Here is a 72089-nt window from a genome sequence, read left to right on the forward strand (position 1 = left end):
GATTTGGATGCTAACAAATTCCAAGCCATGGTGGCTCACATGATAGGGCCTCATAACCTTACCTTTTCTGAGCATGATAATATCTCATTGAGCCATCCACACAATAATCCACTCCACATTGAAGTCTTGTTCTACAAGCATCGAGTTAAAAGAGTTTAATAGATGGAGGAGTTGGACTCAATATCTATACCTTGAAACTTATCTGTGCATTAGGCTTCTCTGAGCAATCTATTGATCCACGCAAAAAGATCACTATCAAAGCATATGATGATAAAGAGAGATCATCCAAAGGAATAGTAATGTTACCAATTCAAGTAGGACTAATACAAAAGGACACTATGTGCCAAGTTTTAGACATAGACCTAACATATAATATCTTATTGGGTCAACCTTGGATACATGAAATGCAAGCAATACCTTCTACTTATGACCAGTGTGTTAAGTTCCCCTACAATGGACAAGAGATTTCTATATCAATGGATCATAACCCATTTCAACACTATAATGCTATGGGGGCAACCCAAGACAACTTGGTTCCACATAATAGAGAAAAACAAAGTTCCTCAGCACCAGATCTCCAACAAGAAAAGTCTAAACCACTATCTATGGATTTAAAACAAAAAACAAAAATCAAAGAGAAAGGCATCAGAGAATACTCTTTGGAACCTTTGTGTTTAGCCAACTTACCGACATCGCCTAAATCTCATGGATTACCTACAACATCAACACATCAAGAAACACAGCCCATCACCAAGTTTGATGGCAAATTTATCCAACTAGACACTCTCACACATGAATCAGAGGAAAAAGACATCCTTAGTTGGCTATACAAGGATGAGGAAGAAGACAGAGCAGCTACTATGGAAGTAGCTATACCAACACACCTGTATGGAAAAGGCTACTTGATCATGCAACAAATGGGATACAATGGCAAAGGACCTATCAACAAGCATTAGGAAGGCGTCACAAAACCATTAGATCCTCCTTCACAATTTAGTAAAGACAAAACATGATTGGGCTATGAACACACTCTACCACCCAGGAAGACACCAAGCAAATACCAAAAACCTCAGTGGAAAGCAAAGAAGAAATATAAGGAGGACTCATGGCAGGAAGCACTATTTGAATTAGCAGAGACACTACGCAAAGAACGTGAATATCAAGAATGAAAGCAACATCAAGAGAAGCCCATCAATCAAAAGAAGGAAGCATCTACTGCCGAAGTACATCATGTTCAAGAACCAGTGTTTGGCAAAGAGGAATCACCTCCTGATAACATCATTCCTCCTCGAGGAGAGACAGTATATGAAAAAATGCAAAGAGTGGAAGCAAGATCTGACACAGAATCAGATAAAACTATTAGAATTGTATCAATCATCAAAGACTTGTTTTCACCCTACAACATACCCGTCCACAACACTGCCAGAATCTGGGATAATACCTCTGAGACTAATTCAAATGACTATGAATGGGGAAGTTGTTCTAATGTTACTGAAGATATTGCTGCAAATGACAGTCATACACCCATCTCTCAAGAAGAACATGACACAAAACCTAGATTACTTGAATTTGGTCCACAAAATATCTATGATGTCAAGGAAAATGAGGAACAACATTATGAGGAAGTCTACACATAAGATGATACCATCAAAGACCTTGACAAAATCCTTAACTTATTTAATATCCCAGCCAACCATGATGATACCTCCATCTTAACACTTACAGTAGCTAAACTTGATCCACCTAATGACTCTTTACCACTTATCTTTCCTGACCTCATAGACTGGGATGAACCTAAAAATCATGACATACCAATTTTACCAAATGACGAATCCATTATCCATTACTTGTGTACCATCAACCCAGAAATAGACTCTACTAGTGAACGAAGTAATGACATCTGCAATCAGGGGAGTGCCAAGTCTCTCAGTCACAAAAATGAATAAAATAAAGGATCTACTACTGAAAACTAGTCAATGGCAGCACTAGATCACAAAAAAGTAAAAACAAAGGATGCATTTGAAGGTGAAAACCTTTTTAAGGAACCTAACAATGGGAGACTTGACACTCTTCCTGAACATTATCAGGAGCGATCACCCATATTGATTGAGCCCACTCAATCAATCAACCTTGGTACAAAATAAGCAACCAAAAACATACACCTTGCAAAATCTTTGACAGAGGAAGAAAAATCAGAGTTTATCCAATTTTTTAAAGAAAAGCAGACCAACTTTGCTTGGTCATATGCAGATATGCCCAGGATTGATCCACAATTAATCATGCATCACTTATCCATTGCTCCAGGAGCTAAACCAGTCAAGCAAAAATTGAGAAAGATGAATCCACATGTAGCACTCATGATCAAAGCTGAGCTAAAGAAACTATTAGACCTCAGATTTATTTGACCTATGGACTATGCTGAATGGATTTCCAACATCGTACCAGTATCTAAACCAGATGGAAGCATCAGGATTTGCACCGATTTTAGAGATGTCAACAAAGCTTGTCCAAAGGATGACTTTCCTTTGCCCAGTATCGACATAATTGTAGACCTCATAGCAGGCCATGCAATGCTATCATTAGTGGATGGTTTTTTGGGCTATAATCAAATCAAGATAGACCTAGAGGATCAAGATAGAACATCATTTACCTATCCTTGGGGAACGTATTGTTGGAATGCCATGCCATTTGGCTTAAAGAATGCTGGGGCAACTTATCAACGGGCAATGACAATAATCTTTCATGATATGATGCATACCTTCATGGAGGACTATGTGGATGATTTATTAGCTAAATCATTTACTCGAGCAGAACATCTAAGCATCTTAGAAAAGATTTTTGATAGATTGGAGAAATTCCAAGTCTGGCTCAACCCTAAGAAGTGTGTCTTTGGGGTTACATCAGACAAATTATTAGGCTACATAGTTTCAACAAAGGGCATTGAAGTGGATCCAGCAAAGGTACAAGCCATTATGGAGATGCCACCACCAAAGAACATCAGCCAACTTAGATCTCTACAAGGATGACCCCAGTCAATCAGGCGATTCATCACTCAACTAGTAGATAAAAGTCTACCATTCAATCATTTACTACATAAAAATGTACCATTCAGATGGGAAGCCAAATGTGTAGCATCATTCTCTCAAATCAAGCAATATCTAATGAACCCACCAGTTCTAGTACAACCAATAGCAGGGAAGCCACTCATTCTCTACATTTCAACAACATATATATCATTGGGGGCATTATTAGCACAAGAAGATCAACAAGGAAAGGAATGAGCTATCAATTACATCAGCAGGACTTTAAACGAATATGAACTCAACTATACATTCATTGAGAAGGCTTGTCTAACAGTGGTATTTGCTTCTCAAAAGTTCTAGCATTACATGCTAGCTCACACAATTAAGCTAGTCACAAAAATTGATCCTCTCAAATATTTTCTCAGCAAAGCAACTCTTACAAGAAGATTGGCTAAATGGGTCATGATTCTCAATGAATTTGATATCCACTACACAGAGCGATGAGCTATCAAGGGACAAGCAATTGCAGATCAACTAGTTGAAGCACCGCTACCGAGAAAATAACCAATGGAGATCAAATTTCTAGACATAGATGTTCTTGCTATCTCCACCAAAAAATGGACCCTATACTTTGATGGATCCTATACTCAACATGGCTTAGGTGCTGGCATTCTGTTCATCACTCCTAATGGGCACACCATACCAAGATCTTATAGGCTCATGTTTCCATGCACAAACAACATTGCTGAATATGAGGTACTGGTTATAGGCATCAAAATGGCCATGGAATGGAGAATCACATAATTAAAAGTCTACAAAGATTCACAACTAGTCATCAATCAAATCAACAATGACTATCAGACGAAGGACAACAAGCTGCTATCATACAAACGAATGGTGGATGATTTCAAACAATATTTTGTACACATCACCTTTGAGAAAATACCAAGGTTAGACAATAGAGCAATTGATGCAATGGCTACTATCATTTCACTACTACAGATTCCAGAGCAACAGAGTCGTTACGAGTTTCTGTTAGAGCAACTATTCTCCCCAGCCTATGACCATTCTGAATCCCATGTTATCTATGCCTTGACCAGTTCTGACTCTCCATTATACAGACCGATATACGACTATCTTAAAAACAATATCCTACCCATTGATCTATCTCGAAACCAAAAACGCAACTTTATCCGTAAAGCCGCTCGTTATACTCTCACTGCTGATACTTTGTACCATCGAGGTCTAGATGGTACTCTTCTTTGTTGCCTTGATCATAATGAATCCAACTCTACTTTACAAAAGCTTCACGAGGGTATCTATGGCACATATTCAAGTGGTCCTGCTTTGGCTAAAAAAATTCTAAGAATGGGATATTACTGGCCGATAATGGGAAAAGATTCTTACCATTTTGCAAAGAAGTGTCCTAAATGCCAAATCCATGACAATCTTATACATGCACAAGCATAGGAACTGCAACCATTCACAACATCCTGGCCCTTTTGCCAGTGGGGACTGGACTTAGTCGATAAAATTCATCCTTCATCTTCAAATGGACACAAGTTCATTATAACTGCAACAAAATATTTTACCAAATGGATTGAAGCGGTCCCCATGACCACAGTGACTGGGAAACAAATTGCCTCTTTTATCCTTAATTATCTAATCTACAGATATGGCATTCCAAGATCCATCATCACAGATAATGGATGACCTTTCAAGAACCAAGATGTACGAGAACTATGTGATAAATTCAAAATCCAACATTGTTTCTCTACACCTTACTACCCACAGGGGAATGGTCAGGACGAAGCATCCAACAAAACAATATTGAAAATCCTAAAGAAAACAGTGAATGATGCAGGCAAAGATTGGCACGTACAACTCAATCTAGCACTTTGGGCATACAAAACTAGCATCCGCACACCTATGGGAGCTACACCATATTCACTGGTCTATGGATCAAAAGCAATTTTACCCCTGGAGGTAGAAATTCCATCTCTCAGAGTCTCTTTGAAAGGCCTCATTCTAGATGAAGAGTATCAAGTCAACCGACTACAAGAGCTAGAACTTCATGATGAAAAATGCCAACATGCCTATACTCACCTCAAAGCATATTAGTAATGCATGTGAAGAAGCTACAATCACAAGGTCATTCCCAGAATTTTTAAAATTGATGATCTAGTACTCAAGGAAAATCCTAGAAATCATCAGGATCGGGAAAAGAAAGGGAAATTTGAACCTAACTGGTTAGGTCCCTATGTCATCATATCAACCTATGGATCATGTGCTTATCAACTAACAACTTCAGAAGGAGATGTGCTCGATGAACCAAGTAACAACATCCATCTAAAGAAATACTACACTTGAGCAGTCTAATGCACAAAAAAGTTGAAAATATCAAAAATCAAGACAAAGAAAATAAGAAGGTACAATAAAAGAAACTGGTGAAAACCTGGCAATAGGCGCTACTATGAAGGGACAAATCCTCTATCTATCTTTACTAACGAGCCTTTTATATACACAATCAAGCACTATCGGTCATCGCCCAACATTTTATCAAAATACCATTATTCCGGACATACTTAGCATAGTCATTATCCTTGTTAATCCAAAAACCATTTCATCATCCACCATGGCTTGGTAATCACTGTACATATCCGCATCAGGAAGTAACATTAGCTAGGGGCAACATTGATCAAACATTCTATCCTAAATCAAAACTTGCAACAAACGCAGAACATCATATCCAACAAACAAATCAACAAATCACAAAAAAAAACATTGATCACTTAAAAAGATTCACAACACATGATGGATGATTTTCTGAAGTATCAAATGTTTGCATCTTGCATGAAATTTTGATATTTTTCCCTTGAACTTTTTGAACTATTGGATCCTCTACATTTTCTCAACGATGCATCAAGCTAGAGAAAGTCATGGGGACTCCAATATTTTTTTAGTTTTCTATCTGTGAGGAGATCACTTGTACTGTGCAAATACTTGTCTCGAGACGTGATTCAAAGCATATCACTGAAGACATGATTCCACTTTGCGCATACAAATGGTTTAATCTTGTTTGTTTATACGCAATCCATACTCAGGTCATCCTGGTTCAATTATACCTTGACCCTTGTGCTATCTTGCAAAATTGTAAATTTTTTCTCAAGTCATTATGGTTCAATTATACCATTATGCTTGTATAAATTTTCAACATATCCCAACAAATCAATGCTCAATGATGATACTTACAAAGAAAGCAAAAACATGTGACTATATAGAGATGACAAATGGAAGGATGAGGATGCTCAAATTAGTTGCATATCATTATACAATTAGTTGCATATCATTTTACAATTAGTTGCATATCATTATACAATTAGTTGCATATAATTTTACAATTAGTTGCATATCACATCATACATCTCATTTTCAAGATACATCTCACAACATATCATATCATACATCTCATTTTCAAGATACATCTCATTTTCAAGATACATCTCACATCATATCATATCATACATCTCATTTTCAAGATACATCTCACAACATATCATATCACACATCTCATACATCTCATTTTCAAGATACATCTCACAACATATCATATCATACATTTCATTTTCAAGATACATCTCATAAAATGATGCATTAACACATCATATTCATCACATATCAAATCACATACATCTAAGCATTGCATCATCATCATATAAACATCAAAATCATATAGAAAGCATCATCCATACCACATCACATGAGGATCAAGGAAAATGGTGTCATATATATCTCAAAAATGATCAATGTGCAAAATATGTCACGTTTGTCCCAAAATACAACAAAATGATCCAAAAAAAATATAGACAACGTCTCTCAGGTATGATTATCTCCTGAGGGTGACGGTCTCACAGTAGATGTCCCAGCACCTGGATTTCTAGGTGGATCCTGTCGAGGTGGCCCAGTCACACCCCTACTCTTTGTCCCTGACTGACTCTGAGATGACTGACTAGCATTAAAGATAGGGGCCCTCTGCTCTTTGGGGACTAGGTCCTGATACAACCACCTATAGTACTCAATCACCATGATAGTGTGTCATACCTCACTTAGTGTGTCTCACATCAGGGCACTTGCTATCGCTCTCTGCAAGCTCCTCTGCTCGACCTTGACGCTCTCTCTCTGTATCCCACTCTATGGTAAGCTGAGTAATCTGATGTTGATGCACCAACAAATGTGTCTGTAGATGCTACACTGACAACTGCAGAGATCTAATCTGTACGTCCTCCCGGTGTGTCAAAATCTGCATCTGGATGGGTACCTGTGAAGTGGTACCCCCTATCCCTCCCCCTGTCCTCAGTGCTGGTGGGGGTAACACATCAGACCTCCTCCTCTGGGCCGACCATCTGAACTCATCAGTCCCTCCCACTACCACTATCACCTCTCCTACCCTATCCTCACCCCAAGCTCCAATAGCCAAGCCTCCTCTCCCTCTATCCACCGTAGCTCACCGAATTGCTCTTTCCACCTGAATCCCTTTGTCACCACCATCTCCACCTCTATCTCCTCTCCCCCGATCTCCTCTCCCTCTATCCCCTCGCCGACCTCGGCCACCTCCTCTACCATCTCCACCATCATCACCTCCACTATCCCCACCTCCCTCATCCAGCTCCTCTCCATCCTCTCCCTGTCTCCCTAGCCTTTTAGGCTACTCATCCTCATCGTCAAAAGCGGGAATCATCTCTGTTGGATCTTATATCCGAGCCACTGCATGTGCCACAAATAGTGTGGTGAACTCCTCCATCATCCCTGCATCCACTACCACATAGGCATAGTCCTATATCTGGCCGGCTAGGTGAAAGAACTCCTCAACCGCCGCTGTGCTATCAATAGTGCATCCCCACTCAGGTACATCCTATCTCCGTCGAGCATACAAACATGATCCTCGTGGAACCCCCTACTATCATCCATACTGCCGCAACACTCAGTTGTGCAGGAATCTCTAAATCACAAAGGGGGTCCGCCCTATAAAAAATTGGGACATGTAGACATAGGGCATCTCCATCCCATCCTCTGCCCATACCTCACACTCCATGTACAGTCTCCAGACGACCATATCAATATCATCTAGTACTCTCCTCCAATGCTCTAGTTTTCCCAGCTTATGCTGGACAACTATCCCTCGATATCCGTATGCATAAGCACATCAGTAGGTCTATCTTTGTCTGCAAGTGGCCTGGCTGTGGGAATATGCTCCCACGCCCATACCTGTAGCAGTGTAACTCTAGCGGATAAATTTCTGTACCCCAAGTAAACCACTTGATGCAGATCCCTGTATAAGTGGGCCAACATAGCTGACCCCCATGTGAATTGGCGACCCTGTGTCACCATGTCCTCTAGGACCAACCCCCATCCTATTGCCAGTCCCTTCGACCTATAGTCGAGATATAAGAAACCACCTATGAACCCTGCCAACACTGATGGTAGAGGAGGGTAATCCAAATCAATGAACTCCTGCTAGGGGATCTCGTATCTGCAAACCATATCATCATGTAATATCCAACGAAAAGCCTCTGTCCCGCCCTCCTCTATCTACTCATAAGGTAAAAGTGCACGTACCACAGGAATCCACAGAATCTGGTAGCAATCCTCAGGTGTCACTGTGATCTCACCTATTGCCAAATGGAAGGTGTTGGTGTCACTATGCCACCTCTCATCCAACACTATCAATAAACCCTAGTTAATGATATACCAGGGCATCTCTAACAAAGAGGATAGGCCACACCTCTCAATGATATCCCTGTCTACCTATGTCAATCATGGTATCAATGACCATAGTCTTGAAAGTCACTCTCGTGACTGAACAACCCCAATGCGCTCCTGTCACAAACAAAACAAGTCCAATAACAGTTTCCTCATCAAATCAATTCATATCAAAATTAAATTCATATCAACTTGAAACATTGAAAATCTAACCAAGTTCCACATCATATCAAATCCATTTCCATATCAAATCATATCAACTTGTAAAACAACTCAAGTTCCACAATCACATCAAATTGTAACACAACTCATGTTTCACATTCATATCAACTTGTAACACAACTCAAGTTCCACATTCATATCAACTTGTAACACAACTCAAGTTCCACAATCATATCAACTTGTCAAACAACTCAAGTTCCACATTTATATCAACTTAAAACAATCATATCAAATCAAGTTCATATCACACATCCATATCAAACATCCATATCAAAATCCACATCATATCGAATCAACATCAACTTGAAACATTGCAAATAAAATCAAGTTATCTCCAAAAACCATATCAAACAACTCATATTGGACACATTATCAAATGACAACAGACACGCAGAATGAAATTTGCACCCATCCCGACAAAACTGGCAAAAACCTACCTATTTTTCTTCATCCAAAATCCTGTTTTACCCAAATTTTTTGCTCATGCGCTAAAAAATCTTATCTATGCGCTAACTGCTGGTCATGCGCTACCCTGTCCTATCAATGCGCTACACCATTAACCCTACGCGCTAGCCTGCACCTATGCGCTACCCTGTCCTATCAATGTGCCACCTAAACTACCCTCTGCGCCACTTCTAGGCTATGCGCTATCCTACTTGGGCCCTGTGCTGTGAGCCTAAACTTACGTGCTAGGTCATACCTATGTGCTATCCTACACTACCCATGCGAGCCCCTGCTAACCCTATGCGTTAAGTCTTTCCTACGCGCTACCCTTTTTCCCCTATGCGCTTCCTTGTGCCCTCGATGCACTAACCTATTTCTATGTGCTACCCTACCCCACCACTGTGCTATCCTAATCTACCCAAATGCTATCCTAGTTCATTAAACTATACATGCTAAACTTCTTATCGTATGCACTATGGTTTTTACCCGATGCACTAAACCGTTAAATCCGCGTGGAAAAATTCAAAAACATGCCTAAAACGAAAAAATAAAAATCAAACAGGGGACAAAAATGATGACTTATCGGTGGTCCATACGTGGTGGGCCTCCGATGCCTCCGAACACGCTCGAATCGATGAGAAGCAAAGGGAATCGACATTTTATTTTTCTCTCCAAGTGTCACTTTCTCCAAAGTCAACAAGCACAAATGAGACAAAATGAATCACGTTTTACCTTTTTATAGGGTAGAATGAAAATTAGGGTTGCGTGGACGAGCACGTAAATTGCTCGTGGTCTCATTTCTAACCCTCACAAACATCATTATCAGGAGATGAATCAACTTATCGCATTCAACATAGACAAAAATTTACAATGCAATCAAAATTATCAACTCAAATCAAATTTTCAAATGTTTGATTCATCTCTCGAGGGGGCATTATCAACATCATTTATCAAATCTAGGACACAACATGAGCATCTCGACACGACATCACACTGATCACAACCAAATCATGACGACACATCATTTTCTTTGAATCAACATGTGCACACACGTCACTTCAAGGAGGGGCAAAATATAGACGTATAAAAATGACCATATTCCTAAATGAATATTTAATGTTCATTTTCCCTCTATTTAGTTAAATCTAATTTAATTAAATCACCCACATTCTTCTATTTAATTAAATAAATTATTCAATTTATTTATTTAAATTCACTTAAGCCCTTTATATCATTTAATTGAATAAATCATTTTATTTAATTATATCCCTTCTCTCTACTTTTAATTAAATTTACATTTAATTAAATAGTTCACCCCAATTAAATAAATCTAATTTATTTAAATCCCCAACTTGCAACCAAATTGAAATAAAATAATTTATTTTAATAAAATCCTATTATCCCTCACCCACTTGCATTTTCCTACATCTCCCACTTGCATCCTAACCCTCTTCCTAAATTCTTCTAGAATCCATCTAATCCCAATCAATTAACCTAAACCCACCAATTATCCCCTTTCCCTAAATTTGAGGAAGTCACTTCTCAAATTTGGAGCAAAGTCTTCAAAAGGCATTAAAACCTTTATGCCTTCAACAAGCTAACTTGTTGAATACCCCCAAATTTGGAAGGACTCTTATAAATTTGTCCCCAAAGTCTTCAAACCATTAATGGTTAACTAACCCTTAGTGGCATGGTTAGAGACTTTTTGCCTAACTTAACCCTCTTCTAACCCAGGGGTCTCATCAAGCATTCATTGCTTTGACCATGGTTATCCCTTTAACCTTTGCACAAGAGTTTACCCCTTGGGTAAAAGCTTTATCCATTGGATAACCCTAACCTAACCTTAACCCTTACCTTCTAAGGTAACCATGAGGTATTCTCAAGCATTTAATGCTTCTTACATCTCCTCTCAAGCAGTCTTATGTTGACAATTGTCACCATTTCATTGGTGGAAATTGTAAACATGGATTGATAACTTTCAATCCTGACCCTTGATTAGATCCTTCAATCCAGACCATCCATTACCCTATTTCTTCTATAAATAGAGCTCTCATTCCTCCATTTTAAAGGATCCAAGCTTTTAGTATCTCATTTATGCTCAATTTTATCAATACATCTAGCCTCTCTTTGTAATAGGAATTAATCTAATAAGCATTTTAGAGCATTTCTATTATCATTAGCTTAAATCATATAACTAGTATATCATTTCAGGATAGTATTGTTACTAATCTTGTCATCTTATAATCTAGTTTAACTCATTTGTAGAATCATGCATAAATAGGATGCATTCATGTTAAAATCAATCAAAAGAATCCCTTGTTCTTGCATTTGTAATCCCTAAGTCACTTTTCTCAGTGATCTTAGAGCAAAGGCATTGGCTTGAGGGACCTTGTGAGATAAAGAACCATGGAACCTACCTTGGGAAGTTGAGTCATTCCTCATGACTCCATAACTTGCACCAAGAAGTCTTGTGGGTGTGTGGACAAGCCCTTTGAACAATATTTTCACATTTTGAGTTTCATCGACACACTTTTCCTGCATACAGTGATGTAATAAAAATTATATCTAAGCATAGAAATTAAAAATTATGTAACCCATAAATCAAAATATCTAGGGTTATGCCAATTTAAAACTTGAGTTAGATTGATGTGATTTAAGTGCATGAATAAAAGGTAAATTGAATCAAATGCATGAAAATATCTGAAAATAAAAAAGTCAGAAGTAAGAATGAGCTATGATGGGTTCACCAAAATGTAATGTGGTGGAATTAGGGATTCATCACTTAGATTGATAAAGCCATTAATTTCACTTGGGGCCAACCTTGCATTAAGTATGGAATTGAATTTGATTGATCCAATCCTAAAAGCGCTAAATACCATTCAAATTAATCCTCCTTGGTTGAGTTAAAATTGAATTTGAATTAGGGTTAAGTTGCAATACTATATCTAAGACAAACAATGAAAAATTGACATAAAATAATAGTAACAAAATGTTCTAGATATCATGTAGATTTGTAATCCTATATTTGAGGATGGAAAATAGATCAAATTATATGATGGAAATTTCAAGTATAATTGTCGTGACCAGGGGGAGCAGGTCGTCCTAGGCCTCTGAATATCAAGGCTAGAAAAACTTGATATTTTTCAAATTAGGATGACACACATAATCCACTATCAAAAGATTATCATAAATTCCTCTGACTGAGGGGAGTTGATCATCCTAGTCCTTTGGTTTTCGCACCTTCAAAAACTGATTCTAATTGTTGTTGTTTATTCTATGATATTTCTTGCTTGTAGTTAAGGAATTTCCTGCACACATAAAATGTAATTACACTTGTTAATGTGGGTTTGATTTAGGTTGAACCCCAGTTTAGGAATCATCCTTGAATTTGAAATGATAATTGATGTAGAATTGAAATGTAATTCTTTCCTTTTGAGGGAAAGGCTAGATGTAATCTAAAAATACTTGAAATTAAACTTGATACCTTGATGAAGCTTTCTTTAATCCTCACACATGGGTTTATAATGCAATATAGGATGTCTTCATAAAAGGTTGATTATGAGTGCTTCAATGCTTAATGGGTACTTGATTGCTTTCACACTTAGGCTTGAATTGATTTTGGAATTGAGAGCTTACTTATGCTTTCCTAGTTATCAAATGAGGAGGGTAGGCTTCCTTTTATACCTAATTGTGTATTAAGTGTTTGAATTTTTTGAGCAGGTCAACACAAAGCCAAATTTCTTGCCCACATGAGATGACCATTGTGAGGTCCTATTTTGCGTCTTGATCGGGAGGACCAGGGCGCCTAGGGCATCTTGGTCTTGTCAATCAATACCCCAAATTAGATAGGGGCTAGATAATGAGTTGAAAATGTAGATTTCAAGATGGTGTGAGTAGCATCAAAGCAGGTTTCGATCATTGAAGGTCGAAATGCCAAGGTGAGGGCTAGGCAAGGACAAAATTATATAAGGATACAATTTATGATGCTACACCCCTTATATAACAATCATCCAAGAAATAAACAACCACTTTAGATGGACAATAGAAATGCTTATGTTTTACAAAATATCCCACCATAAGATTACATTGAGGATAATGGATAATCAAACTATAGAGGAGGAAGAGGATGCAATAGAAGCAACCATTGCGGAAATGATGCTACTTTCTACAAGGCCATTACGATACAAAATATTGGGCCAAGAAGAAGTATCCACTTTGTAGAGATAATTCATGTAAGTTAAATGTGACAAAACAACAGTTTTATCAAAATGCAACACCACAATCAAGAAGTGATGATCTACAAGGGCATAGAGGACCTAGGGAAATAAGAAGTATTCCACTACAATGAGTAAGAGGTTGTAAAAGAATGGATGTTTGATCTTTTTATACATCAAATGAAGTATATTTTAGAGAATAACAATTGCTAACTAAGAAAAAAAAAGTCTAGAAAAAAGAAGAATAAGGCCACTATCCTAACCAAATAAGGAATTAATACTGGAAAGAAAAAACAAAGAGAAATTGAAGAAATGAGTTAGCAATCAGGTTTGGAAGAAGAAGAATATGACTACTTTCAACTGAGAAAGAAATAACATGACACAGTGGTGGAAAATGCAAAGCAACAAGTCATTTGACAACAAATTGACAACGTGGCTTATTTTTTGAATAAGTTATGATGATAAACTATTTGACTTATTTGGCCTAGCAAAAATATTTGTTAGTAAAGTTAAAATAGTTGGGGAATTATTGTAATAAGTGAAAACAAGTACATCAACTTACTGAGGACTAGAACTAGAAGAATGACCATCTCTTAATAACAACAAAGTTAAATATGTGATGATAGATCTAGGTGTAGACCTAAACATAATTCCAATAACCACTTTGGAGAGATTGGGTCAACCCAAGTTGGTCAAAACACCAACAAATATTATTTTAGCAGATGGTTTTGGCATGGAAATCCTAGGAACATGGAGGAACATAGAAGTATACATCAAGGGATATAAGAAAATTTTAGTGAAGTGAATGAGATGAAAATACCGTTTAGTAATTTAAGAGCCTTACTAGGATTGAGATAGTTTGTTAATTCAAATGGGGTAGTAGATGTAAGAAAATAAGAAATATTTTTTCTAGATAAAAATTAGATAGTACACATTCCATTAGGTGAAAGGGAAGATATAACATATGTTGAATAAATTCCATAAGAAAGAGAGGAAGAAAATCCAAGAATTATTTACTCTATATAAAAATTCATGCTATAGTAGAAGAAGAACAAGTAAATTGAATTGGATAGTGACAATGGTAATACAAAAAAGTGATGAAGTTATTGATGCATGGATGAAAGAAGAACAAAAACTAACTTCTCGGAAGGTTTAAAGGTTCTAGATAACATTCATGATACATAATAGGGCTATTACCCCTTCACAAAGAGCCACAAATAAAAAAAAGATACTGTAAAAGAAGAAAAACAACATAAATCATCACCCAATTGCCTTTATATCATACCAAAACCTAGGATATCCACAAGCATAATATTTCAAAAACCATCACTAATTAAAAAATGAAGGGTAGACCTAAGGCATACATTTGTGGAAAGAAAATCAATAATGCACAAAGGAGAAGTTCATTATAGAGCCCTAACTAATTAAACAAGTTTTAAGTTACTAGGAAGCACTGGGTAGGTTTGAGTTTAAATGCCAAATTATTCAACCTAACCCTAGGGATATAAAACACAAGATCGACAAAGAATATCCTAATGATACCCTAACATAATAAAGTCATAAAATAAAAGTATTAAATTGTATCATACAGTAAAAAGTAAGAATTAAATTGTCCAAAAAATAGAACCATAGGAGAATAGGGGGAAAAAAATGGATGAAAGTTGGAAAACTACAATGACATTAAATGTAGTCATCTAGGGAAAATCTATAAATAGATTATGTCTCAATCTGCCACTTTTACTCACTTTCTATTATATTCTTGCTATTACCACACATTGAGATATGTGTCTTCTCTATGAAACCCTAGGAAACATTCATCACCCTGTTGCAAAATTCTGTCTATTAAAAATCCTTGCACCTACTCTTGTAGACATTTCCCACAAGCTAGACCAAAATATAAGAAGCTCCCCTACAAAGCCATGGAGTTAGACCTCATATGAGCATTTTCTAGGGTAATTTCATACATGATTTACATAGAGGATATTAGGAGACATATCCACAACCCACTCATATAAATTGACTACATTAAGTTTGAGGCCCTTAGGATCACTTTTATTTAGCCCAACACAAACACTAATTTTCCCCAATATAGTCACATTTTTAAAAATGAATTGGATGTCAGGAACGAATTTTTGGATTTTACTACACAAGAAGAATGGGTTTGTATAGTTCTCAACCCCTTCTATGATGAATAATTGTACTTGAACCGATCCTATCACATAACAAAGGAGGAAATCGAGGTAGTAATATGACTGTGGGAATAGGGAGAAGTGCTTCCAAAGAAAGCAATCAAGAATATAGAGGCCATAAAGTTAATTGAGCCACTTATTATAGGAGGAGCCTTGACATAATGAAGATAAAGAATCCATTAGTCAATTATGCTACTATGTGCATCACCTACAAGGTCTAGTACAATAACTAAGAGGATTATGCCACTTACACCACCATTCATGCCTCATACTAGATGCTTATAGAGGATAAAAACATAAACCTTTTTGAGGTCTTGCGACAAAAGTTACTAGATAATATTCAACATATAAATAAATCCTATTATCAATTAAGTATGGGGATTTGATTGTATGCCTTACATTCTATGTTGTGCATGAACAACATTCTCTTCTTGGTCAACAATGATTTTATTTTTATGGAAGCCATTGAACCCCAAACCTTTTGAATATGACACATACCTTATCAAGTTACCAGTGAAAAGATAGATTCATATGCATCAACATTATTGAGTCTTCCTAAAGACTGTAAGGCAAAAAAAATCCCTACATATCATGAATACATGGATTCATTTGCCAGGGCCAAGTATGCAAAACATTTGGATAAGATTAGAGAAAAATTGCATGAAAAGTGGGGTATACCAAAGAATAAAACATAAAAACCAAGTGAATCTACACTAAGATGGTCTAGAAAAAATGCACATAGGCACTCCTTCTATAGATTCCACACAATAAGAGAGTAGCCAACCAAGGAAGAGAATACCTCCTACTACACTTCGACAAAATGAGCAATATGAACAAGAACCATCAAAGGCACTACTATAGATGAGTGTGGAGAGAAGGTGGAAAAAGAGAAAATAGACGACATGAAGAGAAGTATCACTGCAAATAGTGGATACTGAACAAGAATAACAAGTAATGCCAAAGGAAATATTCATCATTGAAGTCTTGATGCTGGTGGATGAAGATTTATTGTATAGCAACCTCTTTCAAAAAGATGCTATGGATATGACACTATAAAAGTATAAGACCATGGACATTAAAAAAAAATGACAACAAAATGAGGATTAAATAGATACATGGTAGTATCCAACATAATATTATAAGATCTCGTAGACCAATATTTGGATACGCTGGATAGTGCACTAAATATTAGAAGGGAGAAATCAACTGAAGAAGAAGAGAGACTAAAAGATTTAGCTATTGGGAGATAGCCCCTACAACTGGAATTCCACAAAATTAGAGGGTGTTAAATATATATTGAACATAGTGTTGTCATTGGTGTCAAAGGTGTTGCTAGTACAATATTAGTATGTTAAAGGTGTTGCCAAGATTATCATTATGTTTCCCTTGATGTTGAAGTATGTGGAAGGTTTTTATAATTTTAATTACTTCTACCATGTAATGTTAAATAAATTTAGAATAATGGATGATAGAGATTAGTATCATTTACGGTATCATCATAAACTTGTTTTTGTTGTTTGCAGAGGTCCCAAAGTGTCTATGGTATGATTTTGAGGTTTGTTGCTTATAAATTGTATGTGAATTGGCACTATATTTTGTATCACATTCTATTGTAGTGATGTTTTTGTGACTTTTGGTTCAAAAGATAAGGAAGGATAAACACAAAGATAAATCTATTCAAGTTTTAGAGGTGGAGCTCAAGAAGAAGGAAAATTATGGTCAACAATCCACTCATAGCAGTTAGTTCACTATCTGTGTTGATGTTCCCAATGAATGTGATAGCATATTGTAATATGCGTCATTTGGAGGAAGTGTGTGAAGGTTGTTTGGGACCAGTTTAGTCCATGTTGGGTAGTGCATAATGTGTCACCTCCCTTGGTGTAACATGTGGGCTATAGGATTAATCTGACTACTTGTTTGGTTAAGGAATTTTCTCATGAACGACTTGCAGATATTATAAACATGGTCTAGGATAACTTAAGAATGTAATTAATATTGGAATACATATATATTATTGATCTAAGATAATTACAATAAGTGAATTGGTGGATGTGACAAAATCTGTGCAATATGCTTATTTAGTAGGTAAAAGAGATGAATTAAAGGGTTCAAATCAAGCTGTAGATCTTATATACACTAAGAGAGTGTTTTGATGCATATTGGATTAGACAAAATCTGAAGGTTGAGTTATGAAGGAGTGCATAATATACTTTTGTATCTCTTTTTGGTTGAGGTTGGTGCCTGAGTAGGTGCTTAGTTCTTTGAATTAGAATATTGGTGTCTCACATAGGTTAGTCCCTACAAATCTAATTGGGGATCAATGTCTCCATCTTGGGTTGTAATTTCATTGGAATATTGTAACTCATTTATTATCTTTGTGAGGCTAGATTTGGGCAATAGATAAAAGCAACTATTCTCACCATGGTTTTTCCCTTCTGGGTTTCCATGTATAGCTAGTGTTCTTGTGTATTGATGCGTGATTCTTTTATCATTTTCTTAGCTCGTTTAATGCTAAAGTAAGATCCAGTAATGATACTTATTATGAATTGGATTTGAAGTTAATATTTGACATTTACTAATTCACCCCCTTCTCAATATATCAGTGTGCCTAATAATTGGTATTAGAGCTAAGTCCCTTGGAAGAAACTCAATAGTTTGAGGTAGATCTGGGATGGTACACATAGTTGCTCAAGAAGGTATTTATTCAAACAAGGCACAATTATTTGATGGAAAAAATTATGTGTTTTGGAGTGTAATCATGGAAGCCTATTGAATGGATTTAGGGTTTAATGTTTAACATGCAGTTGTAGATGTCTATGAGATTCTAGAGAATCATCCAGGAGATTAGGCTAGCAAGAAAGCTTGTGATAATAATGCTGAGGCAAGAAATTGTATTTTGTGTGGTTTTTCTAACATTGAGTATGTGAAGATAATGCATTATAGGACAACAAAGGATGTATGGGATAAATTTCACAATATCTATGAAAGAAATGGCAAAGTCAAGTAGGAAAAGCTTCATAAATTTTCAAGAAAAGAAGCAATGTTGAAGTCATCTAAGAAGATTGAAGAATCATATTCTAATGATGACTCAAATCTGAAAGAAGCTAACTTTCTAAGAAAATTGTAAAGAGGTTTTAGGAAGTACAAAGGTAAGTTACCCTTCAAGTGTTTTAACTATGGTGAAGTAGATAATTTTATGCCTAAGTGTCCATAGAAAGCAAGAAATAATGAAGAAAAAGGACATAAGAAGAAATATAAGAAGTTTAGGCCAAAAAACAATAATTTTCAAAAGAACAAGAAATTTCTATTCTAAATAACACAACTCATCAGATTAGGATGATCAACAACCCCTTGGAAGTGAGCATGAAAAGGAAAGAGCCCTATTCATGGTGTTGGAGACTTCAAAAGGTAGTGAAAAGAATGTGAATTTTAAAAATGAAGACGATGAGGTGGATCTTGTGGAAGAGTTATATTGTGTTGACAAGGAAATCAAAAGACTGAAGAAGAAGATTATGGAGGTTATGAAAGCTAAAGATAAATTATTACAAAATCTTGAGATAGCGGAGAAGTTGATCACTAATTTAAAAATACGGATAGAAGAAGAAAAGAGGATTGAAGATTTCATGATTAATAGATTAAAAACAAAAGAGGAAGATTGTGAAAATCTTGAAGTGGAAGTTGTATCCTTGAGAAAGGAATTGGAAAAAGCAAATAGTCAGCTAAAATTCAATTTTGGAAAGAGCACCAAGATCCTAGATGAGATCATAAGTAGTCAAAGACTGTTATCAAGTGTTTGATGAAAGATATAATTATAAGGCAACTGAGCAACCCATGAAAACAAAATGAAAATAATCCAAATGTGTTTGGCTTTGGAATTTCCATATTCTAGCAAAAGGTAGTAGATAATAGCAAATAGGAAGATGGTAGTTTTTCTCAAGTTCATAGACAAAAGAGAAGATCCAAAGGCAAATCCTAAGAGGAAAAGTGTACAATACTAGGTTCTATTATTATTTTTCTAGCTATAATTTTAATTGTAATCATTCTGTTCATAACGTGATAAATCATAGAAGGTTTCTTGTAGGAGAAATTACTTTGTAAGCAAAAATGGATTTGCATCTTTGTTTGACTTCAATATTCTTTGTTATAAGTGCAACAATTTTGGACATATCACAAGACATTGTGGAAGAGTTTTTGTGAATCCTCTTAGGATAGATACAAAAAAGAACGAATCAAAAGACTAGAAGGATAAAACTAAGAAAGAATACCAATGTAAACAAAATGAAGAAAAGTCAAATAGTTTAATGGCTACGCAAAACACACTTCACACCCAGAAAGAAGCTGACTTTGTAAATCATTGATAGTCGATGTTCTAGTCACATGACTATAGATAAAAGAAAGTTCATGAATTTGAAAATTTTTTATGTTGGAAAAGCAACTCTTGGAAACAATTCAATTACAAGATTACCAAAAAGGGTACCTTGAGTCTTGATGGTGGAATAACTAAGACTTATGTGTTCTTTATATGGGAGGTTTGAAACATAATCTTTTGAGTGTGAGTCAGATGTGTGAAAAGGGTCGCAGTCTTTCATTCAATGCCAATGTATGTGAGATCAAAATAGATAGCATTGGTGAGTTGGTTGTGGAAGGAAGTAGGACAAAGAGTGATGTATACAATCTCAGTGAAGTCAATGGAAAGAATTGCTTTGCCATATAGAGAGAAGAAATATGGATATGACATAGAAGAATGAATTAGATCAATTTCAATGATCTTGTTAATATCAACTCAAGGTGACCAATAATAAATATGCCCAAGATCACTAAACCTTCTTATAATAACTACAAACCTGTCATGAAGGAAAGAAAACAAGAGTATATTTTTCAACTAAGGGTATTCGACTATAAGACAATTAGATTTGATTCACATAGATATATGTAAACCTATAAGGAATAAGAGTCTACAAGGTGACGTATTAAATATGATGCTTTTTTCTATAATGACTTGGCTTACCTTTTTAAAGAATAAATTATAAGGTTTTGAGAGAAAAATAAATAAAAAAAATCAAAGTTATGGTAGAGAATGATATTGGTAGGATTATCAAATGTTTAAGATATGATAGAGGTAGAGAGTTTACTTCTAATAAGTTATAAGAATTCAATGAGGATCATGAAATCAAGAGAAAATATGTTGCCCCTAGGACTCCTTAGCAAAATTGAGTAGTGGAAAGATAGAATATAAAAATTGAAGATATGGAAAGAACAATGTTGAGCCAATCTAATCTACTTGACTCATACTAGAGAGAAGTTCAAATTGCAGTCTACATCCTGAACATAGCACAAATTGGAATAAAAACCACTAAGAACACCATATGAATTATGGAAAGGAATACTGACATCAACTAGGCACTTTAGGATATTTGGAAGTGTTACATCAAAAGGGATAGAGATAATTTGGGTTAAGTTTGACTTGAGATCCGATGAAAGTTATTTTACAAAAAGCAAGGATTTTTGAAAGTGTTAATGAGTATTTATGAGAAAATTTATTCTAATAAAGATCCAGATGAAAATAATAGTTATGGATCATTCCCTAGCCTTGAAAGTAAATTTAAGCATATAATTGCAAAGACTCTCTCTAACTAAGTATGTTAAAAAATTACTCTGAAGATCAAATTATTGGAGACGGACAACAAAGTTTAAAGCAGGGGGAGGTTAGAAAAGGAAAATGAACAAATAGACTTTGATCAATTTTAAAATATTAAACCAAGTACTTTTGTAGAAGCTAGAAAAGATGAGGGTTGGTTAGAATCAATTAAAGAAGAGTTAAATTAGATTGTGAAGAATAAGACTTGGGAACTTGTTTCAAGACCTAAGAACAAGAAGTTCAATGGTACTAAATGGGTTTTTAGAAACAAATTGCATGAAGATAGAAAAAGTGATTACAAATAAGGCCAAACTTGTTGCAAAAGGCTATACTCAAGTATGGGTTTATTTTGAAGAGATATTTTCTTTGGTAGCAAGATTAGAAGCAATCATAATGTTTCTAGCACTATCAACGTTCAATAACTTCAAGGTATATCAGATGGATATCAAGTGATATTTTTTGATTAGAGAATCAGAAGAAGAGGTTTACATTAAGAAACAAGAAGGTTTTCAATTGTCTAAGAATTTTAACTTTGTATACAAATTGAAGAAATCTTTTTATGAATTCAAACAAGCCTCCAGGGTATGGTATTTGAGGCTTGACATGTACCTACAACAACATTACTTTTAGAAAAGGATTGCATATAGTAACCTATATATTAAAACTAAAGGTGATCATTAGTTAATTGTTATTGTCTATGTTGGTGATATCATTTTTGGAGGTAGTAGTGAGAAAATGTGCAAGGAATTAAGGGATGAAATACACAAATAATTTGAGATGTCCATGCTTGACAAGTTATCATTTTTCCTTGGTTTACAAATCTCTCATCTGGATAAAGGTATATTCATATCACAAGCCAAATATGTGAAAGAGATGTTGAAAAAATTTAAGATGGAAGATTGCAAACTAGTTAGCACTCCTATGGTTACAAGGTATGAATTGAGTAAAGATGATGAGTCCACTCCAACGAATCATACCTTGTATAACTCAATGATTGGAAGTTTGTTTTATGTGACTTCTTATAAACCACATATAATGCAATTAGTAGGCATAGTCGTAAGGTTTCAAGGAATGCATAAGAGAACTCATGTAAAGGTAGTCAAAATAATTTTGAGATATTTGAAAGATACATTGGATTTTGGACCGCGGTCTGCCAAAAGAAAGAATTTCGGTTTAAAAGAAATACAGATCTAGATTAGGTCAAAAGTATGGATGACCATATGAGTACAAGTGGTGAAACATTATTTATTAGTGACAACCTTGTGTCATGGTTGAAAAACAAGCAAGACTTGGTTTCCTTATCTACAATAGAGGTGAAGTATGTTGCAACAATCTCTTATTGTACTCAGGTTCTATGGATGAAATAGACTCTAAAAGAGAGGAAAATTGAGTTTGATGAGCCCATTCCTATTCTTCATGACAATACAAGTGCAATAAAAATATCAAAGAATTTGGTAATGCATTCAAGGAAAAAGCATATTTCAATTATCATTTTTTGAGAGTGAAGGTTGCAAACAAAGGAGTGATGATGGAGTACATTGAAACAAAGGAGAACATTACTAACATTTATAAAAACCCCTCCAATAGAAACATTTGAATGTCTCAGGAAAAATATGGGAGTGGGAAATCCCTCCTCTTAATTGAAGAGGAAGTACAGGTTCAGGGGGAGTGCTGACTCCCTATTGTAGGAAGACTTTGTGGTCTTGCAGTGAAGTGGAGAATGTAAACAACTTCTTGACCTGTCTCATTTTGGAGGATAGATGGATCAGTGCAAGTAACCGCATGACCCTTTTCCTTTAATTTTAAGGGTGGATAAATACAACCAAAATTCCCTAAAAAAGGAATGTTTTGTAGAAGTTAATATTCTACACAAGGGAGCCTTTGACAGAGTTTGGAATGATGTTCCTAGGGGGAGTATTTTGTGGTTTGTCATAAATCATAAAGGGGGAGATTTTTTAACATGGTTTTGTCATTTATGGCAAAGGTATTTTTAATATAATATTAGTATGTCAAAGGTGTCCAAGATTATTATTATGTTCACCTTGATGTTAAAATATTCAGAAGGTTGTCATAGTTTTAATTACTTCTATTATTTCATGTCAAGTCACTTGAGAAAAATGGAGAAAATAAATTAGTATTGTTTATGGTATCATCATAAACTTGTTTTAGTTTTTTGTGGAGGTCTGGAAGTGTATGTGGTATGTTTCTAAGGTTTGCTATTTAGAAACTGTATGCGCAATGACATAGTATTTTGTACCACATTCTACAACAATGATGTTTTGTGACCCACAATTTGAAAGATAAAGGCTACACATGAAGACAAATATATTCAAATTTCAGAGGTGGAGCTCAATAAGAAGGAAAGTTATATTCAATAGTGTCCTTGTAGTGCTAGTTCACTATCTATGTTGATATCATCGATGGATGCACCAGAGTATTGTAGCGTGTGCCGACTAGAGGAAGTGTGTGAAGGTTGTTTGGGAATTTTTAAGTTTGTGTTGGTTTGTACATAGTGTGTTACCACTCCTGATGTAACATGTGGGCTTTAGGACCGAGCTGACTACACGTTTGGTTAAGGAATTTGATTATTGATGACTTGCGAAATTTTTAAATATGTTCTAGGATGACATAAGAATGCAATTTATATTAGAATGCATATATTATTGATCTTGGCTCATTCCAATAAGTGAATTGGAAGATTTTGAAAAGTTTATGCAAGATGTTTATTTAGTAGGTAGTAGAGATGAATCACAGTGTGTGAACCAAGTTTCAGATCCTATACACATTGAGATAGTGTTCTAATGTAGATTTGATTAAATAGATGTTGAAGGTTGAGTTGTGAATGTCCACATAATATATTTTTGTCTCTTTTTTGTATTTGAGGTTAGTTCCTAGTAATTTGAGATGTTAGTCAACTCTTAAAAAATTGGGAGATTGATGTCTCATGAAGGCTAGTTCCTACAAATTTGATTATGGATTGGTATCTTCACCTTGGGTTGTAATTATAGTGGGTTGGGATTATTTTTGTGAGGCTAGATTTGGGCAGTAGATCCAAATAATTATCCTCATCATGTTTTTTCCCTTTTGGGTTTGCACATATATACGGTGTTCTTTAAGTATTGATATGCCATTGTGTTTATAATTTTCTTAGTAGAATTTAATGCTAAAGTGAGATCCAATAATGATCTTAATGATGAATTGGATTTGAAGTTGATATTTGGTATATGTTGATTCACCTGTAAGGAAGTTAAGTAGCAGAACAACTTCCTACACTAACTTCCTACACTAATCTTGAGAGGAGGGTAATGCAAAAACTTTTACAGATCATTACAATAGTTACGTAAACTTAACATTAATAAAAATAATATCATGTACACCACAACACAATGGTTTACATGGGGAAAACCCTTTCAAGATAAAAACTCCACACTCCAAAAGCAACTCAATATATTATTCAACAATCAATAACATATTACAATATACTTACAGAGAAAGCTCTTCATAGGAGTATCACTAATCAAAGAATCAGAGCTAAATCAATGACCATAATAATTTCACAACCTCTATCTCATGCATCTCATATATAGAAGATACAATACAAGAAACCATAAAATGGTATTACAAAATCATGGGCTAAAACCACCCAATAAAATAGAGCTAAACTTATGTCCATTCTAGATGCCCTATGATGTGTCAAAACAATCATGAACATGTGTTCCTCCCTTTTACAACTCATTTATGTGTTTGATGCAATTTATATTTTCCTATTTTAGGAGTCCAAACTTTCAAAGGCCATAACTTGTGAATCAGGTGTCTGATTGACAAACTATTTGATTTGCCGAAAAGATTGCGAAGTGCTCTATCACCTCACAACTGCTATGTCGGTTATGCTCACTTTTCAAGGTGTTTCAGAGGGTCTAAATTATTCAAAATTAAATTTAAACCTTTCATCAGATCTTCCAAAAATGGAAACTTTAATATCTTTAAAACTAGTTTTGATCTTAAGACAAACATTTATCAACATGGCTATCCAACCAATCCAAAGCTTTGGGCATAATTTCACACCATTTCGTGCTCAAATAGAAACTTACTATAAATAGTAACCTCATGTAAATGCAAGTTTGAGACACCATTTTATCAACATTCTCCCACTTGTCGATCACCTTGTAAGAGAAAAGGGAGTATCAACACAATAAATTAATTTCTAGGGGCCATGAGGTCCATAGACTCCGAACACCATCTAAAATTCTTTATGCTCACAACCTTAGTTAAATAATTTGCAATATTCATCAAAGTCTCTACCTTGACCAAATTCACCCTTCCATATTTGACCATATCTTTGACAAAATGATATTGAACATCAATTTGTTTGATTCGGGCATGAAATGTCGGTTTCTTAGCTAGGCAGATCGCATTCTGACTGTCATAATAAACTATCATTACACCTTGTTTTATTCCAATATCTAAACATAGTATCCTAAGACAAATGGATTATTTATAAGCATACGTAGCTGCCATATACTCTACTTCTGTAGTGGACAAAGCAACCATAGCTTGTCACTTACTCATCGAACTAATTGCACCACCAAATAAAGTAAACACATAAGCACTAGTGGATCTTTTTCTATCAATATCACTTGCCCAGTCTGAATCCACATTAACCATGAATATCAAGGGAAATCATGTCTCTAACAAAATTACCATGATAATATAAATAATAATTTGAGGTACCATTCAAATATCTAAAGACTCTTTTGATTGCATCCCAATGAACTCTACCAGGATTAGAGATATATCTAGAAAGAACTCCCATTGCTTGGGCAATGCATGGTCTAGTATAGACCATAACATTTATCAAACTTCCAATTGCACTCTGGTAAGGCACTTTTCTCATGTCTTCCATCTCTGATGGATATGTAGGACAATTTGAAATAAATGATTTTGTTCCAATTATGAAGGGAACACATAATGGTCTACAATCCTGCATTTTGAACCTCTATAAAACTAAATTCACATACTTACTCTAGGCTAGCCATAGCCTTCTGTTCACTGTATCTCTTCTAATTTCCATCCAAAGAATGTACTTCGCTACACCAAGATCTTTCATTTTAAATTTAGCAGCAAGCTAAGACTTTCGTTCTAAAATCATACCTTTCCCTTTACCAATGAATAACATATCATCAACATATAATGCAATGTACAAGAAATGATTGCCATCAGATTTATAATAAACACAATGATCTGATTTAGAAAGTTCAAATCCTAAACTCAACACATATGTATCATATTTTTGGTACCACATCCTAGGACTTTGTTTGAGGCCATATAAATATTTCTTCACTTTACAAACCAAACTACTTCAACCTTTTACCACATAGTGCTCTAGCTATGTCATATAAATATCCTCCTCCAAATCATCATGAAGAAAATAAATTTTCACATTCATTTGGTCAAACTTTAAATCGTAAGCAGTAGCAATAGAAAGAAAAAATCTAATGGGTGCCATTTTTGCAATGGGAGAAAATATCTCACCATAATCAACACCCTCAACCTGAGAGTAGCCTTTTGCAACTAACCTTTCTTATAATTATCAATGCCTCCATCCGAAGCAATCTTTTTCTTGAACACCCATTTACAACCAACAAGTTTTCATCCTTCAGGAAATGGTACAAGACCCCATGTGTCATTCTTTTTCAAAGATGCTATTTTTTCTTCCATAGAAATCTACCATTATTCTGCATCATTCATACTTAATGCCTCTTCTTCAAATCTAGGTTCATCCACATTAGTATTGAAAGAAAAAATACATCTCCAATCATCAGGCGAATACCTTTTAGGTGGCTATCTATGTCTTGTAGACCTTCGAACAAGATTAGTTGGAGGTTCTTCCTCCTCTTGTGAATATTCAGAGCTAGATGAGCTCTCCTCAACTTCTTGCCTATCAAGTGGTCTCAATTCAACTCTTTCAGGCATAGCAAGGAATTGAAACACATCTTCCTATTTAGTCTATTCTAGCTGCAATATAATAGAAGAAGACTTAATTTCTCTAAAAAATAACACTTCTACTATGTATTACCTTCTATGCACTAGGGTCCCAAAGCTTGTATCCTTTCACACCATAACTATATTCAATGAAGATGCATTTCACAACCTTGTAATCTAACTTTGTTCACTTCTCCTTTGGCACATGTGAATATGCCTCACAACCAAAAACTCTAAGATGTCTCAATGAAGGCTTGTGACTTGACCTTTCTTCCATAGGAATTTTGTCAACAAGATCTGATGTAGGAGACCTGCTAATCAGGTAGCAAGCAGTGGCAATACCTTCAGCCCAAAACTTTTGTTCTAGACCAACACCACTCAACATACTCCTATCCTTTTCCATCAATGTCCCATTCATTATTTCTGCAACTCCATTTTGTTGTGGAGAATACGAAGTTGTCTTCTGATTATTAATGTGATAGTATTTACAGAATATATCAAATTCATTAGGGAAAAATTCACCACGATTATCAGTCCTCAAACATTTTATTTTCTTTCTAGTATGCAACTCAACCATTGCCTCAAATTCTTTAAAATGACCGAAAACTTCATATTTACTCTTTAGAAAGTAATCTCATGTCCTTATACTAAATTAATCAATATATGAAACATAATATGTAGATTTTCCAATGGAAGGAACATCTATAAGACCAAAAACATTAGAATGAATAAGATCCAAAACTCCACAAGATTTATGAAACCTTGAGTAAAACTAAACATGGTTTTGTTTTCCATAAATGCAATGCTCACATAAATCAAAGTCAATATTCCAATCATTCAAACCTTCAACAATGTTTTTATTTTTCAAGGTCTTTAGTCCCTTTTTTCCAATGTGGTTAGGTCTTTGGTGTTAGTCCCAACTGGTGCTGAGAGGGGAGGGGTGAATCATCACTTAAACAAATTTTCACAATTTAACTTTTATCTTAAATCTGAATTCATCTAATATCCAACAATATACTTAATCACTGAAGTAAAGCATGGAAGCATAAAAAGTTGACAGTGACACAAAGGAGTTATCTCGTGGAAACCCAATAGGGAGAAAACCAAGGTGTGAGTAGGAACTCACAAAATTTGTACTCTTCTGGAGTACGCCCGGTTAAGAGCCATCCCTGTTAGGAGATTACAATGACACTGTTAGGTGCCACCCAGTTAAGGGATTTTGAACAAGGCTGGTTAGTGCCTTTACCCTGTTAAAGATAGCCTGGATTTTACAAAAGGGATCTATTAATGTCCACCCAATTAAGGGATTTATGTTGCAATTGTTAGAAAGAAACATATGGATGATCTGCTAAATTAGCTACTGATAGCTTGATCAGATCTCAACATGCATCATACTCAACACACATTGGTTGTGTCTTCTATGCATAGTATCGGTTTCCTTCTTACACCTTTGGCTCTTCACTCAGCCATTCACCTATCTCTCAGCACTGCACTCTATGAATCCTCAAACCTTTGGCTCTACACTCTGTTGGTCCTCTAACCTTCGTCTCTGCACTCTGCCGGTCCTCTAATATTTGACTCTACACTCTGCTAGTCCACTGTGTCTCAACTCTGCACTTAGTCGATCTTCCTCAAACAAACTCTACTATGCTAACACCTCTTAGCACTTCCTCTCTCTCTTCTCTCTAGTATGGATTGCCTTCAACAACATCTCCTTGTTGCAAATTTCACGATCAAAATCTATCTGAAAGAGCTCAATAACTCTTTATACATTTTATGCCGACACCTTCCGATATTCCCTCAATCAGATCAATCATGGATTTAAGAAGATTTAAAATTCAAAAAAAATCTCCCACTTTTTCTTTGTGTGCCTTACAAAATTTTTGCCAAGTGTTCACCCAATTCTTCCACCGCATCTCCCAAAGATAGAAACTTTTGAGTCATGTTCAGCCAATAAGTGCAAACTAGAAAATCCACATGTAATAATGCTTGATTGCATGATAACTAAAAGTGGACCTTACCAACATATAATTTGGCGTAGACACAAGCTCACCAACTCATCCTTTGCCACTGCATTTGAATAACCTATCACTGCTCCAATATTTATGGTGATCACCTGTCTTCCTTCTGTCATACCAGTTTATCGGCATGCCATTGCACTTATATATTACCGGTTCATCCTTTGATTACGGGTTTGTTGTGCTAGTACCAAGTCTCTTCCCCTGTTTACCAATGAGCTACTGGTTTGCATTCAACTTCAAATCTTCTTTCCTGAGTCACCTTTTGTGACTTCACCATCATCAAAGTGACCGATCTTCTTGAATGATAGACCCATTGGTTTAATCTATCTTTCCTTGAGTTACTTAAATCTTTGATCATCCAATACCAATGTTGTTTCCATGTATTGTAAGTCATCACCTTGACTTAACTAAAAAACAACACTACTCTACCCATACCACTTTATTGGTTAGTGTCTTCACCGGTAAGTGTTGAACATCAATGACAAACCTTAGCACATATATTGGTTCTTTGGATCAACCAATTTTGTCATTGCCAACAATCCAACATTTGGTTCCATAACAGTCTTCTCTGCAGGTAACTATGCTTCACAAGAAAGAGCACCGTTAGGTACCCAAAATCCATGTCCATCTGCTAAAGGTGAAACACTCAAATCTTTTGCTGAAGTATCCACAATTTTTTTTTAGAAGAGGTATTACACTAAATAGTGTATGTCTCTAGCTTATACAAAGTGCTGAACTTGACACCTCTAGCAATCACCATAGCACCCTTAATCATCTTACATCCTACATCAAAAAATACTACCTGCACACCCACATCTATCAACTTTCTTATTGATAATAAATTTCATTTTAATTGAGGGATATGCAACACACCACTAATTATTTTTATTCTACCATTAGGAAACTTGATTCTAACTTTACCATAACCAAAAATATCTAAATGTGAATAATCACCCAAGTGCACCTTACCTCCATTAAATTATTCATATTCAGAAAACCAATCTCTATTGGACGTCATATGAAAAGATGAACCTGAGTCAATTCACCACGCATCATTACATGCATGAGTATTCAAAGCTACAACAAATGCATCACCATATTCCTTCTTGAATTTAGAATCAAAATCAAAGTTCTTCTTTTCTTCTTTGCTGTCCTTATGGATGTGACCCGAATTATCACAATTCCAGCAAATGACTTTGGATTTTCCAGGAGATTTTGATCTCCCTTTGCATTTTGACTTATTACACTTCTCATTATTCTTGCCTTTTTCCTTAGGTCTTCCACGAATAGTTAGAGTTTTCTTCAAACTAATGAATACCTTCCTCCACATCTCTTCACCAAGTAGGGCACCCATCACATCTTTGAACTTCAAAACAAAAGAAGTACTACCAATAGTCATAACAAGATAATCCCATGAATCAGACAAAGAACAAATCAAGATCTGACATTTCTCCTCCTCATCCATCTTAACACCAACAAATACCAATTGAGCCACCAACATATTAAATAATTCTAGGTGGTTTATAATCTGTCCATCCTCTTCCATTCTCTAGGAATATAATTTATTCCTAAAGAAAGTTTTATTCAATAAAGATTTTTCTTGATACATTTCAATAAGCTTAGTCCATAACTTCTTTGCAATGTTCTCTTTGTGGACATTGACCAGAACATAGTCTGCCAAACAAAATATTATTATACCATTGGCTTTATGGTCCATAACATCATATTGAGTAGCCATAGTAGGATCTGAGGTTCTTGAGACATTTGCATTAACAACATCCCACAGATCTCTATCTATTAGCATATCTTCCATCTTGAGCTTCCACATCTCAAAATTACTTTCAGAAAATTTCTCCATCTCTATTCTCCCTAACAAACTTACCATCTGAAAATTCTTGCAACAAGATCAAAACTTATCTTTTGCACAATTGCCCACTCAAATCTAGATTAGTTCAAAAAACCCAACAACCTACTAATGAAAACCAAAGGTGATCATGGTCTGATACCACTTATAAGGAAGTTAAGTAGCATAATAGCTTCCTACACTAACCTTGAGAGAAGGGTAACACAATTTTTTTTACAGATCGTTACAATAGTTATAGAAACTTAATAAAAAAAAAAAAAATACCATTCATACCATAACACAATGATTTACGTGGGGTAAACCCTTTCAGGAGGAAAACCCCACACTCCAAAAGCATCTCAATATATTATTCAATAATCAATAATGGATTATAATATAATTGAAGAGAAATATCTTCATAGGAGTACCACTAATCAGAGACACAGAGGTAACTCAATGACCATAAGACTCTTTCACAACCTCTATCTCATGTACCTCATATATAGGAGATACAATACAAGAAATTTTCAAATGGTATTACAAAACCATGCGCTAAAACCACTCAATAAAGTAGAGTCGACCTTATCTCCTTTCTAGATGCCCTATGATGCGTCAAAACACACATCAACATGTTTTCCTCCCTTTTACAACTCATTTATGTGTCTGATGTAATTTATATTTCTTATTTCATGATTCCAAACCTTTAGAGGCCATAACTTGTGAACTAGCTGTCCGATTGATAAACCGTTCCATGCACCAAAAAGATTGCGAAGTGCTCTAGCACCTTGTAACCCACTACGATGGTCACACCCAGTTTTTAGGGCATTTTGGAGGGTATAAAGTCCTCAAAATGAATTTTAAACCTTTCATTGCACCCTCCAAAAATGGAAACTTAAATATCTTCAAAACTAGCTGTGATCTTGTGACGAAAATTAATTGGCATGCTTATCTAGTCAATCTGAAGCTTTGGGGAGAATTTTGCACCATTTCATGCTCAAAAAAAAAATTACTATAAATAGTAACCTCATTTAAATGCAAGGTTGAAACACCATTTTACCCAACATCACCCACCCTAAATATATTAGTCTGACTAATAATATAAATAAAGAACTCTAGTCTAATCAAATATTTGATATTAATTATGAAGAAGCTAGAGGTAAATCAACAATATAAGTAGAGATAAAGCTATAGTCTAGTTTCTTTAGAGTCTTCTCATCTCCATTAGGGGTAGTCCTATTAGGCCCAACAATCAAATACACCTTCTTCCTCCAGCACCTTTCCTATGCAATTCATCGAGGAATTTTTGGAAACATGGAAGAAAATCCAACCACTGGTCTCCATCCAATTGCTTCAACTTCCTTTGGTGGAATCACAAGTTGATATTGGGAACATCCCACCTCTCCACAAGTCCCAATTATGGGATATATTCCATCAAACAACAAGAGAGGAGATCTTAAAACAACATATGAATATCTTTGATTAGTTGGAGGATTTGTAAAAGAAGATACAAAGAAATTTTCTTCATATCCAAGGGAACTCATCTCAACCCTGTTGACACAACTCAAAATTTTGATTAATGTGCTGGCTAATGAATAAAAATTGTAGAAAATAATAATGAAACAACAACTCACCATATAGTTACCAAAGATAAGGATGGATGAGGAAATGAAGAAATGTGCTATCACACATTCTTCCTTGGAGACACAAATCAATACATTAAATAATATAAAGGGGGGCCTTAATGCCCTCTAAAAAAATTTCTACAAGGGCCAAATGTGACAACTCCACTCAAGGGACAAATGAATCAGTCGGAGATATAAACACTTCAAAGAGAGATAGCCTATGATGTCCTACAAGATATATATGGCCAATCCTGGATAGAGATAAAAGCATAAAATGGACAATTTTAATAGTTACAATATTAGAGGGATAAGAGCCATAATAGATTCCACTAACTCATAGAGGTAGTAAGTAAAAAATTGGCTTGTATTACCAGAATCCTTCAAGAATCCCAATAGCACACGTAGAAGTTTCAGATACTAGTTCCACACTTTCAGAGGCAAAGAATTATCTTTGAAAAACCCACTTTCAAACTTAGTAGTTACAATTAGCAAAAACTCAGTGGGATAATTATTTTTCCACTATTGAGGAGATATATAAATACATTCTTCTAGTACAAAAAAATTGACTTAATTACAAGTCAATATTTTGAAAGAGGGATAATGTTGGTAGGAAAGTACAACCATTTAGACATGATAACACAATGATGAACAGATAGTACCAAACCAGTACTGAGAGGGGGGCAGGGGGGTGAATCAACACAGACAAAAACACAATCTTAAACTGGTTTGTCAGCAGACACTTTGCATTGATAGACAAACAGTAACACCGGTCCTTAATCAGAGTACAACCGACAAAACCCAGAATAAATGAGAAAAGTATAAACCGGTTAACACTTATCTTCTCATACAATCTAACACTTCATTTCCATTTCACCCTAATGCATGAACAAGTAATCTACCATCAAAGATATACATATAAGTAGCTAGATCAACATGATTCACTGCTTGACAGAAAACAACATAGCATCACATGAAGAGGACATCACACATGACACACATAATTTTTTCACGTGGAAACCCATTTGGGAAAAACCATGGTGGGGATGAATACCCACAAGCTTATTTTTGAACTCTTTAGAAGTCTGCTCTATTAGGAACCTTGTCTGATTAAAGACATATACAATAGGTTCTGTTAGGAATCGATCTTGTTAGGGATCACCCGGTTAAGGGATAAACCCTGTTAAAGGTTACCTTGTTAGAGGATTTCAAAAACTCAATGGTTTTGAGTCACCTTGTTAAAGGATTTACAGCAAGCCTGTTAAAGCTACCCTATTAAGGGATTTCTCAACTGTTGAAGTGGTTAGAGATCAATAGGTATTACAATGATCTAGTAAAAACACTTAATACCAATGCAGATCTGCTTAAGCTCCTCTTCACCTTCTGCACTCACACTCTGCAGGTATCACTTCTCTCCTCTAGTCTGGCAAGAATCACGTATCTCTTCTCTTGGATACACACACACAACTTTTTCCAACAACCTTAGAAAGAATCACAACATCGACCTTATAGGAAAATAGATAGGTCGGTAGCATAAACCCTAAACCCTAAACCTATTAGGTTAAGGAATTTAAATGGATCAATATTGACCATTGAGCACACTACATTAAATGCAACAATCTTGATCCAATCTCAAGACATTCTCCATCGTTCATTTTCCACCGATTTCATGGCGGTTGATAACTCATCACATGTTGTCACCGTTTATAGACTTCGCACATTCCCGAGGTAGATAGGAATAGTCTCCTTCATGCAAGATCCTTCATGCACACAAGGCTTATGTGGCAACACGATCTGTTCTTCATTATCATGCTAACTCATCACACATAGTCACCAGTTGAGCCACACAGGCTTCAAGCACTTCAGCCAAAAACCCTGAAGTTGAGACTACCAATCGGTAGTCATACAATGCTTCCATGTGCCGGTTCCCATTACCATATGTCGGTTCACCTTGAACAAACACACCACTTCACTTTGGCACAAATGCTAGTTCACAATGTTAAACCGGTTCTCTTCTCTTCATCATATTGACATCAATGACAACACACAATGTCATTATGTCCTCATACTGGTTAACATAACGCCAACAATCTCCCCCTTTGGCATTGATGGCAATATACAAAGATATCTCTCCGCTTCACATCTTCTCCCCCAATTTCTGTAGATATCTTCTCCGCTTCACATCTTCTCCCCCTTTGACAACAATGCCAAAGTGGAGGCAAAAGTTACCCTGTTCCATTATGCTGCTCCCCCTGAGGAGTAGCATCCTTCAACACATCAATCCAAAAAAAGATTTGACTATGGAATACTTGACTGATGTGGAGCATATGCTCTTAGTTTACCTCCTGAAGGGGCAACACCCCTAATTCACCTCTTAAGTACATAAATGTAGCCTTTGGGAGAGGCTTGGTGAATATGTCTGCTAACTGCTCCTTACTGGAAACATGTTCCAGTGCAATCTCTTTGTTCTGAACCTTTTCCCTCAAGAAATGATACTTAAGCTCAAAGTACTTGGTTCTAGAATGTAAAACCAAATTCTTGGAGATATTAATTGCACTAGTATTGTCACAAAATATACTTATCAGTTTAGATATAGAAACTTTGAAGCCATTTAATACATGCTTCATCCAAATTGTCTGAGTGCAGTTCATGAAAGCTGCAACATACTCTACTTCCGCTGTAGACTAAGAGATACAACTCTGCTTCTTACTCATCCATGAGACCAGTCTACCACCGAGAAAGAATGCACCAATGGTTGCGCTTTTTCGGTCATCTACATTACCTGCCCAATCAGCATCTCTGTATACTTTTAAGTTGAAATCCCTGCTATATGAATACCACAATCCATAATCAATAGTTCCCTTCAGATACCTAAGAAACCACTTGACTGCAATGAAGTGGGATTCTCTTGGCCTTTTCTGGAACCTTGCAGTAATGCCAACTGCATGTGCAATATCTGGTCTACTATGCACTACATAATGCAACTTACCAATCATTGATCGATATTCCTTCTCATCAACCAATGCCGAGTCATCTTCTTTGGATAGTTTACAACCGGTCACCATCTGTGTACCAACCGGTTTGCTATCTTCAATGCCAAAGGTCTTCAACACCTCTTTGACATACTTGGACTGAGTGATAAAGATTCCATATTTCATCTGCTGGATCTGCAGTCCAATGAAGAATTTGATCTCCCCTATGAGTGACATCTCAAACTCTTTCTTCATCTCATCTGCAAACTCATGACTCATCTTGTGATCTCCACGAAAGATAATGTCATCAACAAATACCTCACAGATAAGGATATTATCTCCTTCAGACTTCAAGTAGATACTGCTATCTTCACTTGTTCTCTCAAATCTAATCTTCACAAGATGGGAATGCAGACATTCATACCAAGCTCTAGGTGCCTACTTTAGACCATATAAGGCTTTATGTAGCCTACATACCATGTCACTGTCTTCATATAGGGCAAACCCATCTGGTTGCTCTATATACACCTCCTCTTCAAGTACACCATTTAGGAATGCAGATTTTACATCCATTTGATATACTTTGAAACCTTTAAAAGTTGCATATGCAAGAAGCATACAAACTCCTTCCAATCTGACTATAGGAGCAAAGGTTTCTCCATAGTCTTCTCCTTCTTCTTGAGCATATCCTTTGCACACCAATCTGACTTTGTTCCTAATCACTGTGCCATCCCCATTCAGCTTATTTATGAAAACCCATTTGGTATCAATGACATTTTTATGCTCTGATCTGGGTACCAAAGACCATGTACCATTTTTCACTATCTGGTCAAGTTCCTCTTCCATTGATTTGATCTAGTCTTCATCTTTATGTGCCTCTTTGAATGTTTTAGGCTTGAATTCAGAGATCATATATGAGTTTTCTTTGACTTTTCTTCTTGTAAGGATTCTTGCATCCTTATCTCATATGATCTGCTTAGGATCATGATTCAGCTTGACATATCGAGGAATGGTCTTGATGGATTCCTCTTGCTTTTCTTCTTCATCCTCATCTCCATCAGTATCAGCATCTACATCTACCGGTGTAGGAACACTGTTACTGGTACTTGGCTGACTGACAACCGGTTCCCAGAAGGTTGTAACTGGTTCATTTACCGCTTGCTTACTGCTGGTTTCCTCAGTTTTCTCAGAGGTTTCATCAACTCTTACATTGATGCTTTCCATGGTACTCTGAGTCCTATTATTGAAACACTTGAGAGCTTTCCTCTTGGTGGAATACCCTAGGAATATTCCCTCATCACATTTCGCATCAAATTTGCTGTGGTTTTCACTCCTCTTGATGTAACATTTTCTACCAAACACTCTAAAATAGCTAACCACAGGTATCTTACCAGTCCAATACTCATAAGGAGTTTTATCCTTACCTTTCTTGATGAGTACCCGGTTCATTGTGTAGACTGCAGTGCTCATCGCTTCCCTCCAAAAAGTGTGGGCTACCTTTCCTTGAATCAACATGGTTCTGGCTACTTCAACTACAGTCCGGTTCTTTCTCTCTGCTAGTCCATTCTTCTATAGAGTCCAGGGGGCAAACAGTTGCCTCTTGATGCCATGTTCTTCATAATACTTGTTGAATTCACCGGAAGTGAATTCCCCTCCTTGATCAGTCCTCAGGATCTTGATCCTTTTACCGCTTTCCTTCTCCACTAATGCTCTGAAGGCTTTGAACTTTACAAAATCTTCAGACTTATCTTTCAAGAATGTGACCCACATCATTCTTGAGTAGTCATCAGTGATAATCATGAAGCACCTATCACCCTGCACACTCCTAGTTTTCATAGGACCACACAAATCAGTATGCACAAGATCAAGCAAATTGTCAGCAGTGAAAGATTTACCTTTAAAGGTTGAGGAAGACATTTTCCCCAATTGACACTCTCTGCACAAGGTATTATCCAGTTTGCTTAGTACCAGCAACCGTCTAACTACGTTGATCTAAGTAGCCTTTGCAATGTTATCAAAGTTTAAATGGCAGAGTCTCCAATGCCATATCCAGCTATCATCAAATTTATCCATAAGACATGTACTTATATATGCATTTAGCTGAAATAGGTTACCTTTTGTTTGCATGCCGGTGGCCACCAATTCACCATTCTTTCCTTTGATTCTGCACACTCCATTCTTGAATTCCAGAGTGAGGCCACTGTCATTCAATTGGGCAACACTCAAGAGGTTGTGTTTGAGACCATCAACCCAGTACACATTGTCAGCACTACTCTTTCCATTTAGAGAGATGGACCCTCTGCCTTTGCCCATGCATGGTGCATCATTACCAAAGCGAATCACACCACCATCATACTCTTCCAAGGATAGAAACTTGCTCCGATCACCAGTCATATGGTGAAAGAAACCACTGTCAATAATCCACTCATTGGAATTATCAAACCGGGAGACAAGAGCTTTCTTGTCTGACACATCTTCCTTGACAACAACAAACACAATATCTTCATTTTCTTCATCTTCTGATTCCTCATCTGTGGCACCTTCATCAACTGCCACAAAACAGTTTCTCCGATTTCCTCCTTTGAATTTCTTGAACCTTTCCGGTTTGTCCTTGTTGTCGCCATTAGGACAGTTTACAGCTGTAGACACCTAAAATTCTCCAGTCTAATTAAATAAATATTTTATTTATTTAATTACTTTAGCCTAATTCTTCTATTAATTAAATGAATATTTATTTATTTAATTAATTCATTTATCCTCTTCTAGCCTTATTTCTCATTTAAATAAATACTTTTATTTATTTAAATTGTCCTTTTCTTAAATTAAATAAATATCTTATTTATTTAATTGATCCCACTTCCTCTATTAATTAAATGAATCTTTATTTATTTAATTAATTCATTAACCTTTTCTACCGATGACACATGCCATTCATCTCTTAATTCATACACTACCTACCCTCTCATTATTTTCTTATTTTCTCTACCTACCCTTTAATCATAGCCGACCATTTACCTTTTACACCTCTCAATCTTATCCCTCCATTTCATATAGTGTCTTCTATATAAGAGGATACTTCCTTCATTATAAACCCTAACTAATCATTCTATGCATCCTAATCAGTTGATTACCCTCACTATGCATTCAACCCCCCCAACTATGCATCCTGACTGTTCAATTGACTACACTACGCTTTGCACTTTCTTATGCGATCCGTTCTTTGTTGAGCTCTTGTGCACATAAAATCTGAGAGCAAATATATCAAGCAAGATTAATGGAGATATGATGAATGGAGATCCAAACCCTATTGGACATGTGATGGTATAATCTTTGTTATTTCATTTGATTTGCATTGTCTTAGGTAATCTTCATATGTTATGGTGGATCTTTGTTGTTGTTAGGCTAGGGTTTTGTGGTTGAATTCATTTAGTCTTTCATCATTGTTGTCTTCCACTTTTCACCATATACATTTTGGCACGCCCCGTAGGACATGGATTTTTGTTAGATCTGTGTTTTTTGTAGGTTTTCCTAACCATATATTGCTGTTTTGTAAATCAATTTGGAGAATAACCTTGTGCAGCTAGGGTTTTGGACACAAAATCAAGATCTTGGAGAGATTCGATCATATCTCACAAATGACTTGGAAATTTTGTACTAAATGTTTTTTGCAGGTTGAAGACAGTATCAGGAACTCTCAAAGAAAAATTCAAATCTATTGGAGCATATTTTAATTTTCTATGAATTTTTTATGAATTTTCATAAAAAAATAATTTTGAGAGAAAATGAGTGAATTTTTTGGATTTTCTTACATTTTTGGAAATCCCTCATAATTATACAGAGGATCCGTTCTTTGTGATTTTAATTTTGAATCAAAATATTTCCTAAAAAATTGGATCTTTAAAAATTAGGGTTTTTCCTTATTTTGATTATATCTCACAAAAGGCTTTGAATTTTGGCATCAAATTTTTTGGGCAGGTCAGGAAAAATATCAGAAGGATTTAGTAAAAATTTCATATTTTTTGGATCAAATGTTCATTTTATATGAATTTTTTATGAGTTTTCATAAAAAATTAATTTTGAGAGCAAATTAGCGATTTTTTGGATTTTCTTATATTTTTGGTAATCTATCAGAATCATACATAGGATTTGTTCTTTGTGATTTTAAATTTGATGCAAAATCATTCCTTAAAAATCAGATCTTTTAAAATTAAGGTTTTGCATTATTTTACTCATATCTCACAAACTGCTTGGATTTGTTGCAGAAATTTTTGTAAGCAAGTTTGGAAGACCATCAAGACTCTCCAATAAAAATTTCAGATTTTTTGGATCGATTTTGCATTTTATATGAATTTTTAATGATTTTTCATTAAAAATTAATTTTTGGAGCAAATTAGCAAATTTTTTGGATTTTCTTACATTTCTAGAAATCTCTTAAAATTTTACAGGTGTTTTTTAATTTATGATAAATAAGATATTTGAATTGGTCAACAAAGCACATTGTTGAAGGCCCCTATTTCACAAAGTCTTTTGGATCTAAAATTTACCTAACTTGTGTGCTTGCAGGAAGGGGTGATCATTTGAAACAATCCAAACTACTTACAAATCTTTGTTGTAGGACCTTGACAAGGATTTTCTTTTGATATTTATTGTGTGCCTTGTTTTTGTAGATTAGCAAACACTTCAATTGGTGCACTAAAATTGAACTAGTGTCTTTTGTGTCTTAAGCAATAGGCTCTTTTTATTTAATCTTTAGAGGGTCTGTCTCCTCGTATGGTCATTAGGACTACTAGTGAGGAGAGAACGACCCAAGTGGTAGCAAAAGAAAATCCATCTTCTTCCAAACCACTATAAATAACTGTATCCATGGTGAAAACTATGGATAACGTGTGTTGATTAGTTCATACCGACACTATGTCTCCCCATAAACCCATTTGAACAAATTTATTTGATCAGTTGTAGGGCGTAACCCCTACTGGCTAGGAGCCTTCTGTATTTATAGAGTTGAAAGTTCTGCATGTATGGCCACATGAGCGGATGCCCTTACTAGCACCTTTTTGTTTTAGAAGCCAAAATCCTTCTAGTTGTTGGGGCAGGAGGTCGGACCTCTAGTAGTGGCCCACACACATACAGTTTTTAGTAGAGATACAAAGTTCACTGCGAGGAGTTTTCATGGGGACTGATGCTTGGCTACCCCGAGAAGTGAGTGCCGAGGGTGGAGCTAGTGGGGTCAAGCATCTAAGTATCCACTCTGAATAGCGTAGCCTCAGGGGAAACTCCATGTGGGATCAAAAACTATTGTCTTGGCCAGCCATAAGAATTGTGCTTGACTTATTTTGAACAATCAAACATTCAAGACCAAACAACAAAACATTGTGTCTTTTGTGTCTTCAAGTGTATGCAATTTTTTTTTACATCAAACAACACATTTTTCTTTGAGTCATTTTGAGTCTAGACACTTGCAAACATTGAGTCTTCTTCAACATTGTGTCCTCTTGTCACGGAAATACAGTCAAAATTTCAGATTTGGTCACAACCAACAACTTCACAAATTGGAAAAATTTATAGTCCAACAAACAAGAGCAATCAGTTTCAGAGTTCTTGAGCTTCCTAAGCTATCTCTTCAGGTTTTCATCTAGCATTCAACCTATCTTTGGGTCTCACAAAGTCCATCATTGCTTTACACCTTACATTACATTCACATTTGTCTAAACTTGAGTCAAAAGGTCACTTGCTTGTTCTCATCATACTTTGTCAACACACTACATACAACAACATTTTGCTAAGTGGTCCCTCATCAAGTTCTATCACCTTTGGGTCTCATTTGGTCTTACTTAGAGTCAATGTCAACTTACCTCATCAAGAGAAACTATCATCTCTTTGGAAGCCACACCTACTCTACTACATACATACTTAGTCTTACACTTTGGACATTGCAAGTACACCTCATATTCATTTACATTCCATCCAACTCTTGATCTTCCATACTCTTTCCATTTTCATCTAGTCTCACACATCTTGGTCAATACCTAGTTCATGGTTGAAACTCATTCCCAAAAATCTAGGAGAGAAGCTAAAGAGGCTCAAGAGTCCACAAACATGAGTGCCTATGAGTATGACAATGATATCTTTTTCAATTCTGATCATACTACATTACTTGACATGGATGCCTATAGAAACATTCCAAATGTTGAGAACATGGACACTACAAACAACAATGATACACACAATGACAATATGGACAACTTTTTCGTACATTCAACAGAAGTGGAAGACACCATTATGAATCCTCATTTCAATCGATTGGTTGAGGAAATAATGAGGAGAGATAGATAGTATTTTCTACAAGTGATGGCACAAAGTGGAACCAAGATCCCTCATGATTTTGACATGTCTCAAATAATGGAAAATCGACCTTTGCAACAACCTCACTCCAACATGGATCAAAGGAGGCCTAATAGTGGAGGAAATAAAGGACCACATATGGTGCCTAAATCACCATCATCTTTGTTTCAAAAATCAGAGGTCCCTTACACACATGGTCAAGCATATGATACTCACCTTCACAGACCATTATGGAGGTCTTATGCAGAAAAATATCCTCAATCACATATCAATGCTAAGGATCAACCACCAAAGCAATTGGATAGCCAAAGGCATGCTCAAAATTTGGACACAAGGAAACCCCGCGTCAAATTTGGGGGCAACACATTAGAACATGACATGCCTGTAGAGTATGGTATACATGGACAAAGCAGATATTCCATTCCTCACCATGACTCTATACCAAGTGGTCCATATACGCAGTATCATTATAGACCTCCTCCATATGAACATGTGTATGATCAATATCATCCATATATGCAACATGCTCCTCCTCCACCTGGTGGTTCAGGCATGGGGTATGGTCCAAGAAGTTGGTCTCCATAGAAGAACAATTTGGAGCAACAAATCAGGGACTTACAAAAGAAAATGGAGGACATAAATATACCGAAGCCAACATACACAATGAGAGACATATGTCCTTATCCATTTGACAAGAGCATTCCAATGCCTCCTTTTCCTACACACTTTGTGACACCTAAGTTCGATAAGTATAGAGGAAAAGGGGATCCTAAGGCACACATAAGACAGTTTTTCACAGCTTGCATTGAGGTAGCTTCAGAAGAGACATATTTGATGAGATTATTCCCACAAAGCCTAGGTGATCAAGCTATGGAATGGTTCTCCCAACTTCCACCTAGTATTAAGTCATCGGGTGACTTAGCAGAGGCATTTATCCAACATTTCTCCTACAACATAGAGACAAACATATCAGTCACTACTTTGTGCAATAGCAAGCAAAAAGATGGAGAGTCTTTTTCATCATTTTTACAAAGATGGAGGAATCTAGCCAGCAGATGCTCTTGTGAAATTCCACAAAAACAAATGGTAGAAATGTTCACCCAGAATGTTAACAAAGACATTGGTTATGACCTAAGAAAAGCTTGTTTGTCCACCTTCAAGGACGTCATTGAAAAAGGCTTAGCGACAGAGAGGGTCCTAATTGAACAAGGAGTCATTAAGATATTCAAGGAAAACAAAGATGACTTTAAAGGAAAAGATAAGCCAAGATTTTGGAACAAAAACAAGAACACAGTCAATGATGGTGTTGTTGATGCTAATACAGTGCAACCCAAAATCATTTTTTCGGGATCAAGCTCTACAAACAATCAAGTAAATACTCAAACAACTTCCAGATCATGAAGGAAGTACACCCCATTGGGAGAACCACTTGAGTCAGTTTTCAAGAAGCTAGTGGCAAATAAAGTAATCACTATTCCAGATTTTCCTCCATGTGAACCAAAGGTTAAACCAAATTGGTGGAATGATGATGAGTATTGTGAATTTCATAAGAGTAAAGGTCATAAAACAGGAAATTATCATCGACTGAAGAGCAACATACAAGATCTTATTGATAGAGGTGACATTGAGATTGAAGGACACTCATCTAATCAAGAACATGAGATGTTTAAGGAACCATTCCCAAAACATGACAAAGGAAAAGCTAAAGCCACAGATGACCAGACCAACTATACTAGAGCATCTTATAACTATGATTCAACTATCAATCACATTTCGATTAACAATTATGTCTCTACCATTATCATCAAGGACAAAACACCTGAGAATTCTACCCAAAAACCCAAGATTGTCCTAAAAGGAATTGGATCTTCTTTCGAACCTACCTCTGAATGTAATGTTACAACTCATCGAGGTAAATTCACCTTGCAAGGTTCTCCAGCTAAATCCACTGCTTCGTCATCAACTAAACCTGAGTATGACCTTGTAGAATAGTTAGGGAAGACACCCACGCTTATCCCCATCCTTGAGCTTTTGTGCATATCCCCCACACATAAAGCCATTCTTGAAAAAACTTTGAGAGACACTTCCATCCCCATTGATCTGAACGTGGACCAGTTTCAAGCCATGGTGGGATGCCTTTCCATTCCACACTCCCTTACATTCATAGAAGATGGCAATGCCTCCATGAGCCAACCACATAATGCACTTTTACACATTTACACATTGAAGCCTTCCTACACAAACATAAAATAAAATGAGTCTTGATAGATTGAGGAGCAGGTTTGAACATTTGTACATTGAGCACTATTAAACAATTGGGATATTCAGAGAAAGCTATGAATTCTACAAACAAAATTACCATCAAAGCATATGATGATGAAGAACGTTCATCCAAGGGCACAATCACCTTACCTCTCAGAGTTGGGCCAGTTACAAAGGATGTGGTTTGTCAAGTCCTAGACCTAGATCTCACATACAACATACTCTTGGGATGCCCATGGATTCATGAAATGAGCGCAGTACCATCTACATATCATCGATGTATCAAGTTTCCTCATAATGGAGTTGAAGTGACCATCAAAGCTGATCCAAATCCATTCATATATTGCAACAATCTACAACCTAGATCAGAAATAGCAATACCAGTCAATCGAGAGGCTATTCCTTCATCGACATATGTGGATCCAGAATCCTTGAAAGCTTTTACATCAAAACAAGCATAGATCAAAGAAAAGTTCAAGTTTAAAGACATGGGATGTGGTGAGTATATCTTTCACGTTGATCAACTCCCACTATCTTCTAAGGTATTCACTCAACAGAAACAATCTATAAATAATTTGCAAGGAATTGGGTACGAACCACCTAATGTTGTGGCTACTAAGTTTCAAGCACCTTTTGATATCAATACTCCTAAGAGTGGTTCCAACGAAGAATCTATTGAGCATATTGCCAGCCCTCTTGAGAAATCACATAGCTCTACCTTTTCATCCACTCATTCCATTTCCACTCCACTTCCAGACTTGGATCAACAAGAATTACAAAAGCCCTTACTTATTGGGGATCAAAAATCAAGCTTTGAAAAGAAAAATCTAAAAGTCAAAAATAAAGAAAAGTCCTTTAACTCTTAAAAAATCAAAGTCAAGGATAAAGATCCTATGAAGAAAAAAGATCAAGAGTTGATCTCCCCTAATATCAAAATAACTGGGGGCAAAAGTTCTAAAATTTCAAATCAAAATGCATACTTGTTGATCCTAAGTCTCCATCATGTCATCTTACTTTCACTTCTTTTCACAATCATAAGCCTTCATCACTCATCTACTTGTTCCACACATCCTTTCCCTTCTGGCGATACATCATGGACCTTTAATGGAGCTTCCTCAAGGGACTTTGTTATCAGGGATGCCCAAACTTCTTTAGGTGACACGCATACGAGCCTACGTAGTCCACATATTAGTAATTCTATCTCAATTCCTTCATCAAGGAAGACAGTCACTCGAGCTATACATAATTCAGTCAAGGAACAATGCAACTACAATCATAAAGTTAAGCCTCGCACATTTGAGGTGGGTGACTTAGTTCTTAGAGAAAATCTTAAAAATCAGCAAGATAGAGAGAAGAAGAGAAAGTTCAAACTAAATTGGCTTGGTCCTTACATCATCACAATAGCATATGGATATGGTGCATATCAGCTTTGAACTACAGAAGGTGAACCTTTGGAGGATCCTATCAACAACATGCACCTTCACAGGTTTTACACATAGCTCTTCAAAGTATCCTAATTCAAAATACAAAAAAAATAAATAAAAAAATTAAAAAATACAAAAAAATTAAAAAAAAAACATAAAAAATCATTACTTGGTGAAAACCTGGCAAACAGGTGCCTTGTGACACAAAAAAATTGAAAAAAGTAAAGAAAAACATTTCGTCCAACGATGAAAACCACTTTGGTGGTGCCCTGGGCAAGTACCATGGTGAAAATCGGGTCACCGACGCCATGTGTAGAGACATTGCTCCTCCCTCCTTCATGATTCTCTTTCATCACTTCACTTTGCACACACTCACAATCTATCCATCCATAATAAACTTACCCATTCCCATCATGGCTTGTTATTGATCTACCTAAGATTGGTTAGCCATCCATAATAATCCTTCCTTTTCACCCTTTCCATCCATAATAAATCAGCTCCTATCTGTGGCTAAGATAAATCCTACGTCTAGTGATGGGTGTGGAACTGAGAGCATCACATGTTATGAGGAGTACAATTTCTTCCAATTTTCTTCAATCTATCCACGCATAATCCGCAATAAAACAACATTTACATCGCCAATCCGCAATAAAGTTCCGTCTTCTCCGCAATAAAGTATCAGTTGCATGGATTCAGTCAGTTTCAGATGAGACACAGTAGCAACAATGGGCTTCAAAAAATCAAATCTTTCAACAGACTTAGACAACATTATGGTTCAGTGCTATCTATCCTTTTTGTGAAAGTAAACATTGTGACCACAATCAAATAAGACTTATACAAGTGACAAGAGACACTAAACTTGAGGACTACAATGGATGTTGGTGTCGATTCTTGATTTTCTTTTGATTTTAATTTTTTGGTGACATGTCTTTTAGCTTTTCTAGGATGTCTTTGACTAGAGATTCTATCTCCAGGATGTCTTTGACTAGAAAGGCAAGGATGGGGTATCTTCACCTATTTTTCTTTTGCTGTCTGCGAATTGTCTCTTAGTAATGCTATGACTCGTCCAAGGATACGAGGACATTGTGAGTCTAGTATGAACCGGGGCATTCCTTGTTTGCGACTGTCTTATCTCCATGCAAATGGGTACAATGACTTTCTGGGTCAAACATATGCCTCGATTGTCATAACCTATTTTGCCATAATAAAGCTCAATGATGATAACGCACAAGAAGCTCTTTCACTTTCATATCTTCTATCTTCCATCCCCTTTCTTGATTGACTTTCATCATCCTTCTTGAGTCCGTGTAGCCTGCTATCACATGACTAAGTATAATGACATGCCAAAAATATTTGCATTTCATGTAGTTGCGCCTACATTATCACATATTAAGCATTTCATACATACATATAGATATCACAATTGCATCATATCCTGCACACAACACATGTTAGCACATTTTACATTTTCATCATGTAAATAGTCATTTACATTATCATATTCATCTATATTTCATACATTTGCATTGACATAACATATTAAAAACATAAAAGAACAAAAATTGGCATTTCATCATGTACATATTTGCATCCATATCATAAAATACTGCATAGAAACATACATCATGAAACATCTCATCACATAGGTACACATGCATATAGTTGCCGCAAGGATGGATCATCTCATATATATAATCATACGTGTCATGATACAATGATGTCAACATACATATGGCTACAAAATAACCCGAAGGTGTCATCATACAAAATGGTACAAAACTGATACATAGGGAGCTCTCTAAGGCTATGATGAACTCCCTCCCTCAGAGCTACTTGGCCTTGACAGAGTCTGAGCCTTGGAAGGATCCGCTCCAAGATCATCTCTCCTAGCCCCTGTGTCCTCTGCAACCACCCCTCATGTCACCCTATCCGGATAGAGGAACCCACTGATCACTCCTGCCAGAACTGCTAGTAGAGCCAATCATATAGCTGTCATAGTATCCCAAGCCATGTGTCCTGCCCTCATCTCCAATCTCAAATCATGTAACACTCATCTCAAAGCCTCCCTGTCTCCATCTCAATTGTAAGGTACTAACTCCCCATCGATTGGTATCCTCAGAATCCTGTAAACATCCTCTAAGGTGACTGTCATCTCACCCATCGGCAAATGAAAACTACAAGTCTCAGAGTGCCATCTCTCAGCCAGCATAGTCAGCAACCCCATGTTCGCCCAAAACTCAAGCACTTACAGAATGTATCTTAGACCCATAACCTCAATAGTAGCTCGGTCCTCAAATGTCAGCTCTGGTCGTAATCTCTGCGTTGATGGGAATCTCTCTCGTGACTCCAACATAGGCAAATACTCCTACAGTCAAGCAAATCAATCATGTCAGTCAAAGTGACACTCACTGTTCATTACAAAGTGTTGCTTCTATCCTAGTGACACTCACTGTTCATCACAAAGTGTTGCTTCTACCCTAGTGGCACTCCCTATTCATCACAAAGTGCTGCTCCTATTGGTACTCCCTGTTCATCACAAAGTACTATGTCTTAGTACTCCCTATTCATCACAAAGTGCCTCGATCTATCCTAGTCTTCCCCTAGAGGACCTGCTTGAGTGTATCCTCTTAGCAGCTTATCCAATCAATAGCGTATGTTCATCACAGAACTGCCAATTTGACCTTGAAGACACAAATGCGCCTTCATGACATAAACATGCTTACAGACTGCACAAACATGCCTATTGTGCACAGACGCGCCTAAAATACACAAACATGCCTATGCTCTGCACAGACGCGCCTGTCCTACACAAACATACCCACATTGCACAAATGTGTCTGCACAACACAGACGCGTTTGCATCTGACATAGACGCTACTGAATTCATAGACGCACCTGGCAAAAATGTAGATGCGCCTAGCCAACATGGACACGCCTTGCACCAACGTAGACGCGCCTCGACATTTTTGACATTTTTTTTGACATTATTCTAAAGTGCATTTATTGTAATACCTAGCATGCATTTATGACAACAATTAATGTGACCAAGTACAAGGAGGTTTTAAGGTACTTACCAGCTCTCTTGCATCTGCTGGCCTCTGAAATTGGCGAACGCGATCAAATCTGTGAACCAATGCCATCGCTACTGACTGCTGCTACTTTATTCTCTCTCTGCACTCTATTCTCTTGGATGTGTGGATGACAATGAGGATGTTTTCCCCTCGTGGTCTATCTTATAGACTACCCTAGCCCTAGCCCTCGTTTCTCGAGTCAGTCTTCTTTATCCCGTGACTTTGTAACTCTATTATATCTTGTCAGTCCATTCTAGCCTTTCTTTCTTATCGAGAGATTGTCTGCGATCTTTTCAGACATTTTCATCCAATCTCTTGAGGGGGCATATCATTCCCATCTTGGGGCAACTTTGTATCAGTTCATATTATCTTCTTTGAAATAACGCGACAAGCTGCATTATCTCAAAGAGGGGCAAAATGTAGACACCTAAAATTGTCCAGTCTAATTAAATAAATATTTTATTTATTTAATTACTTTAGCCTAATTCTTCTATTAATTAAATGAATATTTATTTATTTAATTAATTCATTTATCCTCTTCTAGCCTTATTTCTCATTTAAATAAATACTTTTATTTATTTAAATTGTCCTTTTCTTAAATTAAATAAATATCTTATTTATTTAATTGATCCCACTTCCTCTATTAATTAAATGAATCTTTATTTATTTAATTAATTCATTAACCTTTTCTACCCATGACACATGTCATTCATCTCTTAATTCATACACTACCTACCCTCTCATTATTTTCTTATTTTCTCTACCTACCCTTTAATCATAACCGACCATTTACCTTTTACACCTCTCAATCTTATCCCTCCATTTCATATAGTGTCTTCTATATAAGAGGATACTTCCTTCATTATCAACCCTAGCTAATCAATCTATGCATCCTAATCAATTGATTACCCTCACTATGCATTCAACCCCCCCAACTATGTATCCTGACTAATCAATTGACTACACTATGCTTTGCACTTTCATATGCGATCGGTTCTTTGTTGAGCTCTTGTGCACATAAAATCTGAGAGAAAATATATCAAGCAAGATCAATGGAGATAGGAAGAATGGAGATCCAAACCCTATTGGACATGTGATGGTATAATCTTTGTGATTTCATTTGATTTGCATTGTCTTAGGTAATCTTCATATGTTATGGTGGATCTTTGTTGTTGTTAGGCTAGGGTTTCGTGGTTGAATTCATTTAGTCTTTCATCATTGTTGTCTTCCACTTTTCACCATATACAACAGCAATATGTCCTATCCAGTTACAAGAAAAGCATTTCAAATGAAGCTTACCTCTGTATTTGCCTGTTCCTTTAGGAAGTTTCTTGGCAAGGAGAGCTTCAAATGCCATCAGAATCTTCTCATCATCCATTTCTCTGCTCTGTCTTGGTTCACCACTAGTGCTAGCTTCTTTTCCTTTTCTAGATGGTACAACAGAAGCTTTAAAAGCTATTTTAATGTTTTGAACTCTGCCATCAAAACTATTTAGCTCATAGGCTGTCAAATTTGCAATGATGGAGTCAAGGGACTTAGCCTTGTCTATTGATCTCAACTCCTGAATAGCAGCAACCCTTATTGCATAGACCGGTAATAAGGATCTCAGGAATTTGCTTACTATAGTGGAATCTTCTATTTTACCACCTGCACTCTTGATATCTCCAACAACAATTTTGATTCTTATTCCATACTGTTGAATAGTCTCACCTTCAACCATCCGTATGTCTTCAAACTTTCCTCTAAGGCTTTCTTCCTTATCTTGTTTTACATGCTCATCACCACCATAGATATTTTCAAGAGTATCCCATACCTCTTTGGGATTTACCTTATCTTGGACATCAACAAACTCAATGCGAGATAAACTACTAATTAGGGCTTCCATGACTTGCCCATTCTCCTGCATCTCTCTCTTTTGGTCATCGATGTGAGTACCGGTGGGGGCAACATAGATCTAGTGTTGAGCACCCATGCTTCTGATGTATATCTTCATTCTGTCTTTCCATATGCTGAAATTTTCTTTGTTCAACTTTGGACCTTCCCTCTTCATCATTAGACTGGGATCTTTACCTCAAGCAGTTAATCTTATGACACAGAGGACCTGGAAGATGCTCTGATACGAATTGATAACATAATGATGAATGGATAGTACCAAACTGGTACTGAGAGGGGGGTGAATAAATATAGACAAAAACACAATCTCAAATCAGTTTGTCAGCAGACACTATGCATTGACAAACAAATAGTAACACCGGTCCTTAATCAGAGTACAACTGGCAAAACCCAAAATAACTGAGAAAAGTATAAACTGGTTAACACTTATCTTCTCGTACAATCTAACACTTCATTTCCATTTCACCCTAATGCATGAATAGGTAATCTACCATCAAAGATATACGTATAAGCAACTAGATCAACGTGATTCACCGCTTGATAGAAAACAACATAGCATCACATGAAGAAGACATCACACATGACACACATAATTTTTTCACATGGAAACCCAACTGGGAAAAACCATAGTGGGGATGAATAACCACAAGGTTATTTTTGAACTCTTTAGAAGTCCACTCTGTTAGGAGCCTTGTCCGGTTAAAGACTGATAAAATAGGTTCTGTTAGGAACCGATCCTGTTAGGGATCACTCGGTTAAGGGATGGCTAGAATACTCAGTTAAGGGTTAAACCCTGTTAAAGGTTACCTTGTTAGAGGATTTAAAGAACTCAATGGTTTTGAGTCACCCTGTTAAAGGATTTACAACAAGCCGATTAAAGCTACCTTGTTAAGGGATTTCTCAAGTGTTGAAATGGTTAGAGATTAATAGGTATTACAATGATCTGGTAATAGCACTCAATGCCAATGCAAATGTGCTTAAACTCCTCTTCACCTTCTACACTTACACTCTGCAGGTATCACTCCTCTCCTCTAGTCTGGAAAGAATCACATATCTCTTCTCTTGGATACACACACACAACTTTTTCCAACATCCTCAGTAAGAATTACAACATCGACCTTATAGGAAAATAGATAGGTTGGTAGCTAAACCCTAAACCCTAAACCTGTTAGGTTAAGGAAATCAAACAGTTCAATCCTGATCATTGAGCATACTACATTAAATGCAACAGTCTTGATCCAATCTCAAGACATTCTCCATCATTCATTTTCCACCGATTTCATGGCAGCTGATAACCCATCACATGTTGTCACCATTTACAGACTTTGCACATTCCCTAGGTAGATAGGAACAATCTCCTTCATGCAAGATCCTTGACGCACAGAAGGCTTACATGGCAACATGATCTATTCTTCCTTATCATGCTAACTCATCACATAGTCACCAGTTGAGCCACAGAGGCTTCAAGCACTTCAACCGGAACCCTTAAAGTTGAGACTGCCAACCGGTAGTCATACAATGCTTCCATGTGTCCGTTCCCATAACCATATGCTGGATCACCTTGAACAAACACACTGCTTCACTTTGGCACAAATGCCGGTTTACAGTGTTATACCGGTTCTCCTCTCTTCATCATATTGACATCAATGACAACACACAATGTCATTATGTCCTCATACCGGTTAAGATAATGCCAACAATCTCCCCCTTTGGCATTGATGGAAATATACAAAGATATCTCTTTGCTTCACATCTTCTCCACCAATTTCTCTAGATATCTTCTTTGCTTCACATCTTCTCCCCCTTTGACAACAATGCCAAAGTGGAGGCAAAAGCCACCCTGTTCCATTATGCTGCTCCCCTGAGGAGTAGCATCCTTCAACACATCAATCCAAAATTTTTTTTGACTATGCAATACCTGATTGATGTGGAGCATATGCTTTTAGTTTAACTCCTGAAGGGGCAACACCCCTAATTCACCTCTTAAGTACATAAATGTAGCCTTTGGGAGAGGCTTGGTGAATATGTCTGCTAACTGCTCCTTACTGGAAACATGTTCCAGTGCAATCTCTTTGTTCTGAACCTTTTCCCTCAAGAAATGATACTTAAGCTCAAAGTGCTTGGTCCTAGAATGTAAAACCAGATTCTTGGAGATATTAATTGCACTAGTATTGTCACAAAATATACTTACCAGTTCAGATATAGAAACTTTGAAGCCATTTAATACATGCTTCATCCAAATTGTCTGAGTGCAGTTCATGAAAGCTGCAACATACTCTACTTCCGCTGTAGATTGAGAGATACAACTCTGCTTCTTACTCATCCATGAGACCAGTCTACCACCGAGAAAGAATGCACCATTGGTTGCACTTTTTCGGTCATCTACATTACCTGCCCAATCAGCATCTGTGTATACTTTTAAGTTGAAATCCTTGCTATATGGATACCACAATCCATAATCAATAGTTCCCTTCAGATACCTAAGAAACCACTTGACTGCAGCGAAGTGGGATTCTCTTGGCCTTTTCTGGAACCTTGCAGTAATGCCAACTGCATGTGCAATATCTGGTCTACTATGCACTACATAATGCAACTTACCAATCATTGATCGATATTCCTTCTCATCAACCAATGCCGAGTCATCTTCTTTGGATAGTTTACAACCAGTCACCATCTGTGTACCAACCGGTTTGCTATCTTCAATGCCAAAGGTCTTCAACACCTCTTTGACATACTTGGACTGAGTGATAAAGATTCCATATTTCATCTGCTGGATCTGCAGTCCAATGAAGAATTTGATCTCCCCTATGAGTGACATCTCAAACTCTTTCTTCATCTCATCTGCAAACTCATGACTCATCTTGTGATCTCCATGAAAGATAATGTCATCAACAAATACCTCACAGATAAGGATATTATCTCCTTCAGACTTCAAGTAGATACTGCTATCTTCACTTGTTCTCTCAAATCTAATCTTCACAAGATGGGAATGCAGACATTCATACCAAGCTCTAGGTGCCTACTTTAGACCATATAAGGCTTTATGTAGCCTACATACCATGTCACTGTCTTCATATAGGGCAAACCCATCTGGTTGCTCTATATACACCTCCTCTTCAAGTACACCATTTAGGAATGCAGATTTTACATCCATTTGATATACTTTGAAACCTTTAAAAGCTGCATATGCAAGAAGCATACAAACTCCTTCCAATCTGACTATAGGAGAAAAGGTTTCTCCATAGTCTTCTCCTTCTTCTTGAGCATATCCTTTGCACACCAATCTGACTTTGTTCCTAATCACTGTGCCATCCCCATTCAGCTTATTTATGAAAACCCATTTGGTACCAATGACATTTTTATGCTCTGATCTGGGTACCAAAGACCATGTACCATTTTTCACTATCTGGTCAAGTTCCTCTTCCATTGCTTTGATCTAGTATTCATCTTTATGTGCCTCTTTGAATGTTTTAGGCTTGAATTCAGAGATCATATATGAGTTTTCTTTGACTTTTCTTCTTGTAAGGATTCTTGCATCCTTATCTCATATGATCTGCTTAGGATCATGATTCAGCTTGACATATCAAGGAATGGTCTTGATGGATTCCTCTTGCTTTTCTTCTTCATCCTCATCTCCATCAGTATCAGCATCTACATCTACCGGTGTAGGAACACTGTTACTGGTACTTGGTTGACTGACAATCGGTTCCCAGAAGGTTGTAACTGGTTCATTTACCGCTTGCTTACTGCTGGTTTCCTTAGTTTTCTCAGAGGTTTCATCAACTCTTACATTGATGCTTTCCATGGTACTCTGAGTCCTATTATTGAAACACTTGAGAGCTTTCCTCTTGGTGGAATACCCTAGGAATATTCCCTCATCACATTTCGCATCAAATTTGCTGTGGTTTTCACTCCTCTTGATGTAACATTTTCTACCAAACACTCTAAAATAGCTAACCACAGGTATCTTACCAGTCCAATACTCATAAGGAGTTTTATCCTTACCTTTCTTGATGAGTACCCGGTTCATTGTGTAGACTGCAGTGCTCATCGCTTCCCTCCAAAAAGTGTGGGCTACCTTTCCTTGAATCAACATAGTTCTGGCTACTTCAACTACAGTCTGGTCCTTCCTCTCTGCTAGTCCATTCTGCTGTGGAGTCCGAGGGGAAGATAGTTGCCTCTTGATGCCATGTTCTTCATAGTACTTGTTGAATTCACTGGAAGTGAATTCCCCTCCTTGATCAGTTCTCAGGCACCTGATCCTTTTACTGCTTTCCTTCTCCACTAATGCTCTGAAGGCTTTGAACTTTACAAAATCTTCAAAACTATCTTTCAAGAATGTGACCCACATCATTCTTGAGTAGTCTTCAGTGAGAATCATGAAGTACCTATCACCCTGCACACTCCTAGTTTTCATAGGACCACACAAATCAGTATGCACAAGATCAAGCAAATGGTCAGCAGTGAAAGATTTACCTTTAAAGGTTGAGGAAGACATTTTCCCCAATTGACACTCTCTGCACAAGGTATAATCCAGTTTGCTTAGTACTGACAACCCTTTAACTGCCTTGATCTTACTAGCCTTCACAATGTTATCAAAGTTTACATGGCAGAGTCTCCTATGCTATATCCAGCTATCATCAAATTTAGCCATAAGACATGTACTTATATTTGCATTCAGCTGAAATAGGTTACCTTTGGTTTGCATGCCGGTGGCCACCAATTCACCATTCTTTCCTTTGATTCTGCACACTCCATTCTTGAATTCCAGAGTGAGGCCACTGTCATTCAGCTGGGTAACACTTAGAAGGTTGTGTCTGAGACCATCAAACCAGTACACATTGTCAGCACTACTCTTTCCATTCAGAGAGATGGACCCTTTGCCTTTGACCATGCATGGTGCATCATTACCAAAGCGAACCACACCACCACCATTCTCTTCCAAGGATAGAAACTTGCTCCGGTCACCAGTCATATGGTGAGAGTAGCCACTACCAATAATCCACTCATTGGAATGATCAAACTGGGAGACAAGAGCCTTCTTGTCTGACACATCTTCCTTGATAGCAACAAACACAATATCTTCATTTTCTTCATCTTCTGATTCCTCATCCGTGACACCTTCATCAACTGCCACGAAACAGTTTTTCTGATTTCCTCCTTTGAATTTCTTGAACCTTTCCGGTTTGTCCTTGTTGTTGCCATTAGGACAGTTTACAGAAATATGTCCTATCCGGTTACAAGAAAAGCAATTCAAAGGAAGCTTACCTCTGTATTTGCTGGTTCCTTTAGGAAGTTTCCTGGCAAGGAGAGCTTCAAATGCCATCAAAATCTCCTCATTATCCATTTCTCCACTCTGTCTTGGTTTACCACTAGTGCTAGCTTCTTTTCCTTTTCTGGATGGTACAACAGAAGCTTTAAAAGTTGTTTCAGTATTTTGAGCACTGCCATCAAAACTATTTAGCTCATAGGCTATCAATTTTGCAATGATGGAGTCAAGGGATACCTTAGCCTTGTCTATTGATCTCAGCTCCTGAATAGCAACAACCCTTATTGCATAGACCGATAATAAGGATCTCAGGACTTTGTTTACTACAGTGGAATCTTCTATTTTGCCACCTACACTCTTGATATCTCCAACAACGGTTTTGATTCTTATTTCATACTGTTGAATGGTCTCACCTTCAACCATCCACATGTCTTCAAACTTTCCTCTAAGGCTTTCTTCCTTAGCTTGTTTTACATGCTCATCACCACCATAGATATTTGCAAGAAGATCCCATACCTCTTTGGGATTTACCTTATCTTGGACATCAATAAATTCAATGTCAGATAAACTACTAATTAGGGCTTCCATGACTTGCCCATTCTCCTGCATTTCTCTCTTTTGGTCATCGGTGCGAGTACCGGTGGGGGCAGGATAGGCATTCCCAAAATAGATCCAGTATTGAGCACCCATGCTTCTGATGTATATCTTCATTCTGTCTTTCCATATACTGAAATTTTCTCTGTTAAACTTTGGACCTTCCCTCTTTATCATTAGATTGGGATCTTTACCTCAAGCGGTTAATCTTATGACACAGAGGACCTGGAGGATGCTCTAATACCAATTGATAACACAATGATGAACAGATAGTACCAAATCGGTACTCAGAGAGGGGGGGGGGGTGAATCAATACAGACAAAAACACAATCTTAAACTGGTTTGTCAGCAGACACTATGCATTGACAGACAAATAGTAACACTGGTCCTTAATCAGAGTACAACCGGCAAAACCCAGAATAACTGAGAAAAATATAAACCGGTTAACACTTATCTTCTCATACAATCTAACACTTCATTTCCATTTCACCCTAATGCATGAACAGGTAATCTACCATCAAAGATATACATATAAGCAACTAGATCAACATGATTCACCGCTTGACATAAAACAATGTAGCATCACATGAAGAAGACATCACACATGACACACATAATTTTTTCACGTGGAAACCCAACTAGGAAAAACCACAGTGGGGATGAATACCCACAAGCTTGTTTTTGAACTCTTTAGAAGTCCACTTGGTTAGGAGCCTTGTCTGGTTAAAGACTGATACAATAGGTTCTATTAGGAACTGATCCTATTAGGGATCACCCGGTTAAGGGTTAAACCCTATTAAAGGTTACCTTGTTAGAGGATTTCAAGAACTCAATGGTTTTGAGTCAACCTGTTAAAGGATTTAGAGCAAGCTGGTTAAAGCTACCCTGTTAAGGGATTTCTCAACTATTGAAGTGGTTAGAGATTGATAGGTATTACAATGATTTGGTAACAACACTCAATGCCAATGCAGATCCGCTTAAGCTCCTCTTCACCTTCTACACTCACACTCTGCAGGTATCACTTCTCTCCTCTAGTCTGGCAAGAATCGCGTATCTCTTCTCTTGTATACACACACACAACTTTTGCCAACAACCTCAGAAAGAATCACAACATCGACCTTATAGGAAAATAGATAGTTTGGTAGCATAAACCCTAAACCCTAAACCTGTTAGGTTAAGGAATTCTAACGATTCAATCCTGACCGTTGAGCACACTACATTAAATGCAACAATCTTGATTCAATCTCAAGACATTCTCCATCATTTGTTTTCCACCGATTTCATGGCGGATGATAACCCATCACACGTTGTCACCATTTACAGACTTCACACATTCCTGAGGTAGATAGGAACAGTCTCCTTCATGCAAGATCCTTCACGCACACAAGGCTTACGTGGCAAGACGATTTGTTCTTTGTTATCATGCTAACTCATCACACAGTCACCAGTTGAGCCACATGGGCTTCAAGCATTTCAACCGGAAACCCTGAAGTTGAGACTACCAACCGGTAGTCATACAACGCTTCCATATGCCGATTCCCATAACCATATGTTAATTCACCTTGAACAAACACACCGCTTCACAATGTTATACCAGTTCTTTTCTCTTCATCATATTGACATCAATGACAACACATAATATCATTATGTCCTCATACCGGTTAACATAATGCCAACAATCTCCCCCTTTGGCATTGATGGCAATATACAAAGATATCTCTCTGCTTCACATCTTCTCCCCCAATTTTTGCAGATATCTTCTCCGCTTCACATCTTCTCCCCCTTTGACAAAAATATCAAAGTGGAGGCACAAGCTACCTTGTTCCATTATGCTGCTCCCCCTGAGGAGTAGCATCCTTCAACACATCAATCCAAAAAAAAAGCATTCAAATGAATAAGACCAAATCCTAAATGAACAATCAATCTCTCTTATACAACTTGACGCTGTTGACAAACCAATGCAAGCAATAAAAAAGTGTATAATTCTTTCCCTTAAATAGGGTAAAAAAATATGTGAGTGACCCTTTTAGAAATTATAAGTTCTGATTAATTAAGAAAAATAGGTTTTCAGGACCTGAAACATTTAACATAGGAGATTAAGATATGACATCTAAGAGTCCAGAGCATAAAAACTGCTTAGGAAACAACTGGCAAAAAAGCCAGCAAACCAAAAAGATAGCAAAAGATAAAAACAACAAAGAAACTAGGAAAGCACTACACAACTATAGTCTTCAGAAGGTCCTCCGCCTTTTTCATCAACTGGTCATAGGTGGTCCCAACAACTTTGAGATTATCCAGGTCCTTATTAGGTTTCTTTTCTTTCTTTTTGCCTCTAGTTCTAGTTCTGGGTCCTTGAGCATCTCCTGTGCCTTCAGTATCAGGGTCAATATCTAGGGTCTCCTTTTCCTTGTCCAATTTGCTGATGAGAGTATTAGTGTTACTAGCAGAAATCTTCAGGATGCTTAAAATCTATTCTGCAATACTCTTGAGGCAATCCTCAAATTTGCTGACTTTACTGGCAGTGCCCAAAATAGTTTGATCCATATCATCAACAAGAGTTTTCCTTTGCAACAGGTCTTTCTCTATTTTCTCAAATCTAGGGTTGAAGGAGTCTCTTATGTTTTTAGCTTTTGCAATGGTATTTTTCAGGTCCTCAATGTAATCAACCATAGCCTTCCCTTCCCCAATGTTGATAGTTTCTAGAATTTGAATTCTGTGGCTGAGCTTTTTGTTGTCATCCACAACTTTCTTGTAACCAATTATTAGCCACTCTATAGTGTCCATAAAACCTTCTATACCCTCTGGAGGAGGGTTAGGGGGAGGATCAATCTTACCAGGGATATCCTATTCCTTTTTTGGAGTGTCACGAATAGTAGCTGTGTCTTCAACCCTAAGAGCCTCGCCAGTGGTCACCTGCTCCAAGTTCTGACTAGCTTCCAAAGTCCTTTCCTACTTATAAGCCTCTAGCTCCTTCACATTCTCCTCCTTCCTCTTATGCTTGTTTCTAGTCTGTGTGTGGACTTTAGTTTTCTTTTTTAGAGAACCCTGAGGTTTCTCCTTCTCTGAGTCTTCAGAGACCTCCTCCTCTAAGGAAGAGCTAATCTGGAGGACTCTGCCTTTAGGTTTTTTACCCTTTGAGGAAGAAGGTCTTGTTTTCATATATTTCCTCTTCTTACCAATTTCAAAATCCGAAACATCCAAGCTCTCCTTAGAATCACTCATTGGGTCACTATCAGAATCCTCATCCACTGAAAAGATAGTCAAACCCATCCCCCTCAGACTCAATAGAGGGTTGTGGGTGTGCTATTTGATTGGCCTTGAGATGGTCATAAATAAGGACCATTAAGCCTTGAAGCATGGCAGTGTCCCCCATAGGGCTCTCTTTGTAGGCCTTAATAGTGGCAATCATAGAGCATAATAGAAAATAAGGAAAATTAACCTTCTCATCATGCCTAAAATGATTTAGCAAAACAAAATGGTAGCCGTATACTTTAGTAAACCTACCATCCAATATAATGTATTGCATTAAAACAAAGAGGACCTTTTGCCATGGTTTAACAAAAGACCTAGGGGGATAGTAAGTTTTACTTAGCTTCACTAGGCATTTTTTCTCCTTTTCGGTTTCAGGATATCTGTCAATGGCCTCCTTAGAAATTATAAGTTGTCAGCAACCTCAAACAAGAAATTGTGTGAATTTAGCACCAAAGCCCCAAAATTGTGTGCTACACAATCAAATCCATGCCTTGCCTAAGTTTATTAATAGAGTATAATGAATTAAGGTCTATTGGTCCTTAATGTGTCATGATGTGATCCCTTCCTCCATGAAGCACCCTCTATTAGACAATTCAAATACCCAGAAGACAACTAAGAGGGGGGGGGGGGTGAATCAATTGTCTCGGATTACTGGAAGCATTATCAATTAAAAGTTAAGTACCAGAACCCAAAACATTAATACCAGAATGTAGTTAAACTAATTAAGTATAAACAATAATCACAGAATAAATACCATCCATATGACACCAAGATTTGTATGTGGAAATCTCGATACAGGGAAAAACCATAGTGGGAAGCCTACCCATAATCAGATAATGCTTCTATAGTAGTATGTGAATTACAATTGAGGGGCCTACACTTGCAGGAAGGCCAACAACCTAGAGCACACTACTCATCACAAAAGGAGTCTCACTGACTACATGGAAATCTAGACTACAATCCAGAGAAGTGTTGAACCTCAAAAGATAGTATCTCCTATGCTTGAATACAGTTCTGGTTAATCTCAATACCAAAGGACTAAATCCTCTTACATAAAACCAATTCGATCTCCAATGATCAACCAAATCCTCTGACTGAATGATATTACATTATTCTCACATTACATCCCTTGACATTTATCTTATCCTATCCCATGATGATCTACAATGAGATCTTACATCTATATATACAAACCCTTGACCATAAACAATCAGGTCGGCCACCAGAAAATAAACCAATTACATAGTTACAAAATATGTCGACCTTAGACCAAAGAAATAATATCCAACACATAGGACATACCAAAAATGTATCGAGATGTCCAATCCACATGCTTCATTAAATCGGTCCATAACCTAGACCAACTGAGACCCAGTATAGGTCCACATGCTACAAAAATGATCTCCATTCGCCAAGTCTTGAACATGATCACCAACAACATCCAGAAACCATACCGGAAGCTACACCAACACCACTTATGCAATTCATCAAAGATCTTCATCAAAATCTCTGCCAGTGAAACCCTTGCCAGAACCAAAAACCAAGCTTCTAAGCAAATAGGATAACATCCGATCATTAGATCAAAACGAACATACTATATATGAACATGAGTATCATGAATAAGCCAATTCCATAACCAAACTATACCAGAGCCTACTGGATCATGCCGGATCCAAATCAACCATAAACCACTCAACCTATCGGGACCAGAAGGGTGCCTATAAAGCATCCAAACAACTAGTGTTGGCATCACTGACAAAACATCAATGCAACATATAATCAATTCCTCCAAATGGCCAGCAATTTCCTCCTTTGGTATTGATGGCAACACTAGATGTGAAAAACTTCTAAGTACCAAGAAATGCCAAACAAGTCTCCCCCAATGGAAGACAACTAACAATCTCCCACATACAGATGTAGCAATGAGGTTCTGAAATAAAGACCAAACTCCCCCTGTGAATGATATCTCTGTAAAGCTCTGAATTGCACATATATCTCTCCATAATTAAAATCTCTGTCTTTTACTTTTCGTATTAGTATCTCTCCCCCTTTTACTTTTTCTTTTTCACATGAATATCTCTCCCCCTTTGATATCAATGCCATAAATCTGACAAAAATATCAAAGCAAAAAAATAAACCACTGAATCACAAAGTTGACTACTCCCCCTGAGCAATAGCATCCCCACATCAGTGCCATAATGAATGGTATATCTGATAATGCATGTCGGACTGATGCCAAACTGCATCAATCAAGTCTCTACCGGAGGGGTAGAAACTCCCAATCTATCTCTTAGGTACTCAAATGATTCCTTGGACAAAGGTTTAGTGAAAATATCTGCAATCTGCTCTTTAGTGTTCACATAAACTAGTTTAACTTCATTTGCTTCCACCTTTTCCTTCAAAAAGTTGTACTTGATAGATATGTGCTTTGTCTTAGAATGAAATACCAAATTCTTTGAAATTTCAATAGCAACAGAGTTAATTATAGTGAATAACTACCAGTGCATTAAAATCCACCTTTATATCCTTCAGCATTTGCTTCATCCATAAAACTTGTGTACAGTTAGTAGCAACAACAATATACTCAACTTCAACAGTAGATAAAGAAGTACATGATTTTTTCTTGCTGATCCATGAAACCAACTTCTTTCCAAGAAAGAAAGCTCCACCAGAAGTACTTTTTCAGTCATCAACATCTCCATCCCAATCAACATCTGTATATGCACATAAAGTAAAGTTATCATCCTTAGGGTACCATAAACCATATTTTGATGTACCTTGCAAGTATCTAAAAATCCTTTTCACCACACTCATGATTTTCTTTAGGATCACTCTGGAATATTGAAACAATACAAATAACATTCATTATGTTAGGCCTAGTCCGAGTCAAATAAAGCAGACCTCCAATGATAGATTTTTATCTTGTAGGATTTACCGGTGCAGAAATATCTTTTCTTGTCAATTTATCACTTGTAATTGTAGGAGTATTTACCGGTTTAGAATCTCCCATACCAAATTTATTCAACAATTCCTTAGCATACTTGGTTTGACAGATAAAAATACCTTTTTCAGTCTGAGTAATCTGCAAACCTAAGAAATTTTTTATCTCACCAATCATAGATATCTCAAATTCTTTCTCCATATTCTTAAAAAATTCTATGCATAACTTATCTTCACCTCCAAAAATAATGTCATCAAAAAATACTTCAATAATTAGTATATCGTCATCAGTGATCTTATAATATAAATTTCTATCAGCACTAACCTTAGTAAAACCAAGCTTCAAAAGATATTTATCCAACCTTGCATACTAAGCTCTAGGTGCCTGTTTCAATCCATATAAATCTTTCCTTAACTTGGAAACCATGTTTGTATCATCTGATAGTGAAAAACCATCAGGTTGCTCAATATAAACATCCTCATCAATAAACCTATTTAAAAATGCACACTTAACATCCATCTAATAAACCTTGTAGTTCTTATAATCAACATAGGCAAGATAAAATCTTACAGCTTCAATCCTAACTACAGGTGCAAAAGTCTCTCCATAATCAATTCCTTCCTTGTGAGAATATCCTCTACAAACCAATCTAGCCTTATTCCTTATAACTTGACCATCCTCATTCAATTTATTCCTAAAAACCCATTTAGTTCCAATAACATTCTTATTTTTAGGCCTAAGAACCAAAGTCCATGTGTTATTTTTCTCAATCTGAACTAATTCTTCTTCAATAGCTTTGAACCAATATTCCTCTTTACTTGCCGCAATTACAGATACCAGTTCAACTTGTGAAATTAAACATACCATATTAGTTGCCAGTCTTCTTCTTGTCATTACTCCATTGTTCTTATCCCTAATGATCTGATCTTCTGAATAATTCAATCTCACATACCTAGGAGTCCTCTGACTCTCTATTCCTCTTCCTGGTTCTTCAGTTACTGTTGAATTTTCTGATACTGTCAGAGTAACTAGTTCAACTCTCTGTTCTAGTAGAGGTGCTACTAGTTCAGATATAATCATTTCCACTGCTGGTTCCTTTTCATAAACTCTAATTTGACTTCTATTCAACTCATCTACTTTGACATTAACACTCTCCACAATTCTCTGCAATCTCTTTTTATAATATCTATATGCTTTACTTTCATTAAAATAACCAAGAAATATGCCTTCAGCACATCTAGGATCAAATTTTCCAATGATATCATCTTTACTGATATAGCATTTACTACCAAAAATTCTGAAATACTTAATTGTAGGTGTATTTCCAAACCATAATTCATAAGGTGTCTTACCAGTTTCTCCTTTGATATGTACTCTATTGAATGTATGAACTGTTGTGCTCACTACTTATCTCTAGTAGATATGAGGTAGACTAGCTTCCATCATCATTGTTTTAGCAGCATCCAAGATAGTTTCGTTCTTGCTTTCCACAACTCCATTCTGTCGAGGTGTCTGGGGAGTAGAAAATTGTCTTCTTATACCATGCTTCTCACAAAATTTATTAAACTCACCGGATGTGAATTCTCTACCATGATTGGACCTCAAACATTTAATCTTGAATCATGTCTTAGTTTCCACTTTAGCCTTAAAAATTTTAAACTTTTCAAATGCCTTAGATATTTCCTTTAGAAAAGTAACCCACATCATTCTAGAATAATCATCAATGATTAGCATGAAATATCTATCACCTTGAGATTTTTTAACTCTAGCAGGGCCACACAAGTCAGTATAAATAAGATCAAGAACATTATTAGATTTGTCTTGTATACTCCTAAAAAAGGTTCTGACCCGTTTCCCCATTTGACATTCTTTACATACCGGATTATAGGGCTTCACAATCTTAGGTATATCTCTAACTACCTTAGTTGAACTGATTTTCACAATGCAATCAAAATTCACATGACACAACCTTTTATGCCATAGCCAACTCTCATCAATCTGTGTAATCAAATAAGTCTTCTCACCAGAGTTCAAATGCAATATATTACCTTTTTTTCTATGTATTTGGTTGCAATCTCCAAACTAGATCTGTTAATGATTTTGCATTTTCCATTTTCCATCCTTGAACTGTAATTGAAATCCCTTATCCTCTAATTGTCCTACACTCAAATTATTATGCCTTAAACCTTCAACATAATAAACATTGTCAATATTTCTCTTACCATCCAATGATATAGTTCTTTTTCCTTTGATCATACATGCTTTGTCATCTCCAAATCTGACTAGATTACAATCAAATTCTTGCAAAGATAGAAAGTTCCCTTTATCTCCTGTCATACGATGTGAACAACCGCTACCAATTACCCATTCTTCTTTGTATTCAATTTTAGCAGCAAATGCCTTCTCTTCGGGTACATTCTCTTCCAGTACAAGAACATCTTCGTTGATAGCAAGGAACACCCATTCCTTCCCATTGCCGAAACCACTAGCATAATCTTCTACCGGTTCATCATCAGAATCAATAATGCCTTCCTCATCCACTATGTAGTATGATTTATATCTATTTTTCTTGTACTTATACTTGTTCTGATATCTAGGGTTTGGCTTAAAAGATCTTTTAACTCTTTCTTCAAATCTTGAATTCCTTCCAGGACATCTAGATGCAAAATGACCAATCTTATTACATGCAAAACATTTAAAAGGTTCTTTTCCTTCATACTTACTTCCTACCGGTCCTCTAGGTACTCTTCTAGCAAATAGTTCTTCAAGTTGCTCAAAATCATCATCTTCTCTCTTCATATCTTCCAATTCCTTTACATATAAAACTTTCCAATCTTGCTTACCGGTTGCAGATGTAGATGCATGAAAAGTAGGTTCAGTCTCCACAGCTCCAGAAGGTCCAAATTCTTCAAGCTCAAAAGAAGACAATTTGCCAACCAAGGTATCTCTGTTGACAGATGTATTAGCCATTGTTCTCAACTCATTAATAGCAGTAGCCTTCATTTTGTAAGCTAGTGGTAGGGCTCTCAAAATTTTAAAAACAATTTCATCCTCGCTCAAAGTTCCACCACAACATTGAATTCCCATAACAGTCTCATTTACCCTTTCCATGAATGCAATAATCCTTTCATCTTCTTCCATCTTCAAGTTTTCATATCTCACCCAGTAACCATCAAGTTTAGCAATCTTCACTGTAGGGCCAACTTCATTAAGAGTCTCCAACTTATCCCATAGAGCCAACTATTTGCTGATCAGAAAGTGCACACAAGAGGGCTTCTCTTGCTCTATAATCATTCTCAAGCTCCTTATCCAAGTTTTCCGGAGGAGGATTGCTAGATGTCAGATTATGAGGCATGACACCATTTCGTGTAATCTCCCAAATCTCCTTACCAAGACATCTCAGATGAGTCTTCATCTGAATCTTCCATACTGTGTAATTTGTTCCATCAAGCCTAGGAATATCTCTCTAAAAGATAGCTCCAAATGAACTGGATGAACTTGAACTGTTAGATGCCATAGGATCTTCCTCAAGTGGTTAAGCTTTCTGTAGAGAGAACGAAAGCTTTGATACCAATTGTTAGACAATTCAAATAACTAGAAGATAACTGAGAGGGGGGCGGCGGGGGGTGGGGTGAATCAGTTGTCTCAGATTACCAGAAGCATTATCAATTAAAACTTTAGTACCATAACCCAAAACTTTAATACCAGAATAAAATTAAACTAATTAAGCATAAACAATAATCACAGAATAAATACCATCCACCTTAAACCAATATTTGTACGTGGAAAGCCCGACAAAGGGGAAAACCATGGTGGGAAGCCTGCCCACAGTTAGATAATACTTCTGTAGTAAGTATGTGAATTAAAATTGAGGGGTCTGCACTTGAAAGAAGGCCAACAACCTAGAGCGCACTTCTCATCACAAAAGGAGTCTCATTGACTACATAGAAATCTAGACTACAATCTGGAGAAGTGTTGAACTGCAAAAGATAACATCTCTTATGCTTGAGTATAGTTCTGATTAAGCTCAATACCAGAGAATTAAATCCTCTTACATAAACCCAATTCAATCTCCAATGATTGAGCAAATTCTCTAACTGAATGATATTACATTATTTGCACATTACATCCCTTGACATTTTATCTTATCCTATCCCATGATGATCTACAATGAGATCTTACATCTATATATACAAACCCTCGACCATAAAAAATTAGGTCGGCCACCAGACAATAAACCAATTACATAGTTACAAAACATGTCGGCCTTAGACCAAAAAATAATATCCAACACATAGGACATCCCAGACACGTATCGAGAGGTCCAATCCACACACTTCATTAAACTGGTCCATAACCTAGACTAACCGGGACCCAGTATAGGTCCACACACTACAACAATGATCTCCATTCACCAAGTCTTGAACATGATCACCAAAAACATCCAGAAACCATACCAGAAGATCTACCAACACCACTTATGCAATTCATCAAAGATCTTCATCAAAAGCTCAGTCGGTGAAACCCTTGCCGGAACCAGAAACCAAGCTTCTAAGAAAATAGGATAGCATCCGATCATCATACCAAAACCAAATTATTGGATATGAACATGAGTATCATGAATAAGCCAATTCCATAACCAAACTATACCGGAGCCTACCGGATCATGCTGGATCCAAATCAATGATAAACCACTCAACCTACCGGGACTAGAAGGGTGCCGGTAAAGCATCCAAATAGCTAGTGTTGGCATCAATGACAAAACATCAATGCAACACATAATCAATTCCTCCAAATGGCCAACATCCTCTACCTCTTAAAAGTCATTATGTTCATCTATTCCATTTTGAGAGACTTGTACAACTCACACAATCCTCTCTTTAGTGATACCATTACCTGCTCCATGTGCCTTAGTTAAAGAAAAGTGGTTGCAAATGACATAAAACCACTGAATAAATAAAATATTAAGTTCCTTTGTCACCTTTCCCTCAAAATTGTCCCACACTTTCCAACAAAAAAAAAAAAAATTATTACCTTTAAAAGGAGACTATTGAAAGTGTTCATCTCTCTAGTAAATGAAATGAAAACCCATCTTTTTGTTCTCAAGGAAAAGACCCTTATTTGTAAATTCACCAATTCCCTCTTGCATTAGAAAACTATTAAAATCATTAGTGCCCGTAGGATGTACAATAACTTGCCCATATGACTTAAAAGAATAGGGTTGAGCCACTAGGTGGTGTCATTGACATGCACACTCCCCTTGAATGGCATCACCTAAAAAATGAATCATTGCATAGAGGTTTTAATTAGTGATAACTAATAATTTAGTATATAGTATGTGCCCATGATCTTCAATATGATGAAACTAGAGAGAACTTTTATGTTGAAATACTTTCACTTTAATGAGGTGCCCATGATCTTCAACATGTTTTTTTGTCTTTAGAAACACTATTCTTGAAAAGAGTAACACAACTTCAATTAAGATGGCACTTTTACATGTATCCAATTGGAATTCTTGTATAAATATTCAAGGCCATATTGATTATTCAAGAACTACTTTCATATTTTTCCCTTTCGAATTAAAGACACGTAGAAGATAGTCTTTTTATTAAAGTATCACATCATCCATGTAATAGCACTCACACCATATGTTTTGTGGGTTGAATGTGGAAGCTTAATTTTATGAATATTTTGAAATTATTTAATGATATAACATACATGTTGATTAAGCATAAAGAAGTTTTCCATCAAGTTCTATAGATCTTCTAGAATAATCTATAAAAATGATTAGTATAGCCTAATAGGCTCTGATACCATGTTAAAAATTATGATCTTAGGATACTAATAATTATGAAAAATATATAAAATAAATTTATTTAGAATCATACACAATAAATTAACACATTAGACAAGATATACATGGGGAAAACCCTTCCAGGTAAAAAACCTAGAAAGCATCATTTTATCAAAACACTTGCAAATGTAGTCTATCATAAATAGACTAGAGCTTGGGGACACTCCTCCAATACTTCCACATGCTCAATAATACCTCTTGTGCATAGTGATATAACTCACCATAAAGCTCCAAATTCACGCACCTCTCAAATGAGAGAGAACCTCCTTAAATATAGGATAAAGAGTGACTTCACTATTCACACCTTTTCAATAACCTCCATTCATAAATAATTAATAATCTAATAGTTATTATATTATAATTATTTCAAATGGGTTATGCTTATAAAGTATATAATATATAAGGTTTTATAACCTTATATTAAAACATTATAAATAAATGTTATAAGGGTATATGACCCGTAATAATATTATGTTCTATGTCATGCCCAAACTTTTTGGGAAAAAACACAACAATTTTTTTTTTAAAACACTAAATTACTTGTGAACGACGTTCAATTAAGTGTGATAGGTCACTTAGATTCACTATAAGGATATCCTAAATGCCAATTTAATTGAGTCTCTAATGTGAGCGATAATTTATTTATTAATCTCTTAACAAAAAGGGACTTTAGGACTTCTCCTAAGACCCTAAGAAATATAATAATTAAATTAATTAAATTTTAATCCAAGTGTGGGAAACCACTTAATTTCTCTTAAATATAATTCCTAATAAACTATATTTCAATCTCTGATAATTTTGCTGACAATTCCCATTGTCAATTAAAGCTGATCAAAATATCCCAATAAAGTTAATACAACTTTGATATAAATTAATTCACTTAATTACAATCTTCAATTTTAATTATATCTAATGTTAATATTATTTCCTTATATAAATTAAATAATTCCATAATCCATTGAATAAATAATAATACAAATTCATTGTATTAATGTTAATTAATTGAGCGAGTGAATATAAAGAACCCAACGACATTATAATAATTTAATCATTTTATAATTAAATTACATCTAAGTGTTTGTTATCGTATCCATTCACATAAATTCTAATTTATTCTAAGGTTAATACATTTCATTCCCTTTATGAGATAATTATTAAAGTCCATCCTCATTTAGAGTTTATTATAATAGCCATTATGACCTTATAGCTATGAGCCTCCTTTAATTGTGATTGTTCCAACCCCGACATATCAATATTAATATAAATCCCTCTATATTAATATTAATATAACAGTCAAAAAATATATTTAATTGCGGAAAGGGTCATTTTATTGTTTTATTAATGACACAACCCATATTACTATATTAATATTTTAAAAATCTCTCTTGCAATTAATATTAATTTGAAATTCCATGTTTTCCAATATTTATCGTTTATAGATACTTTATATATGTATATGTATATGTTTATATACATATAAATATAACTACATATAGTTTACCCAATCAATTGTATAAAAATTCTTCCTTTTGTTCATTTATATTCTAAACATGCAATTATATATAATTGTATTTATTTACATTTTCCCCTTGTATGTAAATAAATACAATTAAACTTAACTCTAGCATCGTATTCCCTTAGGTTATGCTAAACCCTAATATCATTCTTTAATATATCAATAGTCTCCCATTTGAACTCTTTATTTTGAAAAGAGGTTTCCCTCTAAAACATTATGCAAGATTTATTATTTTACATAACAACCCTAATTTTATTTTTAATTTCCTTAACCCCCCCTTTTTCCATATGCCCTAACTTATTATTAAGTTAGGGCATCACTTATCATTTTCTTACCATTTTGTTGATGTAGGGAGGCTGAAGAAGGGAGCGGTGGATACAATGTTTGTTGCAGGTCAAAACCGTAGCCATGGCGGTGCTTGATATGCTAACGACGGGGAGGAAAAAGGGAATGGGTGGTTGCGGTGGTCCGTGAACCATCGATAGGACGCGACCCATATTATGGGTCATGTCCCACATAGTGGGTCAGAGTCGCGTCCCTCTGTGTAGGTTGCGGCACACAGTGTGTGTTGCTTCCCACGGGAGTGGGCGGAGCCCTCGAATTCCCCATCCTTGAACCCTACGATTTAATTTAATTAATTAATTTATTTAATCTTTCAAAAGCAGTTTTATAAATCTGCTAAATTTGATGTATAATGTGTGTGTGTATATATATTTAAAACATTATTTTTATACAAATGTAATTCCATATTTACATGTTATAGCAGCATTTATTTATTTAGCCATATTTGCATAAGAATAAATACTTGTTTAATATATGAAGTCTTAAATAGGGTTTTAAATATGAGCAGGTATTAGATGTCCTAATGTAGGTCTCTCTCTCTCTCTCTCTCTCTCTCTCTCTCTCTCTCTCTCTCTCTCTCTCTCTCTCTCTCTCTCTCTCTCTCTCTCTCTCTCTCTCTATATATATATATATATATATATATATATATATATATATTCTTCTGCACAATAAAAGATTTATAGAATGTAGTTGTTTCCTGTGCTTTATTTCTTAAACAGAAACAACAAGTAAAATGTGATGACTAGGAATGTATTTAAATATAGTTATTCTCCCATTCCCACTCTTTTTTTTTAAAGTGTTATAACTTAAATGCATAAATCTAACTTTCTTTAACCTTCTAGAGAAGATATAAACTAATACTTTAATGCTGATTTGGAAATCACTAAGATTTCAAATAAATTGTAAGGTTCACAAATATTTCTTTTCTTCCATACTAACTGGAAACAAAACACGTATGTAGTAGTAGAGTTTCTATTACTTTTTTTTTTTAAAGCTGAAAATATTATTAACAGAAATATATTGGATCTAAACCCTTTTTCTTTTCCTTTTCTTTTTGCAAGAATAAATCTGCAACTAATTTCAAATTAACAAAAAGTCCAACAACCACAACAAAGCTTCACATCATCAAAATAGAAAATGGAACTTGAATGCTTCTCTTTCTTTTGATAAAATAAATCTTTGAATATTTTATTTCCTTCCTTCAACATAGAATTACAACTGAAAACATAAATACATCCTTAGCTATGTTTTGCAATTTATTGAATAAACTAACTAAGGAAAGTAATACACTTTTCTTTCTTTTCTACTTTCATTTTACAACAACGAATAATAGAAGAACAACTTTCAAGTCTTTTTTTTGTACACAATAAAGACAAGAATATTATCTTTATTACAACTCTTC

This window comes from Cryptomeria japonica, chromosome 3, assembly GCF_030272615.1.
Source record: "Cryptomeria japonica chromosome 3, Sugi_1.0, whole genome shotgun sequence".
NCBI lineage: Eukaryota > Viridiplantae > Streptophyta > Pinopsida > Cupressales > Cupressaceae > Cryptomeria > Cryptomeria japonica.